The sequence below is a fragment of the Lactuca saligna genome, chromosome 6 (genome assembly GCF_052625555.1).
Source record: "Lactuca saligna cultivar CGN05327 chromosome 6, ASM5262555v1, whole genome shotgun sequence".
NCBI lineage: Eukaryota > Viridiplantae > Streptophyta > Magnoliopsida > Asterales > Asteraceae > Lactuca > Lactuca saligna.
In genome coordinates, this window is record NC_136422.1 from 127596475 (window position 1) to 127668563 (window position 72089).

Below are 72089 nucleotides of genomic sequence, written 5' to 3' on the forward strand. Positions count from 1 at the left end.
AATAAACCTTGGAATTAAATTTCCCCTTTTACCAAATCTTATAAGTCCCCTCCACGGTGAGACTTTAAGCAAAACCGAATCTCCAACTTCAAAAGTCATCGGTCGTCTTTTCTTGTCAGCATAGCTCTTTTGACGGTCCTGAGCTACTAACATTCTTTCCCTGATTATTTTCAGTTTTTCAGTAGTTTGATGGACTATCTCCGGTCCCATAAACTGCTTTTCCCCAGCCTCAAGCCAATAAGACGACGTATGACATTTTTGTCTATACATAGCTTGATAAGGTGTCATCTTAATGCTCGAGTGGAAACTATTATTGTAGGAAAATTCTACCAAATGTAAATGTTCATCCCAGTTACCTTGGAATTCCAGGGTACATGCTCTCAGCATATCTTCAAGCGTTTGTATCTTTCGTTCGCTCGGACCATCATTCTGTGGATGGTAAGTTGTACTCAAACACAACTTGGTACCCAATTTCTCTTGTAGACTTCTCCCAAATCGCGAGGTGAAACGACTGTCGCGATATGATATAATCGTTAACGGAACACCGTGAAGCCTCACAATTTCATTCACGTAAGAATTCACAAGCTTATCCATAGACCATTTCTCATTGGCGGCTATGAAATGTGCACTCTTAGTGAAGCGATCAACGACCACCCAAATCATGTCATGGCCGTTCTTTGTTCTGGGAAGTTTAGTGATGATCGTGGGAAGGCGTCGGCATGATTTGTACACACTGATAAAGGATAGTGTTTGAGATTCTGGGATATGTTTTATCATGATGACATTTGCTATACTCGAGTTTTGAGATGATTTGTATGAGACATGTTTTGTTTGAAAAATGAAAATTTGTGTTAAATTTTCACGTCGTTACAAGTTGGTATCAGAGTATTGGTTTGAAAGATTCGGATGCACCTTCGGGCGTATCTGAACTTAAACTGAGGATTTGAGAAAATCTTTCATAAAAGAAACAATTTTTTTTCTAAAAAGAGTAGAAGATTTTGAGAAGAGCAAGAAGGAGCAGTGTGTACAATCAGTCAGCGCCCGAACGGTGATTTCCCAAAATACCCTTACATTATGTGTTATGAGATATTATGTGATGTGTTATGCATCTTAGAGTAGGCTAGGTAAATCATATTTTAGGACTGGGGTGACCTGATATGTGATGCCTTAGCCTAGGAGTTTATGCTGTTGTGAGTTACCCCGAGTGCATGTCGGTAGCAGAGAGTAGCTTGTGAGAAGTCTACGTGAGCGTAGGTTGAATTCAGTGGGTATAGAGTACTTGCGAAGTAGGATCCTAGGAGGAGGACTTGGTGTGGATACGGATACGGTGTGGAAGGTAGTATTGGGCCCGTAATACTGAAAGCACCAGATCAGTAAATATCCCAAGAAGGAATCCTTAGGGAGCTAAGGAACAAGTAGGAACGGTTGATCGAGTGTGAGAAATCTCGGTCGAGTCTCAGATTTTTTTATGTTGTGTTTCAGAGACATCATGGTGGGGACGCATCACAACCCAGGAGGCAGTGGTACTAATGATGAGGAGATCCATAGGATGATTCATGAGGAGGTGGTTGCGCCATCCGAGTTGAGGTACCAGAGATGTTTGGGTCTATCAAGACCACACTGATTGAGACATTCGATGAGCGATATGTTGCTCTGACTGAGGCGGCTGCTGCTGCAGCCACTGAGGCTGTCGCTGCCGCGAGGCCGCAAGTGGGTGACTCATTGCTGTACCGAGAGTTCAGCAACACGAAGTCACCGGAGTTTGACAGGACTCAGGATTTGATAGTCATGATGAGGTGGATCTCTAACATAAAGGGATGCTTCTACACCTGTTCATGTCCTGAGCATCTGAGGGTACGGTTCGCACTAAACCAGCTTCGCTTAGGAGCGAAGGACTGGTGGAAGTTTGTGACGGCGGATTTTACTCCTGCAGAGCTTACCGCGGTGACCTGGGAGAGGTTCACCACTATGTTCCGAGACGAGTATGTTCCCCCGGTGGAGAGGGAATGTTTGGCCCATGGGTTTTTGTCCCTCGGGCAGGGAACGGAGTCTGTGACTGTGATTACACGGATGTTTCAAGAGAGGGCATTGTTTTGCCCTGAGCATGTATCTTCTGAGCAGGCACGCATGAGTCAATATTTGAGTATACTGAGGTGATACATTCGCGAGTTTGTGGCGAACTCATCATACCCTACATTTCTGAGCTCCAGGAAAATTCCCGAAAGAGAGAGATCGAGCTAGAGACTCAGGCCAGGGAGGAGGCCGAGTCTCAGAGGAGGGATAGGCGGCCGGCACAGTCTCAGCCGGCTACCAAGCGGGCAAATCCAGTTGATTCGAGATTGGGAGGACCGAAGGGACACACTTGTGGGAAGTGCGGCAAGAGCCATGAAGGGGTGTACAGGACGGGGGTGTGCTAAAAGTGTGGCAAGAAGGGGAATTTCACGAGGGATTGCCCCAAGGGGTTTGCGGTTTGCTTCCACTACAACCAGATTAGCCATCGGAAGGTCGAGTGCCCACAGCTACTTTAGGGATCAGCACAGGGATTCGCACCTACTGCTACTAGAGCCACCGAGGCCCGGACAGTAAAGGCCGAGGTACCGGAGGCTCACGGGAGATCCTTTCAGTTGACCGCGGAGGAGGTCCGCGCAGCGCCCGATGTCGTGGCTGGTATGTATTCTTTTATTTTCTTTTACTGAGTTTGACATATTGTGCTTATATTGTGATATGCTTAGGTACTTTCCTTGTGAATTATGTACCTGCCTTGGTGTTATTTGACTCGGGTGCGATTCGATCTTTCGTGTCTTTAGCATTTAGTCAGCACATCAGTATCCGTCGAGAGGCGTTGAGTCAACCTCTGCGAGTTTCTATAGCTGACGAGCGAGCGATTCTTGCTACTGATGAGATTCGAGGGTGTGTACTCGAGATTTTCGGTGTTGAGTTTCCGATAGATTTGGTACTGATTGCGATGGGGGATGTCTGTGCCATCGTGGGCATGGACTGGTTGAGCCGATTTGGAGCTGTTATCGACTGTGAGCATCAGTTGGTGACCATACGAGACCCTAGTGTGGGAGTACTTACGGTATATGGCGAGGGTACCCGATCTGGGTTAGCATTCTGGTCGGCTGCCAGAGCAAGACAGAGTCTAAAGCAGGGTTGTAGAGGGTTTGTAGCCTATGTGATGAATACACGGGTTTTCGCGGAGAGACCGAGTTCTGTTGATGAGGTTCCGATAGTGCGAGAGTTTCCGGATGTTTTCCCCAATGATTTGTCGGGTGTGCCTCCCGAGAGGCAGATGGAGTTTCGCATCGATTTGGTTCTGGGGGTGGCGCCTATTGCCCAGGCACCTTATCACCTTGCACCACCGGAGATGCAGGAGTTATCCTCGTAGCTCCAGGAGTTGTTAGGGAAAGGATTCATCTGACCGAGTAGCTCACCGTGAGGAGCGCCAATCCTTTTTGTCAAGAAAATTTATGGTTCACACCAGATGTGTATTGATTACCAGGAGTTGAACAAGTTGACGGTCAAGAACCGTTATCCACTTTTGAGGATCGACGATCTATTCGATCAGTTGCAGGGGGCTTCTTGGTTCTCCAAGATAGACTTGAGGTCTGGATATCACCAGATGAGGGTGTGTGATGAGGATATCCAGAAGACAGCGTTCAGGACTCGTTATGGGCATTACGAGTTCGTGGTGATGCCTTTTGGGCTCACCAATGCACCTACAGCGTTCATGGATCTCATGAACTGAGTATGCAGGCCGATATTGGATCGATCGGTGATCGTGTTCATCGACGATATTCTAGTATATTCGAGATCCATAGCGCAACATGAGGAGCATCTGAGGGAGATTCTGGGAGTATTGAGATCGGAGAGGCTTTATGCCAAATTCTCCAAATGTGATTTCTGGTTACAGGAGATCCAGTTCTTGGGACATCTCGTTAATCAAAATGGGATATCGGTCGATCCGGCCAAGATTAAGGCTGTTATGAGTTAGGAGGTGCCGAGATCCCCCACCGAGATCATGAGTTTTATGGGGTTGGCCAACTACTATCGGAGATTTATCAGCGATTTATCCAAGATTGTCGTTCCACTCACCAAATTGACCCGGAAGGGCGTTGCTTTTATTTGGGGTCCCGAGCAGCAGACCTCGTTTGAGACTCTTCGCCGGAGAGTACGCGAAGCCCCGGTGTTAGCCCTTTCAGAGGGAATGGAGGATTTTGTGGTGTACTCTGGCGCCTCTATATTGGGGTTAGGTGTGGTGCTTATGTAGAGAAGGCCCATGATAGAATACGCATCGAGGCAGCTGAAGCCTCATGAGACGAGGTACCCACCCACAATTTGGAGTTGGGGGCAGTAGTGTTCGCCCTCAGGATATGGCGCCATTATTTGTATGGGGTTCAATGTACCATATACATGAACCACAAGAGTTAGAAGTATCTGATGGATCAGCCCAACCTGAACATGCGTCAGAGAAGATGGTTGGATGTGGTGAAGGATTATGACTGTGAGATCCTGTACCACCTGGGCAAGGATAACGTGGTAGTCGATGCTCTAAGCCGTAGGGCGGAGAGTGCCCCTATTCGAGATATATGCATGAGGATGAAGGTGATGAATCTGGTTTTGGATACCATCCGAGAGGCCCAGGTAGAGGCTGTGAGGCCGGAAAACCACAAAAGGGAGAGGGTGATTGGACAGGTGTCCGAGTTTGTTACTGATAGCCGAGGGCTTATGACCTTTCACGATCGGATTTAGGTGTCGTTTTTGGGTGGAGCACGTAGCATATTGATGGAGGAGGTATACAGATCGAGATTCTCGATCCATCCCAGGGCCACTAAGATGTATTTGGACTTGAAGAGAGATTATTGGCGGACCTATATGAAGATGGATGTTGCATGGGTTGTAGAGAGGTGTTTGACCTATCATCGGGTTAAGGCGGAGCACCAACGTCCACATGGCAAGTTGCAACCACTAGAGTTTCCCCATTGGAAGTGGGAACAGATTTCTATGGATTTCATCACCAAATTGCCGAGGACCGCGAGGGGTGTTGATGCAATTTGGGTGATTGTGGATCAGTTGACGAAGAGCGCCCACTTCCTGGCTATCAGTGAGAGCTCTTCTGCAGAGACGCTGGCAGAGATATAGGTGAGGGAGGTGGTGTCGCGGCATGGAGTGCCGATCTCGATTGTGTCAGACTGAGATGCACGTTTCACTTCCCGGTTTCGGAAGAAGTTCCATTATGAGTTGGGTACGAGATTGCACTTCAGTACTGCTTAGCACCCTCAGACGGATGGTCAGAGTGAGCGGACGATTCAGACGCTCGAGGACATGCTTCAAGCATGTGTTATCGACTTCGGTGGAAGTTGGGACACATACCTACCTTTGGCTGAGTTTTATTACAACAATAGCCACCATTCGAGTATTGGTATGCCTCCCTTTGAGCTTATGTATGGGAGGAGGTGTCAGACTCCCATCTATTGGGGAGAGGTAGGGCAACGAGTGATGGGAAGCACTGAGATAGTGCTTAAGATGACCGAGCAGATTCAGCAAGTCAGACAGAGGTTACTGATAGCCCAGAGCCGCCAGAAGAGTTATGCGGATAGACGGCGATCCAAGCTAGAGTTTCAGGTTGGAGACTTTGTACTTCTTAAGGTATCTCCTTGGAAAGGAGTGATCCATTTCAAGAAGAGGGGCAAGTTGGGGCCCCGGTACATCGGTCCGTTCAGGGTGATCACCAGAGTGGGTAAGGTAGCATACCGCTTAGAGCTATCGGAGGAGTTGAATCAAATCCATGATACCTTCCACGTATCCTAGTTGAGGAAGTGTATAGCCGATGAGACGGAAGTAGTGCTGCTAGAGGATATTCAGGTGGATGCAAACCTGAATTACATTGAGAAGCTGATCGTGATCTTGGATCGAAAGATCAAGGTTCTGAGGAACAAAGAGGTGCCCCTGGTTCAGGTCCAGTGGCAACATCGGAGAGGGTCTGAGCTGGATTAGGAGCCGAAGACAGAGATTCAGGAGCATCATCCAGAGTTATTCACCGAGTGAGACTTCGAGGGTGAACTCAGATTCAAGTGGGGGAGAATTGTAACATCCGAAATTCCAGGTATCGTAATTTAAATATTTGTTTGAGATGAAAAGAAGGACTCGACGAGTTGATGCCTAAACTCGTCGAGTGGGATCGCGACTGATGACTCGAATTAATGAATGGACTCAACGAGTCAGAGGGTCGACTCGACAAGTCCGCGCTATGGACAGAAACCCTAAATCTATAGGCCAGTGCCCTATTTAAAGGACCTTATGGCCTTCATTTGCGGCCACTCACCCACTTGAGAAACACTAACGACCCAGAAGCATAGAGAGTGAGGGAAGGAGCTAATTACTTCACTTTTAGTGCATTCTTGCAAGAAGGGAGGAGGGGATTCAAGCTAGGTTGTTGGAGGAGCTCAGATCTGCTATCACTTAATCAAAAGTTGTTGTTTGAGGTATGAATTTATGCCTATTTTCATGTATATAGTAGATCTCATGGAACTAAGGTTTCTTTACCCTTTTTTTTAGTTGGAATATGGGGCATATGGAGTCCCATTGATGAATTGACGTTAGATCTGGACCTTGAGAGGTCCAGAGCATCCCAACCATCCAGCTTTATGTAGTCCCATAAGAGTTTTGAGTCTAGGGTTCCATTTTAAGAGTTATTTCATCAAATAGAGTCATTTGTGCGATGCATGAACATAAAGTTGGGACCTTTACGTGACTTTTGGGTGTTAAAATGTCAAATATGTAGGTTAGAGAAACAGATCTGACCTCAGAAGGTCGTTTGAGCATTGCATTGGAGGAAACTCGCCGAGTCCATGAATGGAATCGACGAGTCGGATCGTGTTGTTCCGCGATTCGTGATCAGTGGTAACTCATCGAGTGAAAGGTTAACTCGACGAGTCGAGGGAGGCCTTAGAAGGATTCAGAGGACACGCATGGACTCGCCGAGTCACCCGAGTGTACTCGATGAGTCTGGTCAAAGTTGGACCATTGACTTTCGTTGACTTTTAGGGTTTGGTCAACATTTGGACATTGGACCATTGGAAGGGTAAAATGGTCTTTTCCCCTTCTGAGAGATTATAGGAAGGGATTAGACTTTCCGAGATTACCTGAGGTGAGTCTTCTCACTATACATTACCTAGGGTGGTATCTACGTACAGACCGGAGGGTCTTATGTGTATGTGTATGTTTGAGAATTATGTGCTTTGTGTTATATGTATGTTATGTGTTATATAGACCGCACCATAGGGTCCAACGATTTATGAGGCCAGAGGGTCCTCGATTAGACCGGACTGGAGGGTCCAATGAGCTACGGGATTGGAGGGTCGTGCAGGGATGCATTGACTAGAGATTCGCACCGACTTGTAGCCTCGAGTGGCTTATGTGTTGTATGTGGTATTTTGGGAAACTCACTAAGCAGTTATGCTTACCGTGTTATGTGATATGTGTTTCAGGTACTAGCGAGGATCACGGGAAGGCGTCGGCATGATTTGTATGAGACATGTTTTGTTTGAAAAATGAAAAATTGTTTTAAATTTTCACGTCGTTATAGTTTCAGGTCCCTATACATTTTAGTGTTGTCAAGATGAATTGAGTACATGGTTTTGTGAGCTTCTTCCATCGGAAGATCTCTTATTTCTCCTGAATTCGGTACCCCAAATACAATTTTGGAATACCTTCAGTCCATGACCGTTTGTACCAAACACCAACGTTTTGCCCAAACGTTCCTCCTTACGATCATTTTTTTTAGAATCTTCCTCTTAAGCTTTCTTTATACTTTCCACAATGGTCGAGACAACTTCTATTCTCAACGCTCTTGGCCTTGTTCTTTCAAGATTGACTTTCCGACTGAGAGCATCAGCGACAACATATTCTTTACCAGGATGGTAAAGTATCTCACAGTCGTAGTCCTTAAGTAACTCTAGCCAGCGTCCTTGCCTCATATTCAATTCTTTCTGATTAAAGAGATATTGGAGACTCTTATGATCAGTGAAAAGTTTGCACTTCGAGCCATAGAGGTAATGCCTCCATATCTTTAGAGCAAATACTACCGCTGCCAACTCCAAATCATGAGTGGGATAGTTCTTTTCATGCTTTTTCAGCTGTCGAGATGCATATGCTATCACCTTTTCTCTTTGGGTCAAAACACAACCCAACCCAACACCATACGCATCGCTATAAATAGCAAAGTATTCAACTCCATCGGGTAGAGAAAGAATCGGTGCCTCACATAGCTTCTTCTTTAGCAACTCGAATGCTTCTTTGTGATTAGCACTTCAAGAATAAGTAGCTCCTTTGTGGGTCAAAGTTGTTAGTGGAGTAGCGATCCAAGAAAAGCATTGGATAAACCATCGGTAATATCCGGCTAATCCCAAAAAGCTTCGGATCTCCGTGGGACTTTTCGGTTGTTCCCACTTCATCACAGCTTCAATCTTCGCTAGATCAACCATTATCCCTTCTTGGTTGACCACATGAACCAAGAATTGGACTTCTCGAATCCAAAAATCACATTTGGAGAACTTTGCATACAGCCTCTCCTTCTTCAAGACTTCCAACATTTCTCGCAATTGTCTGCCATGCTCCTCTTGGCTTTTCAAGTAAATCAAAATGTCATCTATGAACACTATCACAGATTTATCAAGGAATGGTTTACAAACCCTGTTCATTAAATCCATGAATGTTGTTGGAGCATTGGTTAGTCCAAACAACATAACCAAAAAGTCGTAGTGTCCATATCGTGTTCTGAATGCAGTCTTTTCGATATCCAGCTCTCTCACCTTCAGCTGATCATATCCTAGCCTTAGGTCGATCTTTGAAAAATAACTTGAACCTTGTAGTTGATTGAACAGGTCATCAATCATTGGAAACGGATATCTATTATTTATTTTTGCCTTGTTCAACTCTCTATAATCGATGCACATTCTCATACTTCCATCTTTCTTCTTCATGAATAACATCGGAGATCCCCAGGGTGATGAACTACGTCTAATGAAACCGTTGTCCAACAACTCCTGAAGTTGCATAATCTGGTCCTTCATCTCCATCGGTGCTACTTTGTAAGGTGCTTTTGTTATTGGCGTGCTTCCTGGTAACAAGTCTATTCTGAACTCCGCTTGTCTATCAGGCGGTATCCGGGAAGATCTTCAGAAAATACTTTCAGATAATCAGACACCACAGGAGGCTCTGCATCTCCTTTTTCTCTTTCTTTGCATCAATTATGAATGTCAAATATGATGTACATCCTTTGGCCAAACACTTTCTGGCTTTCATTAGGTAAATAATTCCAGAATTTACTCTGCGTTTGTCCCCATACACCATAAATGACTCTTTCCCTGGCGAGTTTAATTTTACTATCTTCTTCCTGCATAATATCTCGGCATCATTGGCGCTAAGCCAATCCATTCCCAGCATGATGTCGAAACCATTTAGTTTGATAGGCAATAATTCCTCGTGGAACTTATTCCCATTCAACTCAATGAAGATATTTTCCATGAGATGGCTAACAGGTATAATCTTGTCACCAGCAACTTCAACTAATAAAGCATTATCTAGTCTATCGATAGGCAAAGCTAGTTTTCTACCAAATTCATGCAAAATAAAGGAGTAGTTGGCTCCAGAATTAAATAAAATTTGGGCAGGAAATTTGTTTATGAGAAAGGTACCTGAAGCGACATCAGCTTCATCTTTCGCAGCCTCAAGTGTCATCTAAAAGGCTCTCGCCTTCGGCTTTGGTGGAATATTGGGTTTTGCTACCTCCTTCTTTTTATGACAGTCTTTCGAAATGTGCACCTCTTCGTTACATCCAAAGCACACTCTCTTATTGGACGGACACTCATTGGCATAATGCCTAGTTTTTCCACATTTGTAGCAGGTCACTTCCTCGCTACATTTCCCAGAGTGCTTTTTCGTGCACTTTTCACACCATTTCGATTTGCCTCCAAACTTCTTCGAATTAGACTTCGAAGATTTGTTTTTCTTGTTGGAACTCGAAGTTCCTTCAAACTTTCTCTTATCACCAAATTCAACCTTGATGGCGGTTCTTCCCTTGATCATGTGATCAATAGACTTAGTAGCCCAAGTAGTTGCCTCTAGAGTAGGTGTCTGACGTACTGGCACAACGTACTCCCACGGGAGTCCTTTTGCATACTGGTCAACTTTTGTCAGCTCATCTAGGAAGATGCGCAAAGCAAACTCCATTTTGTTTGTAAAGGCATTGGTGTAATCATCGACAGACATGCTGCCTTTTTTCAATGTCAGAAACTTGTTTTCCAACTCCAGTAGATTTTGGGTCAAGCAGAACTTACGCTTGAACTGCACCAAGACCTCTGTCCAGGTCAGTTGTAGTGGCTCATTAGGGCTTACGGTCTTCCCCAGAGTGTTCCACCAACGAAAGTGGTCTGCAACTTGCCTCTGTAGCCACGCGTCATGAAGGCTAGCTCCATTTCTGAGATCTAATCGATAACTCCGATCGGATCCTCTTTTCCAATGAAGGTCGATGGTTTGCAAGTCAAAAAGTCTTTGTACTTGCATCCAAGTCCATCAATTCCTCCCTCTGGGTTGTTTTATTTAACCAACAGTTGGTTGGCTTGACCAACAGTCCCACTAAAATTACCTCCTTCTGAATGCCCTTCATTCAACTCGGGTTGTTCAATTGGCATTCAAAGTTCTTCATGATTCTGCCGAAGCAGACGTCTAGTTTCATCCATCCAATGATCCAATATCGTTTGAATCATCAATTGTACCCTGCCATTCTCATCGGCTCAGGTGTTGTTGCTGCAACAGCCACTTGTTCAATCACAGGTGGTTGATTCCTGTTTTCGTTCACGTTTCCAACTCTACTTCTGGTTCTTAGCATTTTTGATCTACACATCGAATAAGGTGAATTTAGATCCTCAATCGCAACAGATAATTAAATCATCCTTATCACTCTGAAACGTTTACATGCTAGTTCTAATACCGTAATCATACGCTTAGAATCCTGAACACATAAGGCCTCCGGATCCGGTTGGCAACTAACCGTAGATCTGAACAAATAATATCATATATGGCAAACATATAACATTAAGCACATAAAAGCATTTTAGTCATCTTTCCTAAAATAAACTAGTGCTTGTGTCTAAAATATGACAGACACTCATCTCACAATCTTCACTTAGCATTCTAAGTTTAAGTTTAAAAATCTTACAAATTCCTAGTTCACTTAAACTAATGCTCTAATACCAACTGTTACATCCCCAAAATCACGGCAAGAAAAAGACCGGTTTCATTTATGCTTTTAAAATAATTTCAGAGTAAATCCATTGATTTAAAAGAGTTGCGGAATTTGTCCCCAAAACATTACATGATAAAATAAGATTTATCAAAGCATTCCTTAAAGAAATGTATTTTCATTATATATCAAAACTCGGGATGTCATGTTCTAATACAAACACAAAAGCATAAAAAAATAAAACATAGACCTTACACAATTTTATACAACTACTGGTCTATAAACAAAAAACATCTTCACAAGTTCTCCAACTTATGCTCTCGCGCCACTACCTATAATACAGAGAAACTGAGTGGGTCAGGCTTGGGAGCCTCGTGAGCATATAGGGTTTTCAACCCACAATAGATAATGATATTTAATTTCACCAACCAACAATAACCCGATTACCCATTCCCGTTATCCTCGCTTTACGTCCCTATTGCAACAACTATTATAAGGGACCTAATCTATGATTTTCATCGGGATGGACACTACTACAAAGGGGTTTCCTCATCAATGAATGTTCTAAGGCAACCATGAGGGGGGTAGAATACAGCAATGAACACCCAAGTTCATTACATCTATAGGTTATGAGCCTGTATAACATATTCATTCAATACTCATGCCACATAACAAATAATATATAATCACTTAGCATGTATTTCACAGAGTATAATTCATAGATGTGTATTATCAGAAAGCAACTAAACACTTACTCATATCATATATCTAATACATTCATCAATACTTGTATTAAAATCGTGTATGTGAAAGGGACTATGCACTCACTTGATAAGATGATTATCGAACAACACTACGACTCTAAAAGCAGTAACTCTCCGATGAATCCGGGATATCTTCACACACCGGGCTTCTCGCGGGCAGAGCTTCGGCTCGGAAACTCTTTTCTTCTCGGGATCTTCGGAGATTCAGGACTTGTTTCAGGTATCAGGATGATATGGGGGCTTTGGGGGTATAACTTGCACATAAATCGAGGTAATAAGGGTGAGAGAGAAGAATTTGAGCAACCAAACTCGGCTGACCTTGCTTTCTATTTATAGGGGTTGAAAAAATATGCTCATGTCGTGAGCCACAACTGCTCACGTCGTGAGCTCGAATATGTCACTGCGTTTGTCATGGCCACTTGCCCTGGAAGACGCCCATCACATGCTCACGTCGTGAACACTGTGCTCATGTCGTGAGCTTTGACACAGGTGGAAGTTTGTGCCTCGAACTTCAGAAACTCATATCTTTCGCATACAAGCTCTGTTTTCGACGTTCTTTATATCCACGCGTAGGTGAGATTATGTTCTACAACTCCCATTTAGACTCCATCGGCAAATTTTGACTTTAACTTTTATCATATTATTTTTAGTAGGTCGGAACAGGAAAACTCCGTTAGAAATTCATAACTCCTTCATCTGACGTCCGTTTTCGTCTTTCTTTTTACCGTTGCATTACTATCGACGAGATATTCGATTCTCATTAAGATTATTTCGGCTAGAAATCACTTGATCTCGTATTCGAACTTTGGGTTGCATACTACTAAGTCGAAACTTCGAAAAATCATAACTTCCTCATACGAAGTCAGATTTAGACGTTCTTCTTATGCATGCTCTCGGTTTAACGTATTTTACGACTTTCGTTTAGATCACTAAGGCTAAATATCGCTCTATCATAAACTTACTATTTACGTCATGTAGTGTCGTATGGGTTCTGTTGCGAAATTTCGACAGGTCATAACTTCTTCGTTTTAACTCGGATTTTGGCATTCTTTATATATCCGGAACCCTTGTCACGACCACTACAACTTCCTTCATAGATATTAGGCTTATCTAATATTTTATTATTATGCTTATTTTTTATTCTTAACTCATTTAAGCCACACAATTAAGCATAAAACACATAATACTCAAATAATACATTTCTATTATTTCAAAATGAGTTACAAAGGTTAACCTAGACTATTACATCAATATTAACGTCTAGCCTAGAAACACGGGCGTTACAATATTCTTTCTTGTACTTGTTCGGTAAGGTGACCAACTTTTTCCTCTTTGACATGGTGGTTGAGTAGGTGACCGGTTGGGTGTCTTCTTTCTTGGGATACGTATCCTTTAAAGGGTCCGACAGATTTATCGTTTCCGACTCTTGTGGTTGTTCTACCACTGGAGTTAGTTTCTCAATGGTAGTGGGTGGCTCAACCTCTCTTTCGTTAACCCTTATTACTTCCTTTACAGTTTCATTGACAACATTCTCAATTTCTTCCTCATTTTTAACAGCCTCTTCCACTCCTCCTTCTTCTTTCTATTCTTCATATAACACTTTTGGGCCATCAAAAAATTTCTCATCTTTCAAATGAATGGAACATGCGCTATGAGATGGACTATCTTCGGATGGTAGTTTGTCTTGAGCTTCCATTATACTAATTAACTGAGCAAGTTGTGTTATTTGTTGCTCTATGATTTTGAGGCCACCTTGGCAATAAAACTTTGCAATCTTTAATTTCCAATAATTCCATTTCGTGTAATAAGCCAAATTTTGGTGGTATCTGTCATTCGTGCCAACTTGGAAAACATGTTAGACTTTTGTTTGATTCATCTACGTCTAATGTTTCCAATATTTTTGATATTGTTCATTCGGATGTATGGACCTCACTGATGTTAAGTATTAGTGGTTTACGATACTATGTTATATTCCTTGACCACTATTCTCATTATCTTTGGGTATTTCCTCTAAAAAAATCTGAGGTGTTTACAAAATTCCTATTTTTCTCCAATTACATCAAAAACCAATTTGGTAAAACCATAAAACCTCTCCAGTATGACAATGGGGGTGAATACAACAATCAACAATTTCATAACCATTTTGCAACTAATGGCATTCAATTTCGATTATCATGCCCCATACATCCCAACAAAATGGAAAATCTAAACGAATGTTATGAACAATAAATAACTCAATTTGTTCCTTCTCTGCCAAGACCACATGCCTCACACATATTGGGTGGAATCCCTTCACAATGATACACACTTAATCATCATAATCCCATCCACCACAATTCAAAACGACACACTTCATTTTCACCTATTCCAAACGCATCCTACATATACCCACCTTCATGTTTTTGGCTCTCTATGTTTCCCCAACCTCACCACTCCCCATAAACTTTCCCCACGTACCTCCCCATGCATTTTCTTGGGTTATCCAACCAATCATCATGGTTACCGATGTCTTGATCTATCATCACGCAAAATTATCATCTCCCGAAATGTTATCTTTGACGAAACCATCTTTCCATTCAAATCTGTCACACCAAATGAAGCTCCCTCATATGGTTTTCTTGATGTTACCTCTACACCATCACCTACATTCACCACTCCATCCCACTTCTCTACTCAGACAAATCCAAGCGCTTAACCCCATACTTTACCCTTATCATCGACTTCACCATCTTCCTCAGACCAAACCACTCCCTCCCCATCTCATGAAACCTCGACTCCTCCATCCTCTCCACCTATATCTTCTCACACGGCTCAATCTGACCCCCCCCCCCCATTCTACCTCATGTTCATCATCACATGATTACTCGTGCAAAACACGATATTGTCAAACCTATTCAACGCCCCAACCTTCATACCACTTCCATTTCTCCCGCTTATCGGTCACATTTGAAGGCGATACAAGACCCTAATTGGCGAAAAGCCATGAATGATGAACTTAATGCTCTTATGACTAACGATACATGGTAACTTATATCATGACCTTAATGGGTGAATATTATCAGGTCGATGTGGCTATTTCGTCACAAATTTCATGCAGATGGTACTCTTTCTCGCTACAAAGCAAGACTTGTAGCCAATGGATGCAGTGAGCAGCCAAGAGTTGATTGTGATGAGACTTTTAGCCCTATTGTCAAACCGGAAATGACTCATACCGTTCTTAGCCTTGCAGTCTCTCACAAATGCTTATTCACCAGCTTGATGAGAAAAATGTCTTCCTTCACGACCACCTACATGAAACAGTATACATGCACCAACCTCTAGGATTTCGTAATCCACAATTTCGTGATCACGTATACCTACTTCAGAAGTCTCTTTATGGCCTAAAACAGGCCCTTAGGGCCTGGTACCACCATTTTTCTCAGCATGCCACTAGTATCGGCTTTCCATAAAGTCGCACAGATCATTCTCTCTTTATTATGCAGACAGCAACAGCCACAACATACTTCCTTCTATATGTGGATGATATCATCTTGATGGCATCCACCACCTCTCTACTACATCATCATCACTCAGCTCATCCATGATTTCTCTATGACTGATCTTGGCCCCTTAAATTACTTTCTTAGAGTTTTTGTTGATCGGTCTGATAAAGGCTTGTTCCTCTCTCAACAAAAATATGCCACATGTATCTTGGAACATGAAAATATGCTAAACTGTGATCCATGCCATCCTCATGTTGAACCAATGCACAAACTGCAATCCACCGGCCCCGCAGTCTCCGACCCTACATTATACTGCAGCCTTCTTGGTGCTCTTCAATATTTGATATTCACTAGACCTGACATTGAGTTTGTTGTGCAACATATATGTCTATACATGCATGACCCCAGAGAGTAGCACCTTCATGCTCTCAAGCGTATTTTACGCTATATTTGTGGTACTATTGATCACGACCTCTAAATTCACATGTCACCCTCTGCAAACTTAGTTGCATATTCAGACGCAGATTAGGGGGGGGGGGGGGGGGTCTACTCGCAAATCTACATCAGGGTATTGTATATTTTAAAGATACAACCTTATTTCGTGATCCTCCAAACGTCAAGGGGTTGTTTCTCGCTCTAGTGCAGAGGCCGAATATCGAGGGGTAGCAAACACAGTTGCCGAAACCAGTTGGATTAAGAATCGTCTTTGTGAATTATGTTGCCCTACGAACAAAGCAACACTTGTATATTGCGACAACATCAGTGCCTTGTACATGTCTGCAAATCCAGTCAATCATCAACGAACCCAACACATAGAGATCGACATTCATTTTGTTCGCGACCAAGTTGCTCGAGGTCAGATATGTGTTCTTCACGTTCCTTCTTCTGCTCAATATGTCAAGATCTTCACTAAAGGGCTCCCTATGTCTCGCTTCACAGATTTTTGCTCGAGTTTAAACATTCGGGTGCTCAATCACGTTCAAATTACGGGGGATGTTAGAGTATGTATGTATTTGTAATAGTTTGTAACCCATTCATGTATAGATTAGTCTAGGCCCACTCTAGATCCGTTTACATTGTATATATATTTTGTAATGTAATCAATTAAGGATCGAGGGAGTTATTTGAGTTATTTGATTCAGTAATATGTTTGGCTTTCTGGTTTGTGTGAGCCCTATCATAGAAATTTTAAATTGGTCTTGAGATAGTGGCAACAACTCCACGATATAGTAAAATCAATAAATCTTGTCTAGCGTTAAACTCTTACATCTTATAAGAATTCTCTTTCATGCAAAATACAAACCCAAACTTGGACTTTTAACCATCCCGGTCGGTTTGGAAACTAGCATTTGTGTAACAATTTTCACATAGCTCCTCATCGACACCCCATACACTAAATTTATATCTGTTAATTAATATTTTTATAATAAAACTATTGGAAATTACTGGAAAAATGTAATTATAAATTTCCAAAAATGATAAAATAAATATGGAGGTGGAAACGTGATGGTTGTTGAGAAATTAATATAGAATTTGATTCAGCCACTTATCTATTTATTTGTTTGTTAATTTACAACCATATTTTTCAGCTATTTATGTTTTACTTTTTCTTACAACTAAAGCAATACCCTTTTTTTCACAAAGACTATATAACTTAAATAAAAATATATATATATATTTATTACTTTATATTTCTCGTGAAGTCACAAATTATAATATTTACAAAAAACAAATATGATAATATCACATCATGTATATAAAGAATCTCCCACTACTTCGTTCATCCTTAAAAAAGTTTTTACAAAATCAAGTAGTCACCACTAATACACTAGCCATGGCTGTGACCACCTTTTCCAGCGACTTCACCAGCTCAATTCAAGCAGCTCGGCTGTTTAAGGCCTTGATCCTTGATGCCCATAACCTTTACCCAAAGATCACACCTCTTGCTATTAAAAGCATCGACACAGTTGAAGGTGAAGGAGGCCCAGGAAGCATAAAGCAGATTAACTTTGAACAAGGTAGCTAGTTTCCATTTCTAATGTCCTTCATATGCATGCATGTATCTACATTTTCTTTATGATCGTTTGATTGATAGAAGTGTTCGGTTTATATCTTGATCAATTGTAAATGTGAAATTTGTGCATTGAATGTTAACTAACACTATTTAATTAATATATTGCTTATTATGTATTTGGAACATACAAGTGTAAGATTCCATCTCAAGACATTTAGGTTATATACAACAACTTGATTAGAAGATTTATTGAATCATAGTGAACCATGATCCTTAGGATTTATTCTAAATCGGATTAAAACCTACGTAGAGGTGCACATGCAGACACTAGCGGACCTACACAGACAGTGGTAGATTTTTATTATAATTTTATTTGTTATTATAAAATTTAGGTATTCTTTTTGTGAATTTATAATAACCGATGCATTTTTGTAATTTTATAACTCTAGTTGTTTCTTTTCTATAACGTCTTTCTAGTTTTTATAGATGTAAATGTATTTCATGTGTTCTATAAATTTAGAATGGTTAACACATTATAAGTTTAATAAAATATATAATAACTATTATTAATTTACTAATTTTAAAACCATTGAAAAAAATTATCGAGCAGATGGATTAATACTGCTATAGATATAAAAGTCTATTAAAAAAAAGTGAATCAATAATGTTTATCAAAAACAAAAAGTTGGACCAAACGGATTAGGCCAAGATCGGACTAGATAAAGACCAAAAAATATATCAGGTTTAGTTTAGGGTTTCTTGATGGACACGATCTACCATAATCTCTTATGTCCGTTCATTTATGTGCTAGAATAAAAAGAGATAGGATAATAAAGTTGAACACACTTTTTCTTATATTATACTATTATATATGATATAATCATAGGGAGTGGGTTTTTCTTTAAAACTAGTTAAATTCACATATCATATTAACTTTATCCGAAATCAAAACCACTACTTCTAAAGATTTGATTCACCTCAAGTTGATTTTTATTTTTAATCGTAGATGGTCAAATGAAATATGTGAAGCATAGAATTGATGCATTGGATGAGGAAAAGATGTTGTATGCATACACATTGGTCGAAGGTGGTGAAGCATTGAAGGAGAAGATCCATTCGATTTCTTATGAGATGAAGTTTGAGCCAAATCCAAATGGAGGGTGCATTGGCAACAAAATAAGCAAGTATCATGTAAAAGAAGGATTTGAGATCAAAGAAGAGGAATTTCAAGAGGGGAGATTGAAGGATTTTGGTGTCTTTAAAGTTATTGAAGCTTTCCTCTTGGAAAACCCTAATGCCTATGTCTAAGTTGGTCATTTTGCATGATTAAAATATAATATTTCAATCTTTGAATAAAGTTGTATGCATTGGTATGAACATGTTGTGGCTTTCTCTATGACTTGTGAGCCAATTAAGATTGAGTAGCTTTTTTGTAATAAATGAGATGAAATACAAATAAAATGCCTCGAATATTGAATCTTTTTGTCTCAAATCAAATGTCGAAATGGTGATACTTTAAATTATCCAATATGCAATTGCTCTATGTGTATATAGATATTGTTTATATCCTATATGCAATTGCTCTTGATTTTTGTGTGTTTGAGAGATGGAGTGTATGGATTGACTTTCGATTTTCAGATCACAAGAACACACATGTAGGTTTATCTCCACATCTGCTTTTCGAAAATCAGAGCATCAAAGAAATCGATTTGGAACGCACACACAATAACACATACAAGAAATTAAGAACATGAACGCATATAAGATCTGAAATCAAGAACTCAATCTGGAAATAAACTTGTGTGTGTTCAAGAGAGGGGGAGAGATGTGTTCTTGTTGCTTAAAAAATATATGGATGTTTAGAGATGAACAAGGTTGGCACAAAAATCATGTTGGACGAAAAAGACGACCAGAGATGTCATCGGAGGTTCCAAGTTGAAAAACTTCATTTACCTTGCAATACTCGGTTATAATAACATATTTTGAATATCATAAACAAGTTCAGTGGTAATACGTGTGTAAAATATTTAAATTAAAAAAATATATATCTTTTTTTAAATGTTTTTATTTGTTATGATAGGTTTCTTGGTGCAAAATTCCTTTCACATTCCAATCTCACATCAAACCTTTCTAAGCGATTTCAACACTTTAACATGAATAGTAATATGTTATGAGTTGCCTAACAAATCGAGTAAGGCTTATCTAAGTGTAAGTCTCTTACACGCTACATATAGAATAGTTAAAATGGATTTTATAAAATTCATATATGCCTTTATTTCATATATTACTTCCTTACAAAATTATTAACACTATAATTACAACTTGTAAAAGAATAAAAACACATCCAATAGTATTTCCATACTTCCCTTTTTGTCTTTCTTTCTATTTTTAAATATTTTTGCTAAAATACATTATTTTTCGCAAATTGCAAAATTCCTTTCGCACTTCTTCTAATGAACGGCCTCGCACCAAACCTTTCTAAAGGAATTAAAAGGCTCAAACGTTATTTTTTTAATTTATCTAGGATCAAAAGTCATTTTTTTCGTTTTTTTCGTTTCATATATTGTACAACTTTGTTATACATAAAATACTTTGTATTTTATTAAAATACATATTATATACATACATATGTACACATACAATATATAGAAGATATAATAAACAAATGTTTTAAGTAATATGTTCTCGTGGTGCACACTCTTACGTATGTGTATATCATGCATAACTTGATAAACTAAAAAACAATTCACGTATAATGAAATGAAATTTGCAAAAAAATGGAATTAAAAAAAGATGTTTAAACCTCAAAAAATAAAAAACAGATTCAGTTCCTAAGAAATCGTTGGGAAATTTATAGGAACTTCCGATGAATTTCCTACGAAATACAAAATTTGCCACAAATTTCTAGGAAATGCATAGGAAGTTTCAAGGGATTCCTAAGATTCAAACTCGTTTTTTCTTCATTTTCTAGGTTCAACCTTCATTTTTTTCATTCCATATGTTATGCAACTTCGTTATACATAAAATATTTTTATTACCAAAATATGTATTATACACATACACATGTACGCATATAATATATAGAATATATAATTATAAACAAATGTTTTGAGTAATGTGTTCTGATGGTGCACACTTATGTGTGTATATATCATACATAACATGTTAAACTAAAAAATAACTCGTTTTTTAACCTTTCTGGGAACAAACATCATTTTTAGTTCTTTATTTTGAGCAACTTTGTTATACATTAAATATTTTTATCTTACCAAGATATGTTGTATTATATGTATACACCTATACACTTACAATATATAGAATCTAGAATGATAAACAAAATGGGTTATAGTGATTCCTAAACACATTTATGTCATGTATTAATTAACTAGCAAGGGTTTAATTCATTTAATTAACACAAAAGTGTATATATAAATTGATTATTTATAAGCGATTTCCTTGAAAATACTTAGGGAATACCGAGGAAAATGTATTATGCATACATTCCTAAGAAAATCGTAGGAACAGTAAGTGTAGTTATAAAATAATTATTTTTTAACTTTCTACTTTAACCCGATATGATTTTTTGTCACAGGAAAAATTGTTAAAAAAATATTACTAGGAAATATCGAGGAAAGTTAGGTATTACAATTTTTTTTGTGTATCAAATTAATTTTTTAAATTGAATTTCTTAGGAAAAACGTAGAAACAATAAGTGTAGTTATAAAATGATTATTTTTGAACTCTCTACTTAAACCCGATATGATTTGTCACAGGAAAAAATGTTAAAAAAATATTACTGAGAAAATATCGAGGAAAGTTGGATATTACAAGTTTTTTTTGTGTATCAAAATTAATTTTTTAAATTGAATTTCCTAGGAAAAGCATAGGAACAATTAGTGTAGTTGTAAAATGATTATTTTTTAACCCTCTACTTAAACCTGATATGATTTTTTGTCACAGGAAAAATTGTTAAAAAAAATATTATTGAGGAAATATCAAGGAAAGTTGGGTATTACAAGTTTTTTTGAGTATGAAATTAATTTTTTAAATTGAATTTCCTAGGAAATCCCTCGGAAGTTCTGAAAAAACTTCATAGGAATCGGTTATACGAAACACTTCTAACGTAAATGTGAGGCTCTTTAGCATATTAAAAAAATGGTAATAAAAAACTACCAATGAGCGTTAAAAATATATTTATTTCCTAGGAAAAAGGTAGGAACTTCCCTTTTTGTCTTGCTTTCTTTTTCTTCTTTTAAATATTTTTGTTAAAATACTTTATTTTTAGCAAATCGCAAAATTCCTTTCACATTTCTTCTCGTGAATGGCCTCACACCAAACCTTTCTAAATGAATTGAAAGGCTCATAATGAATCCTCTACTTTTCATCTTTTTTTAATCGAAATTAGAAAGAAATACAAATATGATCGAAAATGCTTATAGAATAAAATACCTAAAAACATATTTTTAACACACAAGAATAAAACCGAAATAATTTTTGAAGTATCAAATATGATAAATAATGTTTAACAAGCATAATTTAGTAGCTCATTGTACCTTTTTCCCATTACAAATATAGTATTTTAATCTTTTAGTAATGTTTAGAAAAATGGAATAAAATAAACTCCTTTTTCCACACACAAACACAAATTAGATTCTTTAGATGTCCCACACCCATTCCCTCTTATATATTCCCTATTGCACAAATAAATTCCACATATTTTTATTCCTTCATTCCCTCTTCTATACAAAGCATCTTCTTTAGGACTTTCACCATTTTTCACCATCACCATGGTTCCAGAATTAGAGGTATTCTCCCGAAAAAACCATATCAGAATATACAAATCCAACAATTTCTTCATGTTCTAATGTTCTAATGTTCTAAAATTTCATGTCAATATGTAGAAACCAAAAGTCACCGAAATACAAGTCCGAATGGACTGTAACGGGTGCGTACAGAAGATCAAGAAAGCTCTACACGGTATCAACGGTGAGTACAAAGATTTTTGTGTTTTTGTCTGTCTGTATTTGATTTAATCGTCAGGAACAGTTATCTGTTATCGGTTATCTGTTATGGTTTTCAGGTATATACGATATTTATATCGACATCCCACAACAGAAATTAACCATAATCGGGTGGGCTGATCCGGAAAAGATTGTGAAAGCGATTAAGAAAACGAGAAAAACCGCAACCATATGTTCTCATACAGCGCCAGAGGAGTCAGAGCCGCCACCGGAAGACAGAGGCCCTGCAAACCCTCCGGGAGAAGAATCTCCGCCAGCGGAACAGACTCAGGCAACCGAACCGGAAAACCCACCTCCGGATGGTGGAGGAGCACCTCAACCTACGGAACCTCCGGCGAATGAGCCGCCACGATATGTCAGATCGGAGGTGGAAGAGGTTCATGTTGTGTATCGTTATCCACCAGATGGTCGTTACTCCAGCAGCCATGGTGGGTTAGGGTTCAACCACGAGCCGCCACAACCGGTTCATGTGAACCATAGTTATAACATGTATAAGCCGACACCTTATGTCACCGAATATGAATACATCCGTCCACCGCCGCCACGATACACCTCTTACAGTTGGCCGGAACCACCACCGCGATACACACATTACAGCCGCCCAGAACCACCACCACAAATATATAGCCGTCCCGAGCCATCACGACAAATTTACGGCCGCCCAGAACCACCATCACAATATTACGGCCGCACGGACCCACCACTAGAAACCTATAGCCGCCCAGAGCCACCACTACAGACCAACGACCGTCCAGAACCATCACGACAATATAATGGCCGTCCAGAGCCACCACCAGAAACCTACAGTCGCGCAGAGCCACCACCACAACCATACGGCCGCCCAAAGCCACCGGAGCAACATGACAGCCGGTCGGAGCTGCCACCACAGAATTACCAGAGGCCAGAGCATCTACAACATTACAGCCAACCAGAGCCGCCACAACAATACATACATCACAGCCGCCAGGAACCACCACAACCCTACTCAAGCTACCACCATCCAGGGTCACCACCGCCATCTCTCCACCACAGTAGACCTGAGCCACCACAACCCTACTCAAGCTACCACCATCCAGGGTCACCACCGCCACCTCTCCGCCACAGTAGACCTGAGCCACCACAACCCTACTCAAGCTACCACCATCCAGGGTCACCACTGCCACCTCTCCGCCACAGTAGATCTGAGCCACCACCTTTACAAACATACTATGGCAGACTTGAGCCACCACACTATATGGACTACAATGATGAGATTACATCACCTTACGGGGAAGAAGATCCAATTAATGGATGTACAATTGTCTAAAAAATGAGGCTTCTAGAAAGAGATTAATTAATCAATCTATCGATTAAAACCAGTCAAATTAAAAGTGTTCCCATGGATGCATGTGATGTTGAAGGAGAAGAACAAGGTTCGTAGCTTGATAAGTGCATGAAGAATATGTTCTTAATTCCTCTTTAGGATGAGGGAGATGTCTACCCATGTGGCTTTTTGTTATCTTAAAAAGCGACTTCAATGTATTTTGAAACGAATTACCAAATTTTAGACGTAACTAGAGGATAAGATGTAATTAGTTTCGAAATCGAATATATGATTTTAAAAAAAAAAAAAAAAAAAAAAAAAAAAAAAAAAGTTACGTATGTGTAATTGATGTAGAATTTGTAAAATCAGAATATTTTTAAAAAATAGAAAAATCTTCAAAATATATGCATAAAAACAAAGATAAAAGAAAGAAATTATAAAAAATAATTATGTAGAAAATAATTTTATAAAAATGAACTCATGAAAAAAATCAAAAAAGTAAATGCGCATTTGCACGAACCATGGTTTCTTATACCATGAGTTATGCTTCAAAAGGAGAACGTAACTATTATAACAATTAGCAAATCGATTGTTAAAATGATAAAAGCATTGCAAATTATATAGGAGTTATAATTTATCTAGTGATCAATATTTTAATTATCTTCTCTAAACCGATTAACCCTCACATGACAACATTTAAGCACACGGATTATTTTGTAGATAAAAGCATCGTTCATCATGTTGGGTTCTTTTGTATTAGTTAGTTGTAACATGTGCTTGTATACTTGTACCAAGTGTGAGGTTAAGATAAATGAATTCCCAACTATGTGTCACGTGTGTTAAAAAAGGGGAAAAGATGGACTCCTCCCTTGACCCTTATGAATGTTTTTGTTTACGATGATGAAAAGGTTATCATTTTGTTATATGGGACGGATTATTTTGTAGATGATTAAAACTTTTAAGTAATTTTACTATCAACTCTTTAAATAACTACTATTACAAAACCTTTTTTTATAAATTTTTGGTTTTATAAAATGATAAAAATTGAAGTTTCAACTCGGGATGCAAATGTGACAAGTCCTAATCATTCCAGTCTTTTTCATTCGTGTACTAAGTTTTTGTCCATATATTCATTTGTTCCACTCATTTTACTTTTCGATTCTCTTGTGGCCACAAAATCAAGTTGAAAGACAAAAAAAATCAAGAATGTTTGACTAATAGTCAAACGCTAAAATACCTAGTCTAAAAGCAATGAAAGAATCTTACAAAAAAGTAATTTTTACCCTTAGGCCAGAAGACTAAATAATTAATAAACGAAAAAGTTACTCATGTCCCAAACAAGAAGGAAAACTTTGAGACACCAAATTCGCAAACAAACATAACTACTTAACACAAAATTTAATGGAAAATTTTCTAAATTATACCTCAAAAAAAATATAAATTTCTACATGAGGAAAATGATTGAAAACTGACCTAATTATTATTATCTCCATCACTAGATGATTCATCTTCTTCATCATAAAGTAATTCCTCTTCTTCTTCTTCTGCTTCATCTTCACTTTCTTCCTCTTGTTTCAATATTTGGCTTTTATCAGCAGCCTTATTAATCTGCTCAAAATTAAATATCATATAAAAATATAAACAGATTACATATTTAAATATCATAAAAATAAATAAATAAATAACCTGTGCTGTAAAAAGCTGTAAGCGTCCTGATAACTGCAGTAAGGACTGAATAACCTCCCCTTTTGACTTTGTAAGCTGCAAAGAATTTTTTAAAAAAAAAATGTTTTGATAAAAACTCCATGAAAATAAAACATTTTTTAAAATGTATTATAGAATATTATTATACCTTGTACAATGAATCCAGTAGCTGTGATGTGGGTTCTTGAGATTTTATATAGTCACTATGATTAATTAATAAACAGCAAACCCATGGAAGAATGCATTGTCCATTCCATTCCAATCTTTCCTGATTCCATTCCATTGTATCAAAAGAAACAAACCTTGATTGCCACATGGCCAACAATACTTTCAACAATGTATATGCATCATCAGGTGTCATAGATGAAACAGCTGCTATCATCTATTATCAACATGTTCAGAATAGAATTATATTTAGAGTAAATTACACGAATGGTCCCTATGGTTTAGGGTAATTTTCACGTTTGGTCCCTAACTTAATTTTTTAACTCGGAAGGTCCCTACTGTTTGTTTTTGTTACGCACTTGGTCCCTATCTTACCTAAAAAGACTATTTTGCCCTTGATTTTTTAATTTTTTTTTTAAATAAACACACCCCAACCCTACCCACCTTACATTACCTTATCTCACCATTTTCCCTATTTAAATAATAATCTTTTTAGGTAAGATAGGGACCAAATGTGTAACAAAAACAAACTCTAGGGACCAAGCGTGTAACAAAAACAAACAATAGGGACCTTCCGAGTTAAAAAAAATAAGTTAAAGACCAAGCATGCAAATTACCCCAAACCACAGGGACCATTCGTGTAATTTACTCTTATATTTAAAAAAAAAAAAAAAAAAAAAAAGGCCAAGTGAATAAATAAATTAAAAATAGAAACCTGTTTTTGTGGCATATTATCTTCAAGATTAACACCCTTTAAAGGCTTTGATAATTGTAATTTATTAGAAGTAAAATCATTATCACTACTGAGAATGCCTTCTGTTCTCAACCGATCTTCAAGACACAATTTAACTTGATCCATTTCCATATTATCTGACCATAAAAACATATATAAGTCAATAAAAAAAAGTATAAATTTATTCTGTAATTTTTCTTCTGAATAAATAAAAATACAATACCTTTACTTGAAGTCATATCTCTGCTATCTCCATCATCAGCATTAGAAATATTGAGAACAGGAAGCAATGCATGTTCAGTATTTGCACGATCTAAAGCTGTAACTGTTAAAATCAAAACATATTTTAATAAATTACACATTTTCATCCATAAAAAATGGTTACAATTTACAACTTACAATTACCAAAATACGAAAGACAAAAGACAAAAAAGAAAAAGGGAATGTACTTTGGTTCTTGTTTTCCACCCCTTTCTTTGACTTTTGAGATTGGGTCAACGGAATTAGGATTCCATCAAGGGAGCTCTTTAGCATCACATCTGAACCACATTGTAATGTAATTTTCTCAAAAGATGGTTTTATTATTAAACCATGTGCAAGAAAAAGATTCCCAGTTGCAGGTTTTGAAAAGCTCTGTAGTTTAGCAGAGAAGATTGCAGGGACTGATCCTTTGAAGGAAAGATTGTCCTCCATGGATACTTTTGTGGGAATGGAATTGCGTAATTCCTCCATGTTGATTCCATTCCAGAGATAACAAACACCCATTTCTGAAATGGAAAGTACAGAAAGACCCTCGACACCAATGGATTTTGTGTCTATAAAAATGGCAGGATGATCCATTGCAAGAACACAGCAAGATGACTTCTTTTTGCTACCATCTACTTCCCATATCGCGATATATCGCTCACCAGAAGCGGATGAAATTACGTATTTACCCTCATCAGAGAAGGTCATACAACGAACAGCCCCCTGTTGTAGAATATGGGATTAAAATTAAATTATTAACCAGAAAGCAGAGACAGAAATGGAAATGTGTTCATTAGTTACAGGAATTATGTTATGATTGAGATATAGTATTTGTGTTTGTGTTGTTGATAGAAGGGTAAAATGGTCATTTAGTCTCATTCAGGCGATTTAAAAAAGAGACTTTGTGTCTACAAGAAGTTATCCTTATCCAGACATATACAAAGAATCAGTCCCTAAAGGATTGATATATAATTGCAGTATTGCACTTGTGTCATATATAGAAGAAGGGTAAAACGGTCATTTAGTCTCGTTTTCAGTTCAAAACAAAAACTTACAGGATGCCCAGAAAATTTCTGCATCTTTTTGCGATCTGAACAGCTGAAGATCTTTAATTGAGCTGCAGCTGTTGCTAAAACCTTCCCATCTGATTCCATATGTTATTAAAATACAAAGTCATAATTCATAAAAACATAATATAATATGTATGATCCAGTTGCTAATAAATGCCCTTTTAACTAGAATAATAGAAGTAGAACAATATATATACCTGGTGAAACAGACATTGAAGATATAGCTTTTGTGGAGGCTTTAAACTTGGCCAATAAGTTTCCTGTAATGGAATCAAGTTCACATATCATCCCATCAACACCAGCAGTATACACACATGATCCATTTGTAGGAAATGAGACAGCAGTGACACCCCTACAAGAAGAAAAAGATGAAATTGAATACAAGATTTTTATCAAGAAACTTGAAATGAATAGAAGAATGAATTTTGGACACATGGACTCACCCAGGATGACAATCACTAACCCTCCATTTCAATTGGCCAGCAGAAACATCCAAGCCAAGAACATCACCACCTCCAGTTCCTAAAATTAGCAAAGAATTTCGAAGCTTTCTTTTTTTCTGATCATAAATGGTAAAAGTGAAGTCAATAATGGTATTCATAGACTGAAAGTATTTGATTGTGTGTAAAAGTAAACCTTTTTCTCCAAGGAAAGCCATTTCATGCAAGTGTAATCAACTGATAAGTGTCCACCTTCTGGTTTAGCAAAAAAGTCTGTTTCATCTGTTGACACGATGTTTGCAAAGTCTGTTTGCACATGACCCTTGATTGTGTCCCAAATCTGAAGAACAAAGTCAAAGAAGCTTCAATTAGGACATAACACAAACAACATTCCATCTTTAATCCAGTAATTGCACTCCAGAAACATTAGAATTTATCAGTAATTAAAGCGAAAAGGACTCAAGCAAAGAACTAATCACTCCGTTTAAGAAGAAAAGAAAACTACATTGTAACTTTTTTTCATTTTTATTCTACTTTTTGTAAGCTTGATATGTATATATAATATATGCTATTCTAATTCGTAGTACTTGTTGCACGATTTAATGTAGTGCACAATAATTCTACAGTGGAGAATAGTCGTTTCCACATTCAAGGTCAAAGTGTAAAAATTCTTACAGTTGCAGAAAATGTTCGAAATGTATACCTTAATTCGACCATCGCCGGAGCTGATAGCAAGGAAATCTAACGATGGACTGAACGAAGTCAACACGTCTCTGATATTTGTTGTCTCCATTCTAACCCTATGTAGCTTCAATAAATTAAGCTCAGATAACCCCACAGCAAAAACGCTCAACAAATATATGTACTCGAATAATATACAGACAATTAGGCATACCTGTTTCGGAAAAGGCAGAGGAAGACGAAGATAACAGAGTTGTGGAGTAGCAAAGCAGCGGTGGTTCTTCTTCTTCTCTGCTCGTGAACTATAGAGCAAGCGGCGCCTTCTGCTAGTTAAGGAATGGTTCGAAAAAGTAACCCTCTTGGTTGTGTTCAGTTTTGCCCCCTTTATTTCTGTTTTTTCTCAAAAGGAACCCGTTTTCAAAAACTTTATTACAAAAAAATATCCTTCAATTTCAATTTTCAACCTCATGGGTTCAACATATTCAAACTTTGAGAGGTTATAAAGTTAGCTGATAACCGAAAAGTTTGTTATTATATGATAAAAAATAATGTTTGATAAAAAATCAGCTAAGAAATATAATGAAATGTTTATAATTAATTAAAATATATATTTAGAAGAATTTAAAAGACTTTGCAAGCTAACTGAAATTCTAGTTCAGATAGATTTTTCAAAAACTAACTTGTATGTAATTTTAACTTGTCAAACATGACAATCTATAAAACTCGAATAAATCAAGTAGAGAATAATTATAACACCTGATTCAAGGTACTTTTCATTTTTGACCCTTGGTGTGTACATAGTTTGTAAATTTGGTCCCTGGGAGCATTTTTGTCATTTTTGGAAAAGTAGGAGTACGTTGGGCGTACTTCTCGTACGTTAGGCGTACGTAACCAGGGGAAACCCTAAATTTTAGGGTTTGGACCCTATTTAAGCAACATTATGACCCATGATCCCCTCATTTATCATCCTCCATTACCCTTTGAGTCTCATTTCGAAACCCTAACCCCTCTAGAGAATATTTGACCTCTTTGTGTGTCTTTTAGTGTGTGTTGGTGAGCCTTGAGGAAGAAGAGTCTTGAAGTAGGAGCTTTGACCAAGGGATAACTTCTAGATCCAAATTCTACTCATCATTTCCAGCTTCATTGAGGTAAAAAGGTTGGAACTTGCTCATTATATGCTTAGATATAATATTATGGAGTTTTGTTCACTTTTTAGTCCCATGAATGAGATCTACTAGGATTCTTCCACTCCAAAAGTTTGGAGTTGCTTCTCTTGATGTTTTTGAGATCATTAGTCCATAAAGGTAGCATCTTGATGGTTGTGGATTAACCATGCATGTGTTTATGTCCATTTGGTGAAAGTATGATGCTAAATATAGGGTTTGAGTTCTTTTGAGCGATGCAAAGGTTCCAAGTTGATGACTTTATGAATTAAGATGTCTCAAATGCTTGGATCTGAAGTTTGGATGTCTGGTTGTAAACATTATGTGCTTAAGGGAAAAAGTGCTTAACGGGCGCGTACGCCTTCGAGTCCTCGATTAGGCAAGCCACCTGGTACGCTAGGCGTACTTCTGGTACATGCAACGTACCAGGACTGGTCTTGGGCTTCATGGTTTGGGCCATATTTGGACTATTAGGGTTTTGGGACTTGTTGGGCCATTGTTAGGATTTTGGACTTCTTGGATTTGGGCCATAGTGGGCTTTGGGTAACCTTTAAGAATTAGGCCACTATTGGGCTTTTAGTGCCAATGAGTTTGGGCTTCGGATATTAGGCCAAGTGAGGAAAGGGTAAAATGGTCTTTTACCCTGGTTGTTGGACCAATGAACTAGATTCCCAGTTATGGTTTATGACCCAATTATTAATTGGGTTTTTATTTGGTTGATTAGTGCGAGGATTCTCCGGTTCAACAACCCGAGCATCTATTGACTAACAACAAACCGAGGTGAGTTTGCTCAATATATAGTAGGACACTAGGGATTGTATATGCTTGTAGTCTTTGTGACTTATGTTGTATGTGTTGTATGCATGTGTGTAACGCCCCAAAATTACCGGTTAAAAATTTCATTTTTAATTTAGGTGAAAACGTAAAACATCATTACAAACACTCATGATAAAAATCCATGTCTGAGAAACCGGTGACATCATAATCAGAATTCAGAGTACATCCCAGAAAATCTATAATGCGGAAACAAAAGGCGTATGTGTGATATGTTGCTACCGCGCCGGCTCCTTTCCCCTAGCTGAAGAGGTACCTGAAATCAAAACTGCAAACCGTAAGCACAAAGCTTAGTGAGTTCCCCCATAATACCCCATACCATGCAAACATATAACAAACAACATTCAACTGTGAGATACGGGCCCTGCCCACACTCGTGAAGATACGGGCCCTGCCCACACTTCGCTATCTGGGAGATACGGGCCATGCCCACACTCGTGAAGATACGGGCCCTGCCCACACTTCGTTATCTGGGAGATACGGGCCTAGCCCACACTCCACTCTCGGAGAGATACGGGCCTAGCCCACACTCAACCGCCAACTCATATCATACAAGTATCACACAGACAACAAGTATAGACAGCTCTATCATACTAGCATATATCGTAATCACTCAATTAAGAGATACGGGCTCGGCCCACACTCTAATACTAACGTCTCGTCTATACGGGCCCGCCTTGGTGCCTTAGACCCGTTACTACTGAAAGGAAACTTACCTCGAAATAGCTGCTGGTGTGTGTGGGAACCGACTGTCTGCTGCTGCTGCTACTCCGGAAATCCTCCGGCTGTAATTCCCACAACATACTCAATCAATCACTATTTACTGCCTTTTTGGGTGAAATGACCCTTTTACCCCCGACCATGCCCTAAGTCAAAGTCAGAGTCAACTTCCAGTTGACTCGACTCCCCAAGTTAGCTATCCAACTCGTCGAGTCCATGTCCAAACGACTATCCAGGATTCTTGTAACATCCGGATTTTACCAGGTATCTTGTAAATCTAATTTTGTCATATTGTGAGAGGGACTCGGCGAGTTGGAGCTCAGACTCGCCGAGTAGAGACGCGGAATTGAACATTGGTGCGCGCCTGGACTCGGCGAGTCTACGCTGTGTAATGAAACCCTAAATCTTCGGGTTTGAGGCCTATTTAAAGGGCCTTATGGCCGTCATTTGTGCTCACCCAACCCTCAGTGAGTGTCCCTTGTGTTCTTGAGCTATTTGTGAAGAGAAAGGAGCCATTCTTGATCTTGTGTGTGTTATTTAGCAAGAAGAAGGAGACCCTAGGCAAGAGGAAGCAAATGAGGTTGCTATTTCGTGGATTTGGAGCTTAGATCATCACTCTAGAGGTATTATCTCGGACCATTTTCTGTTTAGTGAAGTATGATGCAATTTAGGGCTTGTGGTGGTCATTTATGGGATGATTTGATGCCCATTGGTTCCCTCTTTGAGTTGAGGCCATGGATCTGGATCCATAGAGGTCCAGAGAGCCTCACTCATCAAGCTTTATGAGTGACAATAGAGTCTTTGACCTTGTGTTGTAGTATTTGAGTCATAAACATCATATATGGTCATATAGAGGTTGTATGTGCATCAAGATTGTAACTTTACGTGCTAAATGAGCTTGGAGGGACTGGATCTATGGATTAATGAACTGGATCTGACCTTTAGAGCAAGATTGAGTCAGTGCATGGCATGGACTCGCCGAGTCCGAAGAACAGACTCGGCGAGTAGCATGAATGTTGCCCGACCACACTGTGAGTGGCCTCGCCGAGTTGGGAAAGGTGGACTCAGTGAGTCAAGGGGGAGTCAGAATGGACAGGTGGACTGAGTCTAACTGGACTCGCCGGGTTGTTCTTGAGACTCGGCGAGTTGAGTCGTGGTGGCCCCACAACTCGTGCCAGGTGGAACTCGTCGAGTTGAGGGAATGCTCGACGTGTCAAGGGAGGATTCCAGGGAAATTGGTGTACACGCCCAGACTCGCCGAGTCGCCTGGGTACTCGCCGAGTCCGGTCAAAGTTGACCGTTGACCGTTGACCAGCGTTGACCTAGATTGACTTGTTATAGTGTGGTCAACCCTAGTTGGGAAAGTGTTAATTAGAGGTGTATTGTGCTATAGGGGGACGATAGCTCGACAGGTCGAGTGATTAGCGATTTCAGGTTTACGATTTACCGAGACACACGAGGTGAGTCTTCTCACTATACTTTACCTTGAGTAGGTAACCAGAGTTATGTGATAGAGTATTTGTATGCTATGCATGTTATGTGTTGTACTGCATTACTTCCATGTGTTTGATGCTGTGCATGTTTACAGAGTTAGAACCGGAAGGTTCACAGAGTTAAAACCTGAGGGTTTACAGAGTTTGGGTGCACGGACCCACAGAGTTATAGCCTCGAGTGGCTAATATGTGTTATATGTAGTATTTTGGGGAACTCACTAAGCCTTGTGCTTACAGTGTTGATGTTATTGTTTCAGGTACTAGTGACGACCGCGGGAAGGCGCCGGCTTGATCCGTACACACACACATTCGGAGCTTGATATCATGATCTTGGGATTTGTATTGTCTTGTTTGGATAATTAAAATGGTTGTTTATTGAATATCAATGGAATTATGTTTTATAAAAATTGAAAAATTTGTTTTGAAAATTTTCGGTGTTACAATTCTGTTTCTACTCGTCGAGTTAGGCGTTGACTCGACGAGTTCTCCATCCAAACTAATGTTCAAGTCCTTCATCCTACTCGCCGAGTTGTATGAACAACTCGGCGAGTTCATCTTCATCCGATGAACACTTATGCTGAGACTCGCCGAGTTGTATGAACAACTCGCCGAGTCTGATCTTGATCTAAGGAGATTGCCTTGAACTCGCCGAGTCAGGGCATCGACTCGCCGAGTTCCATTATGGGTGAGTTTTAGCTACCAACTCACCAAGTCCTTCCTGGACTCACCTCACGACTCGACATAACAAAAAGGGGGCAAACCCGGAGACTCGCGACTGGACTCGCCGAGTCAGATGAGCGACTCGCTGAGTCCGTTCCATACAAGAGCTAAAAATGCGATTTTGCTCGAATCCAATCCATGTCATTTGTAGATCTGGGCTCCTAGAGCATGAATAACACGTAAAGTTTCCAACTTTACGTGTAAATATCCATATATGGGGTTTTTAGCGTTTGGAATGCACCAAAAGAGTAGATCTAAGGTTTATGTGCAATATGGGCTCATAAAGGTAGTGGATCTGAGCTCCTGGAACTCAACTATGCTTGGATCAAGAGACTAATCGGCTTATTTCAGAACATTATGCACATACAAGCTTGGGGAGTGGCTCAATAATGTCTTAAATGAAGCAATAAGCATGGAAACAAAGGAAAAACGAGATATACCTCAATGGAACTACTGAGAGAACACAATGGTGCTTGGATGGCTTCCTTTCTTCTGGATCTACTTCCCTTCTTCTTCAAAACCTTCAAAAACACACAACAATTGCTTCAACTCTTCAAAGAACAAGCTTAAACGAGGGTTGGGAGCTGTGGGGGTGAATGGGGGCTGGCTTGGGCGGATATGTTGCTTCAATAGGGTGCAAACCCCTAAACTTAGGGTTTCATCCAACAGCGGTGACTCGCCGAGTCCAGGATATAGACTCGCCAAGTCGCCAACTTAAACGTGTCCCGGGTCTCGTCCCTACTCGGCGAGTCGGACCTATGACTCGCCGAGTTCAAGGCTTAAAAAGGAAAAATACTCAATTAAGATTTACATACCAGGAACTAGGCGCTACAATGTGTGCCTGTCTGCTATATGTATGTGGGGGTGAAATAGACCCTAAGGTGAAATAGACTCGACACAGCCTTGAGCTAGCATATAAGCTGAAATAGACTCGGTGGTGAAATAGACCGACATAACCTTGAGTTGGCATATATGTATGGTATGCGATATTTTGGGGAACTCACTAAGCTTCGTGCTTATGGTTTTTAGTTTATGTTTCAGGTACTTCCGAACCGAAGGGGAAGAGCTTGGGTAGCGATATAAATGATACATTATGCTAAGAGATTCGAGGGGTATTAGGCCACTAGTTTAATTATTGTAAGACTTGTAATATTTCGTTATGCGTATGCTTTTGTATTGACGATGATATCCGAATATTTTAATATAAATAAAATACATTTTTTCGGAAATGCTTTGATAATATCATTATCATGTTTTTGGGAACAAATACTGCAATATTATTTATTAAAAATGATACTCCAATTTTAAATAAGCATAAATAAATCAATCTTTTCTGGCAGTAAGATGCAAAATCAAACAACCAAGTTTCATTAAGAAGCAAACTCAGTCAAATCTGATTTAATTAACAACTATCAGATAGCCCCTTGAGACTTCAAAAGTTCATAATATTTATAAGTTGACCAAATTACCCTTACAATAATTATGGTATTTTATCATAAACAATAAGAGTCGATGCCCTCTTGTTTATCGTGAATAAACATGAAATTTACAGCCGTTACAACCTAAATTTAACATTTTCTAGAAAAACCATAAAACATGATTTGGCACTAGTAGTCATTTAAACATATTCATATAATACTTTTAGAAAATAGACCATACAAAGAGATATTTAGCATGCTTGAAAATATCCACACATACTCATATAAAGAAACTTTTCATTATGAAAGGGTGTTTGAGATTTCATTTTGAATTTAAAAATGACTTTTGTCAAAAAAGACTTATTGACTTTTGAACGTAAGAATATGATTTTTTTAAAAAGTGTTTGGATTAGCTTGTTAATGACAAAACTCAATAAGTTAATAATTTAAAAGGTACTTGACTTAAAATTGTCTTTAGTTTTCCTAATCTAATACATTATAAACCATTTCAAAAAGTCACAATTTGTTACTTCTTGAAAACTCATTTTCAAAGGCTAAACAAAACGAAGTTTTAAAAGTCTTTATTAAGTATCCAAACATTTTTTTTTAACTTATTGTTTGTTAGAAATTTGGGGTATAGAAAGACTTAGAAATTCCAAGAATCATGCTGAACACTTTCAGATTAAAGTATTTGGATGGTACTTCTAAACTTTAATCGGATAAGATCCAGAATATGAAAGAAAGAACATAGAATATAATTGTTATGTTTTTCGAGTGTACCATTAAAGTGAAGACCAAAATTGGTTAAATACCTTTTCCATTAGAAAATTGTCACAAGACAATCTTATGTCTGAAAAATTGTCACTAAAACAGTTTGATGTACGAAAACTGTCACTAATCCATGTTCTTTCTATAAGGGTCAAAACAAAGTCAAAACCGGGTTTATTTAAAAAAAAAAATAGATTTCTGATGCATTTTCAATATAGCAATATAATCCAAATAAAAAATTTCAGCTCGACCCCAGCTAGGGGCTACCGCCCCTTGGACCCTGCTCCCATGGGTGCTGCCCCCGGACCCCATTCGTTCATGGACTTCACCCCTAAATGAGAGTTTACTTTGAATTTTGAATAAACTTAAACAAACATACACTGTGCACCTTCTCTACTTGTTTAATAATCATCAATATTGGTTTTGGTCAACAAGTCAATCCATTACACTTAAAATACACGTTGATGATACAAAATCACCAACATTGACTTAGAAGTCAAAAAATTAATAAGAAAATTTTAGATGAGCACCCAAACACCCTCTAAAATCATTATTATTTTGTCATGTATCCTATGATAGGAAAATCCACATATACTCACATGAGAATGGGGTACTTGGTAGAATATATAGTCTCTACTCTACTTTCCTTGCAACACAATGTTGCATACACATATTAAACATCAATAATTACATTTGTCTTAAAGGGTTACATTTGCTTTACATTATTTCAAGAACCATTTATCATAACATAATACTAAGTTTTTATTCTAGGCAGCTTAATTTTTCATATTATGCTTTAACTAGTTGCCTTATACGCAATTAAATTTCGTTATAGTATCATACATTTAGGTCTCATTCTCACAGTTTTAGCAAGTTACTCTACTTTTATTATATTCATTCATTTCAACATATAACTTCAAACATCATAACCATGCAATGACTATCCGAGTTTAACAAAAGAAAAGAAGAGAAGAGAAAAGAAAGTCAAGAGAGAAAAGAAGAGAAATGAAAGGAAAATAAAATTTTCTTTTGTGTTCCCGAGTTAGAGAGAAGTGGAAGGAAAATGAATCATTATGTTATTTCTTTCCAAATCCTCCAAAATCGGAAGGAAAGTTAGAAGAGAAAGTGATCCTTTCATTTCCCTCCACTTCTTTCCACTTCAATCCTTTAATATAACTCGGGAACACCACTTTCTTTTATTTTCTTCTCATTTCCACCAATTTGTTTTCCTTTCTCTCATTAAGTTGAACTCGGAAACGGGGTGTTAGTCATTTTAACGTCATTTCAATTCCATTGAAATAGTTAAGCATGCTTTACTATGGCCTAAATAGTAAATTTAAGTAGTTTTAGTCCTTTGTCCTATTTTTTTTTACGACTTAACCATTTTTCTTTCATAATTGTGCTTAAATTCGAGTTTTATAGTCCAAACTAATACCAAAAAAGTTTTTTTCCCTTTTAAACCCCGGGTATTCGGTATACCCGAAACCCGACACACATAGCTTATACGGTTATACTCTTTGGCCTAAAAGAGATGCCCTAAAACCCACATCCATAACCACGCCTCCGTCACTGAGCTGTAAAACCCTCACAAAACCTTCCTCTGATTGCTACCAGCTGTTTTGCTTTTTTATCATCAATGGCGTTCAAGAACCAAAAAGACAGTCAATCGAACAAGAGAAAGAGAATTCCAGGCGCAACAAAAGGCGATGATGGAGGCAAATTCAGTCCGAAGAAGAAACTTAGAACACCCTCCAACAATCAACCGAACAAGGGTTTTAAGAAACCCTTTGACTCCAAGGCTGCCGGTCAATCTAACAAGGGTTTTAAGAAACCGTTTGAGTCCAAGGCTGCTGCCGGAAAACCTAAATACAACAAATCGGATACTTCTCAGGATGCGCCCAAAACGAAGCGAGAACTTCGTATACAAGCTAAGGTTTGTGTGGAGTTTCCCATTGGCATATGTTTTCCGCTCTTCTTCATCCTTACAGTTGTAAACGAGCTTCATTTGAACTTTAGATGTCAAAGGGGTTACCTTTTCTACCTTCATTATCGTTATGTAATCTCAACTTTTCGTCATAAAAATTGCTAATTACATTCACATGCAACTAAATCTGTACCAATTACCCAAAAGAGTACTAGGTCTAATTTTAAAACTCAAAGTGCTTCTTGTTGTAAAGAAGATAATATTGACTTACAGTTTTAACTAGACTTGCATCATAGCAACAAAATATGAAACTCCATTTCTAACTAGACTTTTGATACATCTTATTGCAGGAACTTGCTGAAGCTAGGAAGAAAAAGAGAAGGCCTCATTACACTCTTGAACAAGTGTGCATTTTCTTTCATATACACTGTTTGTGATGGCTTATGAGTAGAAACAAAACATGCTATACACATTGTCATTATAATTTATCATTTATTATTTCAACACAGGAGCTTGCTTTACTATGGGAGAAAATGAGACGTCGCAATATAGCAAAGGAAGATAGATCAAAGTATGTATAATAAATATATTGTTGCATGTTTTTACTATTATTTAATAATCTCCCGACTCTTGTTATTAATTTCTTTGGTCTTTTTACTATGTTTCAAGGTTGATTAGTGATGCTTTAAGGAGGATGAAGGGTAAAATTCCCGAAATTGCAGGCTCCCATGTTTCTTGTCGCGTACTTCAGGTGATAATCATTAAAGAATTTTCTTTTCTGCATTTGAAATGCTTTTCTTTAAGAAGGGTACTTACGTAATTTTCAACCTCTAGACTTGTGCTAAGTATTGCTCAAAAGAAGAAGGAAATGCTGTTTTTGAGGAGCTTCGACCACACTTTCTCACCCTAGCTTGCAACACTTATGCAGTTCATCTCATTACAAAGATGTTGGATAACGGTTTGTAGTAGAATCCAAATGTTGTTCTCTCGACCAAGTTACCAAAATACCCTTTTCTCATCATGCCTTTATTTACATTTTGCAGCCTCAAAGGAACAACTTGCAGGGTTTATCTCTTCTCTTCATGGGCATGTTGCTTCACTTTTAAGACATATGGTTGGTTCAGTTGGTATGTATTTATTATAAGTTATAACACATTGCACTCTTTTAAACCCAATTTTTAATACTATTAAAATTTAATTTTGAATCTTTTTATCTAGTTGTTGAACATGCTTATCAATTGGGAAATGCCACTCAAAAACAAGCTCTTCTCATGGAATTATACTCAACTGAACTTCAGTTGTTCAAGGATTTAGTATCATTAAAAGAACGCAGGTAAATAATTAATAGTAAATAGTAAATAGTAAATACACATTTCTACTTGATTTACTTTCTATTTTATTATTTTGGAATTGTTCATATTCTAAAAAATAGGTTAGTGGATATAATTTCAAAGCTGAATCTTCAAAAAACATCAGTAATTAGACACATGTCATCTGTGATTCAACCGATTTTGGAGAAAGGAATAGTGGATCACTCTATTTTACACAAGGCACTTGTGGAGTACCTTACAGTTGCTGATAAGGTATGTTTAATGTTTAAACATTATTTTAATTAATTAATTTTTTTATTTCATGAGTTGTATTTGTAATATAATATGTATGTATAGACATCTGCTGCAGATGTTATTCAACATTTATCAAGTGCACTTCTTGTAAGAATGATTCATACAAAAGATGGATCCAAGATTGGGATTCTTTGCATCAAGCATGGAAATGCCCAGGTTTGTCAATATTTATTATTATTTTTATTTTGCATTAATAAATCTAAATTCACAAATTTGCCCTTTCTCTTAACAGGAAAGAAAGAAAATTATCAAAGGAATGAAAGGTCATGTCAGTAAGATTGCTCAAGATAGATTTGGGAGTATGGTAAGAACTAAGAATAATCCATCTCAACTCTGCTTTAATCTTTTATTTATTTATTTATTTATTTGTTTTAATAATTTTTAATTGTTTTATTTTTGTTTTTCAGGTACTCACGTGTATTCTCTCTGTTGTTGATGACACTCGGTTAATAAAAAAGGTTTCTCTTGTTTCTTGTAACAAGATGTTTAAAAAAAATATGAGTAAATAATTATTAAAATTCTTTGAATTACAGATCATAATTCGTGAACTCCAAAAAGTGATAAAGGAGCTTATTTTTGATAAGGTTTTTATTTCATTGTTCCTTGATTTAATTTTTTATATCAACAAAAAACAACTTATTAATTTAAAAAAAAATGATTTCAGAATGGAAGGAGGCCATTATTGCAGCTTCTTCATCCAAACTGCTCACGTTATCTCAGTCCAGATGATTTGTCTTTATTAGATTCATCTATACCTTCTTTACTTATCAAGGTAACTTTTTTTATTCCTTTTTTGCCCCTGGTTGGAGTTTTTTACAATGTTGGTTTTTGGCATCAGGGCGATTTGGAAACAGAAGCAGAAGCAGAAGAAAATGTCAAATCTTCAGAAGTTGAAGAAGATGAAGATGAAGTTGAAGTTGAAGAAGATGAAGAAGAGAATGTAAAAACTGTGACAGGTGGCAAAAAAGATCCATTACTAAGGAGGCGAGAACTTTTGGTTGATAGTGGACTTGCTGAGGTTTGTTTTCTAGGTGGAGGGTATTTTCGTCTTTTTACATATTCGATAAATCGAGAGCGCAGCTTTTGTTCCTATTAACATCTTTGTGGGTGGGACAAAAGGTGGCAGCTTTTGTTCCATGAGTCTCAGTCAAGGGGGAGGGTATTTTTGTCTTTTTAATTTTTAAATTTTTTTTTTTTTTTTATAGAGTTTGATTGATGCATGTTGCGAGAATGCTGAGGAATTACTTCGATCGAATCATGGGAAAGAGGTCTTGTTTGAGGTATAACAAACTTTATAATTTAGTATACTAAAAGGGTAAAATGGTAATTTAAGAATGTGGTTTTGGGATGTGTAGGTTGTTACAGGGGGTGCAGATGGAATACTCCACCCACAATTGGATGAAAAATTGGAATCTTTATATGAAACAATAGCATCGATTGTAGCAATACCTAAATCAAAAGAAGAAGAAGAAGAAAAAGAACATCTTCTAGAAGATTTCCATTCTAGTAGAACAATAAGAAAATTGATCATAGATTGCCCTTCATTGGCTTCCACTTTATGGAAAAAAGCTTTCAAGGGAAATTGTAAAATGTGGGCCCAAGGTCACAGGTAAACCTATTAACCTAATTAACCTAACGTAACAAGAAATTCACATTTAAATTATATAATTATAAACGTTTTTACTTTTAACCATAAATTAATATTTGAATGTTTTCATATATTTGTAGTGCGAAAGTCATTTGTGCATATTTGGAAAGCTCGGATTCAAAGGTGGTTAAAATGGCAAAACAGGAGTTGCAGCCGTTACTAGATAAAGGTGTCCTTAAATTACCCGAAAAAAACCAACCAAAAAAAGCTGATTAATCTTTTTTTTGTTTTTACTATATTTTGCAACTCAAAATTTTGTCTGATTATGTCACTATGTAGCGTAATTTACAATTATCAACTATGTATTATTTATATCGTGTGTGAGTTGACTTTAAAATGATACTACAATTAATATATATATTTTTTTATGTTGTTAAATGTCTATTCTTATACCTTCAATGTTTATCCTAATGAAAAAAGTTATGTATGACGTGCAAATTGTGCAATTTTTATTCTAGATTAATTGTGGTTTGGATTATGACGTGATGCTGATAGACAGTATAATAAGATATAAATAACGAAAAACATTTTTGAGCTAGGGATTTTGAAAAAAAAAGTTGAAAGTTCTATTTTATAATCAGAAAACGAAAAACATGTTTGAATTGAGGATTTAAGTGTTGGAAACAAGAATTGTCGACTTAATGTAACTGTGGTTTTTTAATTAAATTACAGACAATTGCTTAATTTGGAATATAATAAGTTTCATTAGAAATGATTTATCTTGATGTTGAATCAAATTACAAAAATAAAAAAAGGTAAAGGGGTCATAACTCATAACGCATAGGCCCGTGTGGAATTCACTGGATCCACTAAACCAATGATTGAGGGTTGAATTAAGTTCTCATTGACTTATGAATATTACCCAGGTATAATCAGGTAAATATAAATATTAAATAGTATATTATTTATTTATTTATTATAGTATAATCAGGTAAATATAAATATTAAATTGTGTTTAGTTATATTATCCTTTGATTTAATATGTTTATTGTTTATTATAAAGAAAACACACCCAATTTTCCGGCACCAAAAAAGACATCCTGCACTTCGGTCCATGGGGGCCGTTGCTCACGCGGCAAATAGTTGGGATGTCTATTAGGATATCATTGTAATCTTCCCTTTTAAGTTTTACCAAAATATCCTTCCTTCTTTGATCATCCTCCAAAAATTACCAAAAGTACACAAAAGCCACCCAAAAGTACTTTATCATCTTTTTAACTTATCACCACTTATTTTTTCAAACATTAGATCACTTCATCATTTTTTTCTTTTTAAATTGGTCATTTCAACCGGTTACAAGTAACTTTTCGAATAATGCATGTTGAATTAACACTCTTTGGTAGTAGAGTTGGTATGTCATGGTGATGTGACATTTTATTGTGAATGATATTTATCGCGACAAAATTAAAAGAAAACCAAAAATATAATGTTATTTTCAATATTTTTCAAATGAGGCTAAGTAGTGAAAAATGCTCTACATTCTCGATTAAATAGCACAAAAACAATTCCATTTTGAGTCACCCTAAATTTCATTTCGTCAGAAAATGCCACTTCATCGTGCAACTTCAACGGCACACTATAATAGAGTGCCGACTTAGTACATAGTAATCATAAAGTTACCTAGTAATTTGGTGTAATAGCGAAATTGAAAAAAATGATAGCTTGATGTATTATTTGAAAAAAAAAAAAATGATAAAGCAATGCGTTTTGTGTATTTTTCCTATTATCTAGTTGGATATTGAATGTAGAATTAAACATAATTTAAAAACTAATATTATTTTTTGAACATCAATCAAAAATCAATTAACAAATTAACAAGGAGGCATTAAAAAATATACATCGTTTACTTAATAAAAATTTTCAAGCTAATAAACCCTATTAGCATTGAACATTTGAACTTCTTATCACATTTGTTACAATTCACGAATTTGCAAATAATAACTTTTGATTCGAACAACGATTATTTCTTCATTCATTGTCAAGATGAGACCTAATAGATGAAATCAGAAACAAATGTGTAGAGGACAACTCCCTAACTCTAAGAATTGATTGTATTATGTTATGTGACATATTGAAGTAAACCGATTAGGTTCACCAACTCCAACCCAATCATCCATGCTTTAGAATACTATTCAACTCCATTCCCATGTACCACTCTTAAAGCATGAATCAACCATACAGATTGTTTGAGAATTCCAAATCATATAACTTTATAAACCGATTAGACAAATGGACAATACCATGTCAAACATCATTCCAAAACATATAGTATCACCATAACCAACTTTCACACCTTATAAGTATCCATATCAAGATTGTGATCAACCATATTATTAGTAGATTTAACTGAATTTTCCCAAGAAGTCTTCAATATGTAAGTACTAGCATTTCGAAAAGAAGCATAATCACCATTAATCTTTTTAACAACTATATGGATAAAGAATTCAATTCATGAATATAAACCCCTCTTGCTAGTAATATATTAAAATCTTATTAGTATAAAAAGACTACCAATCCTCAACCCACTTACTCGTTAAGGTGTTACAATCTTCCGCTAGTTCACTCATCATAACATTCTGTCCACCAACTCACCATTTAAAAAAAGGCTATGCCTTATTCTCTCAAAATCATTTTAAACCACAATTAGGGCTTTGCATATAGAGGAAAAGTAAATACTCAAACTTTCTAACACTGATTTACTCGAAAATCGATCTACCCCAATTGAAAAACTGCAAATCCATATTACATCAAATAGATAATCCCTTAATTTAATCATAGTGATTAAATTGGTTTTAAGGCTTAATTAGATGACAATGCTTAAGGGATTTAAAACACTCACTCCCTTGAAATATGTAACATCCTCAAAATGGACCTAAAAGTTTTTATGTTTTAGTAAAAATAAAAGTATGTTAATTAGATGAATTTAAATATAGTTGATTAAATAAAAATGACGAATATATTGATATAAACTAATTAGAAGGTTATTAGAATGGATCTTATGAAAACATAAAAAAAAGTAGTTAAAGTGGAGATTTTTTAACCAATAGTTAAATTGATAGCTAAGTTAGGACAAGAATATCATGAAATAGACCATGAATGACTGTAATTGGAAAATTTCAAGTTGCTATAGAAAAAAACTTATTAAATATCCTTTATATAAACCGATAAAAGTTCTTTGTCATTTTGAAGATCTATAAAGTTGGCTAATATGAGCATCAGAAATCAAGTCAATTACATGATTATCTCTTATTCAATTTTTGAAATTGCTATTTACATAAAAGTTTCAATAGATATAAAAAAGACTACCAAAATTTGTTATGCAAAATGCCTCATTTCCATGTGTTTTTATTCACATTTACTAGTTCTAACGAGTTTTAACAATTTAGATTTTTATAAAAATTGACTAGCTCGTTCAAATCTAGAAATAAATATAAAGTGGATGCTAGTTGAACCGCTTCTTTTCCGATTCTTGGTCAAATCGGTTCTAACCAATTTTTAAAGTATTACTTTTTATTCAACATATAGATTAATTTCTCCAATGTTTATGAAAAAAGAAAGTAAATTTAGGTTTAAACCAAGAAAAAAATTGCTTTTTATGCAACATACGGATTAATTTGTCCAATTTTTATGAAAAAAGAAAGTAAATTTAGGTTTACACCAAAAAAATAATTTTCTTAATTAACCCAATAAATTAATAAAAAAGATAAAAAAGAAGGGAAATCATTTTCACATTAGAATGTATAAAAGGTCAAGAAGGTAATTTCAGCGCCTCGTCTCAATCTCTCCGGACTCGTATCTTCCCCGTTGCTTGTCTCGCTGTTCACAACTTTTCTCTCTCCAGATTCGATGTATTAGCGCAAGATAGAATTGTGCAAATCAATTACCCTGATTTTTGCTAAACAACAAAACTTTGATCTAATCTGCAGTTAATCGAGAATTACACAAACAAAAGGTCGTTGAGTCGCGAATCAGCGAGCTTCTGAGCTGATTCCATGGCCGCAACAACAATGGCTACAGCCGCAGGGGCGGTGGTGTTATTGTACTATGTATTGGCTCGGAAAATGACTTCGGCTGATGCGAAGGCCGCCGAGGACGATGAGGGACGGGAATACATGAAATCAAGTAAATCGAAGAGGAAGATCGCGCAGAGGAGGCCAGCTCAGGCGCCTGCCACGTGGTTTGAAACGATTTCGACTCTCTCTGAGACGCTTAGATTCACGTATTCAGAAACCCTAGGAAAATGGCCTCTTGGAGACTTGGCTTTCGGCATCAATTATTTGTTGCGAAGGCAGGTAACGCCTTTTTCTTATCTTCGTTTGTTCTAGTTTCTAAAGTTCGAGTTTGATTACCCAAAAGTGTGGATCAAGTTTGACCTAAATTCCTGAATCCTGACCTCGGGGTTCATCCATTAAGTTGGGTAAGGTATCATTGAGCCAAATAGCGACCTGTTAAAGGCTTAGCCTTTATCATTCATGTGTGGATATAGTTTGATTTGATTCACTTTTGGTTTTTATCTTTGAGTTCATTATGATTCTATTGCCCAAAACCACTATATCTGCTCTATTTTTCGATGATAATAGGCAGTGTAGTAGTTTCAATTATCAATAATTTAGGCCAGAAAATCTAAATAGATTGGAGAAGATGAGAGCAAAAGTTAGTTCAATTTATACAGTCTAATTGCCTTCAATTGGCATGAATTTGTCATAATACGAGATACAATTTTGTATTTCCACTATTTCAAATTAAGTTCATATAGCTATCTGATTAAGCTCACTTAGGCCACAACTCATAGTAACAACTCAAACTACCCTATGTTTATGTCAGAGATTGGTTCCACCCTCTTGCAATTTTTAGTATAGGTTTTGATCATATCTTAAAGTCAAATCTAAGGGTATCTGTAGGAATTGTTAATACTTACCTTATGATTGTATTACTTTGAACATAAATAAGTTGTGCTAAATCTTTATTCAGGGTAATGCACAAGTAGCCAGTGTATATGCTGGAGAAAACAGCATACAGCTGAAGGGACCCGAAATCATTGCAGAGTTAAAACACTATTTAAGATTGTTGACTCTCTGCATGCTTTTCTCAAAGAAACCATTCCCAGTCTTTCTAGAATCTGCTGGCTTTTCAGAAGCAGATGTCCTATTGCAGAAACCAAAAGCAGGGGTACAAAACTACAACTACCTCTCCAATCATCTTTGATAAAATCTTGACTTCCTTTTTCCATATCACTGACTTTGATTTTTTTTTTTAATAATGAATGCAGCTTTTGAAGCCTGCGTTCACGATTATCTGTGATAAAGATTCAAAATGCTTCCTTCTATTGATTCGAGGAACACATAGTATTAAAGACACACTTACAGCAGCAACTGGTGCTGTTGTCCCTTTTCACCATTCGGTTTTACATGATGGTGGAATTAGTAATCTTATTTTAGGTTATGCACATTGTGGAATGGTTGCTGCTGCTCGTTGGATTGCAAAGCTCAGTATCCCTTTCCTTCTTCAAGCCCTCAAAGACAACCCTACTTATCAAGTCAAAGTATATACATACACATAACTACTACCTTTTTATGCTTGTATAAAATATAAATACCTATTTGTATTTATCCTTCAGATTGTTGGTCATTCCCTTGGTGGTGGCACAGCTGCACTCTTAACTTACATTCTTCGCGAACAAAAAGACTTATCATCCATTTCATGCATCACATTTGCACCAGGCATGTATACTACTAAAATTAATTAATATTATAATTATATAAAAAAATATCAAACGAATTGTTATACTAAGTTTGATATTCTACAGCTGCTTGTATGACATGGGAATTAGCTGAATCCGGTCAACACTTCATCACCACAATAATCAACGGCTCTGATCTTGTCCCAACTTTTTCAACCGCTTCTATAGACGATCTTCGCACCGAGGTACTATACATACACAACTTATAATATAACTCTCTTTTGACAATTGACAAAATTGCCCCTGATTTTTTTTTTTTTTTTTTTTTTTTTAATGAAGGTTACAGCGTCATCTTGGTTAAATGATTTGAGAGATCAAGTTGAACAAACTAGAGTTTTAAACGTTGTATATCGTTCTGCTACTGCTTTGGGGTCACGTCTCCCTTCAATAGCCAATGCAAGAGCCAAAGTTGCTGGTGCTGGTGCTATGTTGCGCCCTGTTTCCAGCAGCACTCAGGTAAAAAAGTAAAAGATTTATTACATTCTATAACTACAGAAAATATTCTAATTTTTTATAAATTGTAGGTTGTAATGAAACGCGCTCAAAATGTCGCACAAGCGGTGGTCAGAACGCGGTCAACTCTCTCTGCGTGGTCATGCATGGGTGCGCGCCGCCGCGCTGTCGGCACTCCACCGCCGGATGGTTTTTCCGAAACTACCCTTATACTTGAAAAAAGCCCCGATTCTACCCCAACCACCCCAACTACCAATAACAACCTCGACCGCCGTGACGCCACCATTGACCGCTGTTCTTCTAGCGGCGGGTCGGCCCATGATGACACGGACGAAGAGGAACACCTTATTCCGGTGGACCACATCACGTCGAATGCGAATTCCAACCACATCACAGAAGGTGAACTTTTGTATGAACTTGAAAAGGAACTTCAAAGGCAAGAGAACAAAGCGGATATTGAAGAGGAAGAAGAAGCTGCAGCTGAAGAGATTAGAGAAGAGGAGAAAGTTATAGCGGATGCGGTTGAATCCGAACAGGCGATTTCTTCATCGGATATGTCGGAGAATTACCATTTATACCCTCCTGGGAAAATTATGCATATTGTTTCGGTTTCGATTGTGAGAGATGAGAATCATAGTCGTGATTGTGATTCTGCCATTGATGAACATGTAGAACATGAAGAAGTGGAAAGTGAATGTGTGGGTATTTATGAGACGAATAGGGAACTTTATGGGAAGCTGAGGTTGTCGAGGACGATGATTAACGATCATTATATGCCAATGTATAAGAAGATGATGGAGAAATTATTGGTGGAATTAGAAAAATAGATTCGATTATATTAGTTTGGTATATAGATATATATTATATATTTACACATATATTGTAATTGTATGATATGATTGATGAATGGTGGTTGATTAATTTTTTTTTTTTTTTTTTTTTTTTTGTTTTTCTGTTTGTACGAAAACGATTCGGCTAACTTTATTATTGGAGTTGAATGAAAAATTGACGATTTTATTTTATTTATTTTGTAAGGTTTTCTATTGTTTTATGTTTGCACTTTTTATACCGAGATGTTGAGCTCCACTGTTCATTAGCTACGAGCTCCATGAACGCAATTTCATTCGGAACTCCATTTACGCCGTTCACATATCCTCCTTGGCGTAGTACGACGTCGGATCGCAATTTCCATCTTCCATCTCTAACTCTATCAGTTCCGTTCTCTCGCACGCAATTTCGATTTCTTCACAAGCAGCGCAACCACCGGAGTCTCTTTCTCGGCCAGTCAACCATGTCCGGCGATATCCTGCCGCCGACGGAACTGACAACGGAGTCCGATTTCGAGCAGATTGTTTCTCCCGATGGAACATTATCTATATGCGGCTTCGGTTCCTTGCTTTCTGGTAATCTTCACTCTTCTAACGTCTAATCCAAATAATCTGTTCTGAATGTCGACTGGTTTCTGGTTTTTAAACCTAGTAATGCAAATCTGAAATCGATACCGATTCTCAAAAGCTCGATTTCAGTATCAATTAAGGAGTAGAAACTTAACACCGTAGGTTTATCAATGTTGAAATCGTAACTTCGATACTCAAACTAAACTTCACCTTTGATCGATTAGAACGGAGCGCAAGGAGTACGTTTCCCGATCTGATCAACTTCAGAGTTGCAAAATTAAACGGATTTAGACGTGTTTTCGCTCACGTTGCTCCCATTTTCTTCGAGCGTGGAATTGCTAAGCCTGAAACTAAGGTACTACTGTTTCCGAGATTAAGTACTTCAGAGTTGCAAAATCACTCTCTGTTTGTTCCAGATGAAACATATAACTATGTCATGATGAGATGATAGTTTTTTATGTTTTCAGGAAATTTCAAGCTTGAGTGTGGAGCCATGTGAAGGTGAATTACTTATAGTTACTGTTTTCGAGATCAAAAAGTCAGAGGTATGTATTGAAGTATTGAACTATGTTCTATCATTTTCTATTTGAAACAAAAATCTATGAACAAAGTCAAAAATTAACCAATAGAACTCGCTCTTATGGTAATCAGATTCCATCCTTCATTGAGAGGGAGCATGAATTCCGATTTTTAGCTGTAAGTTACTATGCAATTTCTTTTCTTCATAAGAATCCATCCCAAATTCTTCAGATTTGTGTTATTAGTTCTAACAATGAAATAATATGTTGGTTTCATAGGTCCACCCTGTAACACTAGAAGGTAGCCAGTATACTACACCCGCTGTGAGTGACACCCTATTAACATATCTACTAAAGAGTTAAATGCACATTTATGCTACAATTACTCACCTTTCATCCAATTTACACAACACTACCAATTTATTCCACAATATTTCACATTTTTATCGATTTATGCAACAATGTTCTATTTTTTTCACCAAATTATCTAAACCGACACAAATTATCAAAGCACCTTCTTATCGACTCATTGCATATTTCATCTAAAAACTAATTTTTTGCATAATTTGGGAAAAAAGTGAAACACAGTTCCACAAATGCACATTTAACCTTTTACTAAACGAGTAAATAACACTTTTAAAGGGATTTACATTTTGTTAATCTTTGGTTATGAATGCAGGTTCTGTGTGCTCGTTATAGTGATGAGGAATATTTCCAGAATAGATGCAAAGGTATTTCAAGTATTTAGTTGAATCAAAATAATTAGATAATAAGAATGTATCCAACTTTTGTCCTTTTTTTTTTTTTCAGGAAGTCAAGAGGTGTACCATGAACGATATGGACGATTTGGTATTGAGAAGATCTGGAGAGATGATGTGCTTCCTTGTCGCATTTATTGTCGGCATTGGTAAGTTTTTCAAAAGTTAATCACACAACAACAAAAATTCATTCATCCATACATCACTTAATGAGAAAAAAAGTTGCTAAAAAGGATAAAATCATTTTGTGTAGCGTATTGGCAGCAAAGAATCTTGGGAATGAAGCGTATGAGAATTTTTTAGATCATACGTATCTTGCAGACCGTATAACAACCATTGGGAAATACTTGGTGACAACGGGTTGTGGTATCATGGAAGAAGAACCACCCGAGGTTCTTAAGGTTCGATATGGTGGTTAGTCTTGATTTTGCTATTTTTAGCAGTATGGGTTCCTAATTTAAAGGGTTTTAAATTAGGAACCCGATTGTAGGCCAACATTTCAATGTTGGCCATAACATTTGCGAGGTGAGAATTTATAATATCGATGTGTATTAGGCTTGGACTCGAGTGATATGTGATTTTTTTTATCATACCCATGGTGGGGATAGGACTAGCTTTATTTTTTGTTTGTGCAAAAAAAGACGTAAATGCCCTTGTCATCCTCATCAACAAAAATATCTATAGAAACCTTGTCGAGTCTAGTTTTTTTGTGTGTAACGAACTCAAGGTAAATGAGGTTTCGGTGAGACATTGTGGTTTGGGAGTTGTTTCCGCTTGTGTTTTTGATCCATCAACATAAAAACAACTGTTTTGATTTTTATACATTTGTTTTGATTCTCTCTATTTGATTAAAATGAGGGGTATAAAAGTCAAAACAAATGGATGAGTCAAAACCATAATTGGAAAGTGATTTACCTCCAAATGTAGTTTATCTGGGGAAAAGAACATTGGGAGTGCAACCTAGGGGAATCTTTTGAATTATAAGCAATGCATTTTTACAAGAAAAATCACTAAGAGTCTGTTTGATAGTTTCTATTGAGCCAATGTTTGGCTGAGTAAGACGTAACCTTGAATCTCACCTGTCTAAGTAAAAACATTTCAGAGGAGTTAGGACCGAATCCATTAAATCAATTAGAGGTTTCTAAGTGTGATATCAAACAGTCTAAATATGACTATCTAGTCAAATTTAGTTTCTTAGTCGCTTACCAGACTCAGTAAGAGGTATATTATATCACAAAATAACTACTTTCTAAGTAACTATCACAAAACAACGGCACATATTGCAAAAATGAGTTTTACATATGTTTTTGGCTTAGTTAAAATACTTTGTAATGGTCTCAAATACAAAAAAGTTATATTTTTTTATTTAGTTTTCAAAAATAATAGGCAAATTTGCTAATAGCGAATAATTTACCAATATATGTCAATGTCTCGAAAATTTTGTACTCTAATACAACAAATGTGTTTGGAGATTATGTTTAAGAGGTTTGTACCATTTTGTGTTACAAGTGAACTAGATTATAACCCGCGTTAAACGCGAGTGGATGCATAAAAAAAGTACAAATCGTTGAAGGACATATTTGTAGACAACTTTTTATGTTAAAAAGAATTGGATGCATTAATGAGTTAAAATGAATTTATTCAATTCTTTAATACATATATTAAACAAAATTAATACCATAAAACAAAATAAGAGATGAGTTGATGATTAAAAAATTAACATTACCTTTGATATATTTTTCATCAGCCATTGATTACCACGGTGATTCTTACTTACTTTTTTTTGACCAGTCATGACAATAAAAAGAATACTAGCCTTTGTCTAAATCAAAACTGATCACAGTAGCAATGATGGACAAACCAATTTTCTATTTCATAATTTTTTTAAAAAATATATCAAAAAGTTATATATATATATATATATATATATATATATATATATATATATATATATATATATATATATATATATATATATATATATATATATATATATATATATATAAGGGAGGGTTCAATTGAGAAAAAAAAATGTTGAGAATGGGGGAATCATTATCAGTCAATCATTTATTTTTGCCGCAAAAGGCTCCAACGTATTGGCGAAAATGGGAAACGAACGCACATGTGTTTTCTAATATAACATATTTCCTTAAATTATGCTAATCATTACCTTAATATATACAAAAACATAGTTTTTATTTTTATTTTTATAAGCTATTTTTTATCAAAAAATGATTTTAAATATACCAAAATTCATGATTTTTTATTCTCTACAAATAGATATCCATATTGATATAGTTTTAAGATAATTTTTTTTTAGTTTTTTATATTTTCAGCTACCATTATTCATAAATGAATAACAATGCATCAAGTTTTATTACAGTACATTCGTTATTCACTTATGAATAAAAAGTATGATTTTTTTTTATTTTTTTTTATTTATTACAATTTAAGTATCATTCATATATGAATATAACATATAATAAACATAGTATATTCATATTTTAATATTGGACGATGAATTCACTTGTGAATATTAACATAGTATATTCACTTGTGAATATTAGATGGTATATTCACTTATGAGTATTAAATGATATTTCATATGTAAATATTACATAGTATTACATGGTATATCACATGTGAATATTACAGAGTATATTCACTTGTGAATATTACACAATATATTCACATATGAATATTACAAGGTATATTCACTTATGAATATTGAAGGTATTTTGACAAATATATATAATTTTTATATGTTATTCACATATGAATAACATACAGACTTGCATATTTGTTTTGTGTTTTTAATAATCATATACTGATTCAGGTGAGAAAACATATTCATATGTGAATATAACATGGTAATTTAGTTTATGCATTTCATCAAACAGTTGGAGTGCAAACAAGTTAACTATTTTAAAAATGTTAAAAACATCAAGTTATCAATTCCAAATCATCATATACTTCCGATTTCGACTTCAGATGCGACATCCTATCTCTGATCAATTTCTCAATTTGATTTTGATTCCCGAAAATCCGATTGGGAACCTGTGAGTATCGATTCGAAGTCCCTCAATGTCGACTGTGATTGCGAGCCCAGAACTTCGATTCCAATTTCATGAACATCGAAGAAATTCCGGTTTAGTTGAAGAAATCCGGATGATTATTGAAGGTTGGAGGAAAAATTTTGATGATGAACGAACAGTTATCGAATTCTCTATAGTTACGTATTTGAGATTGAAGGTTATTACGATATTTACAAGTTTGCCACCGTGTCTTTTATGCTTAGATTAAATGAGTGGCTGAGAATGATTCCCCCATGCTCAACCTTTTTTATTTTCTCAATTGAACCCACCTCTTATATATATATATATATATATATATATATATATATATATATATATATATATATATATATATATATATATATATGGTTAAGATCCGTTGAGAACTTATAGTTTCCCGAAAACCTAAGAACTAAAGGTGGAACGTTAGATCAAAACCAATTCATTAAGAGCATGATCGTCATCTTGACGATCTCATTTAATGTTTAATTTCTTTTTGTTTTGGAAATATTAATAAAAAGTTCTAAAAATTAACATAATAAACCAAATTTTAGATTTTTTTAAGTAATTTTCGGTTTTTTAAAAAAGATGGATATTTTTTCATTTTTTAATTGAAAAAAAAATATTTTTTAAAAAAACTGTATTTTTTTCAAAAAAAAAAAAATACATTTTTTTTTCAAAAAGACTGTAATTTTCTTAAAAAAACTGTATTTTTTCAAAAAAGCTGCAATTTTTTATAAAAAAAAGTAAATTTTTAATAATCAATAAATTAAAAAAAAACTGGAATATTTAAAAAAACAACTCTAATTTTTTAACCAAAAAAATCAACGTTTTAGGTGCATATATGTATATTTTTCAAGTATATATATATATATATATATATATATATATATATATATATATATATATATATATATATATATATATATATATATATATATATCTTATACTATAATATTCGTAATCATATAAAAAAAATCCATTTTTATTTATTAATATATAAACACAATAATACAAGTATTTTATTCAATACAAAATAAAATATAAAAAAACCAAAAAATACTACAAAATTTCAAAAGCGTGTAACGCCCCGTTCCTGGTACGTATTTATTTTGATTAAATGCTCTTTTAGGAAGAGCTACTTGGCGAGTTGTAGCCCTAACTCGCCGAGTAGATGTTGAGTTGGATACGGGTTCTAAGTGATCTACTCGGTGAGTCCACGCATGGACTCGGCGAGTAGGCCAATCAGGAGGAGACCCTAATTCTTAGGGTTTGCAACCTATTTAAACGTCCTTATAGCCCCTATTTCAGCCTCCATCATCCTCAGAGCATTCCTTATCAAGCCCTAGCCGTTTTCTTAGTGAGTGTGTGTGTGTTTATTGCTTGTGAAAGCATCTTTGGAGTAAGAAGGAGAAGGAGAAAGTTGAAGAGTTCAAGGAAGAGGAAGTAGATCCAGAATACACACTCTATTGATCATCTTTTCTGGTATTAAATTCTATACCTTTCTCATTGATCATATAGATCCATATTGTTCCTAAATTGTGGTTTCTTAGCACAAAAACCCTAAATCTCTTATGAATAGGCCTTGTAGCCGGGTTATATCTTAGATTTGGACACTCATGGCATGCTAGAAGAATAAAGTTTTGGGTTTAGTTGTGATTAAAGTCCCCATTGAGCCTAAAACCTCATTAAGAGCTTATTTTGGTCATATGAAGCCTTTAAAGTCATGCATGCACGTAAAGTTAGCAACTTTGCGTGAATAACATGCCGTAGAAGTCTAGATCCATGATTTGTAGCAGCTGCATGGCTTAGATCGGACCGTATGAAAAAAAGAGCTGAATGAACTCGGCGAGTCCACAGGACGACTCGACGAGTTATATGAAGTTAGCCGTCGACTCGACGAGTTGGAAGAACAACTCGGCGAGTCCGATGGAGTTTGCCTTAGAACTCGACGAGTTGTATGAGCAACTCGGCGAGTCGGATGAGTTTTCCCGAGCAAAGTGGTGTTTGAGTAGGAAGGCTTCATTCCTTCGTAGTTACACGTAAAGTTAGCAACTTTACGTGTTCAGATTGTTCCAAGATTTCAGATCTACGAGTTAGGAACCATAGAGCAGATTTGAATGTAGTTGTATGGAATCTGCTCGACAGAACTCGGCGAGTAGTTCCTTAAACTCAGCGAGTCCGGTCAACTGGAGGTTGACTTTGACCAGGGGTAAAATAGTCATTTTACCCTCAGTACAGTTATCAGTAATTGATTGAGTGTATTTATGGAAATTATAGTCGGGGAGATACAGGAGCACCAGCAGTCGGTTCCCAGAGCAGTTCATTTAGCAGCCAGTGTACGAGGTGAGTTTTTTTCCAGTAGGAACAAGTCTAAGGACAAAATGCCGGCCCATTTAGCTAGCAGTTGTTTTCGGACTTTGGTCCGATGCAGTAGTCAGTACGTTTGATGCCTTTGTGGCTCAGGCAGGATATATGTGTTATGTGTTCTGGGCTACGGCCCGATGCAGTATGCAGTTTATGTGTTTATGATAGTTGATATGTTTATGCTAGGCTATGCTCAGTTAGTTTCCGGACTTCGGTCCGATGCAGCTAGTTCTGAAATTTGGTCCGATGTAGGGGACAAGGTCCCAGTCAGTTCTGAACTTTGGTTCGATGCAGTTAGTTCCAGACTTCGGTCCGATGCAGGGGACAAGGTCCCAGTCAGTTCCGGACTTCGGTCCGAGGCAGTGGGCAAGGCCCAATATGTGTTTATATGTTATTGTTATGGTATGTGGTAGCTTGGGGGAGCTCACTAAGCTTTGTACTTACAGTTTCAGTTTTGGTTTCAGGTACTTCTGCAAGTAAAGGGTAGAGCTCGGGTTGATGGCGTCGCACACACCACAACTTCAGTTTATCCTGGGAATTGTTTTAGCTTGTCATAGATATGATTTGATACAGTGTTGATACAATTTTCTCATAACACTTTACTATGGTTTTGAGATATTGACATGAGGTTTTTAGTAATTATTAACAAAAATTTTTGGGTCGTGTTTTGGGATGTTACAAAGCGTTTTTATGTCTTCGTGTTCCATATTTTCTTTAGTTTATCATTTTTCATCTCTTCAATGTTTTCCACAAATGCTTCCAAATCTACAAGAAAAAAATGATTAATGTAAGAAAACTCACAAAAATACATGTGTGCATATAGACGTACTTTATATGTGGTTCACTTATGATTTATATGCAAATCACATGTAATTCATATAAAATTTACTTGTGAGTTAGATGTGGTTAACATCCAAATTATATGTGAATTACATGTAATTCATATGTGATTCACTTGTGATATATTGCTAAAACGAAACAAATTAAAATAAACTATATGATTAGAAAAAATAAATAATTAAGATGATTTACATGTGATTCACATGTAAATTACTTGTGATCCACATGTGAATCACTTGTGATCCACATGTGAATCACAAGTGATGCATATATGAATCACAAGTGATGCACATGTGAATCACAAGTGATTCACATGTGAATCACAAGTGATTCACAAGTGATTCACATGTGATTCATAAAGCTCAATATAGAAGAAATTAAAATAAACTATATGGTTAGAAAAAACAAATAATTAACATGATTTACATGTGAGTTACATGTATTCACATGTAAATCACAAATGATTCACATGTGCCACAAGTAAATCACAAGTGATTCACATGTAAATCTCTTTATTCATCATCATTTTTCTATATAATATTTTTGATATTATATGAGAATTACCTACAATACAATGCAGCACCAGTAGTTGATGAAGGTTTGCTTATAAAGCACTTGGAGGGTGGCAGAAAACCCTGAAAAAGTAAATAAGTTTTTCAGCAAACAATTTTTAATTATCTAGTTGGTAGTTGCAATGAAAATATAAAAATAAAAGCATATTCATATTTTCAATCAAAGGAACATCAGGGAAATGGAGTGAAAAGAACAATACCATTTTTTTGTTCTTTTTTCATAGCAAATGATATGAGAGCAAAGATGAGCATCCCTGATAATTGTGACTCAGAGTGTGTTCTTCAGTGAGTAGTTCATCATTCAAATGATGGGGAAGATGGCAGATAATGGGAAGTTACAGTCTACCTTGAGGGGGAGGATTTGTTGGTGGATGATTAGAAATCATCTTGGGATGAGTTCAGTTGGGGGAAAACTAATACATACATAAATAATTTAGTATCACTCAATTGTATCTTACAATCACAATGATAAAATTCAAATTCAAAAAGAATAACAACATAATATACCCAGAACTGAATATAAACAAAATTTCTTCTCTGACTTTCCCATATGAATAAACTAGCCAAGATTTTGATTGAGTGGCAATTCATAAAACAGGTTATGTACACAATCCGTATATATAATGAAACGTATGAATCCCAAAAGCTACCTGGTAACAAAAATCAAATGCAAAATTAAAATCTCGAGCTATATCAAAATACACACCTTATAGTCCATCAAAATACTCTCATTTATAACCATAGTTCCTGTTTATACAAAAGCAGTCTTTTTTTTTTTTTTTTTTTTTTTTTTTTTTTTTTTTTTTACATTTAGTTTTTGTGCCAAGAGAATCAGATTCCAAAATCAAACATTAAGCGATATATTTAATCATCCTAAACTATCTTACAAACCACTTCTTCTTTACTTATGACATAAAGCACGACTTAACATAGACAGTAAATGTGGATTTCCATGTTAACTTCTAATATTAACAAATATTTTCCTAATTTGGCATTGTAGCATCATCTTTAGTGATTAGCTGGTCAGCAAAATCTTGCCAATCATTTGGTTTGGAAATATTGTCAGGTCAGGTCACAAGAACCATAGTCAATAGGATGAAATTACCAATACAGAAGCACAATTAACAAAGGTAAAGAGTGAAAACATTCTTTGAAGCATTTCAACAAACACGTTGCGTGCTAAAAACAAACAAAAGATATTTTCCAACTCTAAACAGTTGAAAATCCATCAAGTGCACTTAAATTATGTAGAAAGTAAAGGCAATAGGTCAGATCGAAGCCAACACGATTGAATCAAAAAATCAGAAATCGATATAGATATGAATGCATTTACCAAATCAGATCGATGTGTAAGAGAAACATATCTGGTGATGACGACGCAATGACAGAGGAAGAAGAGAGATCTCGATCGTAGTGGAGTAGTCCGATGATGATAGAGAAACAAGGGAGAACGGATGTGCAATAATGGTGGACAAAATGATTCAAAATCAACGCATCTTAAGTGGAGTTTTTTCTATGAACAATGTAAGATCAAGGAGTATGGCAGTCGACAGAGGTAGAGGTGGTCGGTGAAGGGAGGAAGGAGGTGATCGACGCTGGATGATTGAGGAGGTTGGAGTCTATTTGACGGAACTTAGTTGTCGGCGGATGGATTGTACGTTTGAGTGAGAGAGGAAAACGGGGAGGAGAGAGAGAGATATGAAAATTTATTTTATCAGATATTAGATTTAAGAAATAATTTAATTATACTTTTATTCCTATAATACCCCTGATATAATTAATTAAGATACCCCTCCTTCTTTTTTTGTCTACTTATTTACAAAAATGCCACCTTACATCTCGACCCTTCCTTTTTTGATTCAACGTTCCACCTTTAGTTCTCGGGTTCTCGGGAAACTTTGAGTTCTCAAATGATCATTCCTCTCTTCCTCCCCCCCCCTCTCTCTCTCTCTCTCTCTATATATATATATATATATATATATATATATATATATATATATATATATATATATATATTCATTGTGTTATGCGCCATACATTTATAAAATTAATGGAAAAATATTAATACTGTTAAGTATACCTCGTTGTAATCTTGAATATCATCAATGTTTTTGATTGGAAAACGAAGGTAGTAATCCTTTGCCTTGGCTACAACAACATCGGTGTTAAGCTGTATAGTACTAATGGAAGAGTCAACATTCAAATCCATATCAACAATACTACATATAAGAAACAAAAAATGAAGATGTTAAACAATATATGTGACATCCCCAATTTCACGGCCAGAAAAGACCGATTTTGTTTATGCTTGTTTGAAAATCAGAGTAATAAAAGTGTTGCAGAATTTGTTCCCAAAATAAAAATATGATAAAGATTTATCAAAGCATTTCTGTAGAAATGTATTTCATTAAAAAGACTCGGGATGTCATGTTCGATACAGATCAAAAGCATAAACAGTACATTATAAGCCTTACAATAGTTATTTACAACTACTGACCTATAATCCAAAAATCCCTCATCATCATCCAAATTATGCTCTGGGTCCACTACCTGTAAAACAGAAAACTGAGTGGGTCAGGCTTGGGAGCCTGGTGAGCATATAGGGTTTTCAACCCACAAATAATAATAAATTTATTAATTTCATCGATCAACAATAAATTTATTAGTTTTATCAAACCAAAAATAACCCTGATTACCCATTCCCTAAACATCTATACAAGGGACCTAGTATAAGGATTTTATCAACCAGATGGACTTTACTGCTAAGGGGATTCCTCATCCATATATGTCTGTAAGGCAACCATGAGGGAGATGGAGTACACCGGTGAATATCAAGCCCACAAACACCTACAGGTTGCGAGCCTGCTAGTGTTCCAATAGATTGTCTAGAAGAGTCCGTGGTTGTCAGAAGCTGACACGAAGAAGGCACACGTCGGTCTCGGATTTGGCCACGACTCGGTGACGCAGCAGCTCCGGTACGCGAGGCGAGGGCGACGTGGCCGCTTCTCATCCATGCGAATTTTTCAAAAATTGCACCCAAAACTTCTAAAATTCATAACTTTCGCATACGAGCTCCGTTTTTTAAGTTCTTTATATGCACGCATAGGCGGAAATATATTCTACAACTTTCGTTTAGACTTCGTTGGCTAATTTTGACTTTATTTTTAATATTATTATTTTTAACAGACTGGGACAGAAAAATCCGTTAAAAATTCATAACTTCTTCATCCGACATCCGTTTTCGTCAGACTTTTTACCGTTGTACTACAAATGATGAGACCTTCGATTCTTGTTTAGGTTGTGTCGGCTAAATATCACTCGATCTTAAATTCGAGTATTTAGTTGTCTACTGCTAAGCTAATACTTAGAAAAATCATAACTTCCTCATACGAAGTCAGATTTGGACGTTCTTTTTATCAAAATTCTCGGATTAATGAATAATATGACTTTTGTTTAGATTGTTAAGGCTAAAAAGCACTTTTTCGTAAATTCACTTTTTTTATTCTTCCTGGTGCCGTGCCGGTTCCGTCGGGAAACTTCGACATTTCCTAACTTCTTCGTTATAACTCGGATTTCGGCGTTCTTTATATCTCCGGAATCCTTGTTTCGGCCACTATAACTTTCTTAAAAGATATCGGCTTTTTATAATATTTATTTTCAATGCTTATTTTCATTATTAATTAATTAAATCATAATAATTAAGCAAATAAGCATATAATTCACATAATATTCACATAATTCATCTTTATTACTTCAAAATGAGTTACAATGGTTGAACTAGACTATTACAACGTTATTAATGCTTTTAGCCCAGAAACACGGGCGTTACAATTCTCTCCCCCTTAGGATGATTCCGTCCCCGGAATCACACATCAACAAACAAATGCAGGTAGCGACTCATCATGTCACTCTCCGTTTCCCAGGTGATATTTGGCCCATTAATATGTTTCCATTGCACAAGCACTAAATCGACCATCTTGCGTCGCAACTTTTTAGTCTTACGGTCAACGAGTGCCTCTGGTTTTTCAATTAACCTCTTGCTTTCATCCAGCCTTAACTCATATATTGGAATTATGTTGGGTACATCTCCCGTGAACTTCCTTAAATAACATACATGGAAAGTGTTATGAATACCATCTAGTTCTTCTGGTAGTTCTAGCTTGTAAGCTTGATTCCCAATCCTCTGAAGAACTTTAAATGGTCCAATAAACCTTGGACTCAACTTTCCTCTTTTACCAAATCTTATAAGTCCCTTCCACGGTGAGACTTTAAGTAAAATCGAATCACCAACTTCGAATGTTATCGGTTTTCTTTTCTTGTTAGCATAACTGAGAATCCTGAGCTGCTAACATCCTTTCCCTAATCACTTTCAAATTTTCAGCAGTCTGATGGACTATCTCAGGTCGCATAAACTGCTTTTCTCCGGCTTCAAGCCAACAAGACGACGTACGACACTTCTATCCATACAAAGCGTGAGAAGGTTCCATCTTTATGCTTGAGTGGAAAATATTGTTGTAGGAAAATTCTACTAAAGGTAAATGTTCATCCCAGTTACCTTGGAATTCCAGGGTACATGCTCTCAACATATCTTCAAGTGTTTGTATTGTTCTTTCACTCTGACCATCAGTTTGTGGATGGTAAGCTGTACTTAAACACAACTTGGTACCCATTTCCTCTTGTAGACTTTTCCAAAATCGTGATGTGAAACGACCATCATGATCTGATGCAATTGTTAGAGGAACACCGTGAAGTGTCACAATTTCCTTCACGTAATCATTCACAAGCTTATCCATATACCATTTTTCATTGGCTGCTATGAAGTGTGCACTCTTGGTGAAACGATCCACAACCACCCAAATCATGTCGTGACCGCTCTTTGTTCTGGGTAGTTTACTCACAAAATCCATGGTGATGTCTTCCCATTTACCCATGGGTACAGGTAAAGGTTCTAAACTCCCATACGGTTTCTGATGCTGTGCCTTGACTCTTGAACATGTCACACATTCGGCCACATACTTTGCAACATCGAGCTTCATCGTTGGCCACCGGTAATAGGGTTTTAAATCCCTATACATTTTCGTACTGCCGGGATGAATCGAGTACATGGTCTTGTGAGCTTCTTCCATCAGAACATCTCTTACTCCTCTCATCTTAGGTACCCAAATCCTATCTTGGAATACCTTCAACCCTTGGTTGCTTGTACTGAATACTGATGTTTTTCCCAAATGTTCTTCTTTTCGGTCATTCTTCTTTGAAGCTTTCTTTATACTCTCCACAAGTGTTGAGACAACCTCAATTCTCAATGCTCTTGGCCTTTTCTTTTCAAGGTTGACTTTCCGACTGAGAGCATCAACAACAACATTTGCTTTACCAGGGTGATAAAGTATCTCACAGTCGTAGTCCTTGAGTAACTCTAGCTAGCATCGTTGCCTCATATTCAATTCCTTCTGATTAAAGAGATACTGGAGACTCTTATGATCAGTGAAAAGTTTGCACTTCGTGCCATAGAGGTAATGTCTCCATATTTTTAGAGCGAAAACTACTGCTGCAAACTCCAAATCATGAGTAGGGTAGTTCTTTTCATGCTCCTTCAGTTGTCTTGATGCATATGCTATCACTTTATCCCGTTAGGTCAGAACACAACCTAACCCAACTCCTGATGCATCACTATAGACTGCGAAGTCCTCAACTCCTTCGGGTAAAGAAAGAATTGGTGCTTCACATAATTTCTTCTTCAACTTCTTTAAGGCTTTCTTATGCTTTTCACTCCACATATAAGTAGCTCCTTTGTGGGTCAAGGCTGTCAATGGAGCAGCTATCGAAGAAATTCCTTGGATAAACCTTCGGTAATATCCAACTAATCCTAAAAAGCTTCGGATCTCCGTGGGACTTTTTGGTAGTTCCCACTTCATTACAGCTTCAATCTTTGCTGGATCAACCATTATCCCATCTTGGTTGACTACATGACTCAAGAATTGGACATTTTGAATCCAAAATTCACATTTGGAGAACTTTGCATACAACTTCTCCTTTTTCAGGACTTCTAGCACTTCACGTAGATGCTTTTCATGCCCCTTCTTGCTTTTCGAATAAATCAAGATGTCGTCTATGAATACTATCACAGATTTATCTAGGAACGGTTTACAAACCCTATTCATCAAATCCATGAAAGCTGCTGGGGCATTGGTTAGTCCGAACGACATAACAAAAAATTCATAGTGTCCATATCTTGTTCTAAATGCAGTCTTTTCGATATCCTTCTCTCTCACCTTTAGTTGATGGTATCCCGTCCTAAGATCGATCTTTGAGAAATAGCTCGAACCCTGTAACTGGTCGAACAGGTCATCGATCCTTGGCAACGGGTACTTGTTCTTTATCGTTACTTTGTTCAGTTCTCTGTAATCAATGCACATTCTCATGCTCCCATCCTTCTTCTTTACGAATAACACCGGAGCTCCCCAGGGCGGTGAACTAGGTCTAATGAAACATTTGTCCAATAATTCCTGAAGTTGTGTCATAAGCTCCTTCATCTCTGTTGGTGCTAATCGATATGGTGCTTTTGCTATTGGTGTCGTTCTTGGTAACAAGTCTATTCTAAACTCTACTTGTCTATCAGGGGGTAATCCGGGAAGATCTTCGGGAAAGACTTCCGGAAAGTCACACACCACTGGTATCTCCTGCACCTCCTTCTTTTCCTTCTTAGCATCGATCACGAACGCTAGATATAATGTACATTCCTTGGCCAAACATTTTATGGCTTTCATTGTGGAGATGATTCCAGAACTCACTCGGAGTTTGTCCCCATACACCATAAATGACTCTTTTCCGGGTGGGTTCACTCTTACTAGCTTCTTCTTGCAAAGAATCTCAACATCGTTGGCGCTAAGCCAATCCATTCCCAAAACGATGTCAAAACCGTTCAACTCTATGGGTAATAGCTCCTCATGGAATTTGTTTCCGTTTAAGTCGATGACGATGTTCCTAATACGATCACTAACAGGTACGAACTTGCCACTAGCAACCTCGACTATTAATGCATTATCTAGTCTATCGACAAGCAAAGCTAGTTTTCTACGAAATTCATGCGAAATAAAGGAGTATTTGGCTCCAGAATCAAAAAAAATTTGGGCAGGCAATTCGTTTACGAGAAAAGTACCTGAAGTGAAATCCACTTCCTCCTTTGTAGCTTCAAGTGTCATCTGGAAGGCTTTGACTTTTGGCTTTGGTGGGAGATTGGGCCTTGCTTCCCCTTTCTTCTTTGGGTAGTCCTTTGAGATGTGCCCTTCCTCACCACACCCATAGCAAACTTTCTTGATGAGGGTGCATTCATTGGCATAATGACTAGGCTTTCCACATTTAAAACATGTAACCTCTTCGCCACATTTCCCAGCATGCTTCTTCTTACACTTGTCGCACCATTTTGCTTCTCCTCCTACTCCCTTCGAACCAGACTTTGAGAATTTACTTTTCTTGTTGGGCCTTGAAGGTCCCTCAAACTTCCTCTTCTCACCAACATCTATCCTCTCCAGACCCTTCTCCCTGATCTGGGTCTCAACATTCTTAGCAGCCCAGATGGCGGCTTTCAATGTGGTTTCTTGCTTAACCATTGGACCAAAATCCGCTTGTAAACCTTGTGCAAACTTATTGACCTTAGAGAGTTCAGTTGGAACTAAGTATGAGATAAGCTTCATCTTTTTAGTGAAACTAGCAGCGTATTCAGTAACGCTCATTTTTCCTTTCTTCAAATTCTGAAACTCATTATTGATTTCTAGAAGATCCTGCTCAGAGCAGTATTGCAATTTCAGTTGTACCACAAAATCTTCCCAACAGATCTTGCTAGCTTCTCCCTTTGGCATCGAATTAGCTAGTAACTTCCACCAGCTCAATACACCAGATTTCAACAGAGGAATTGCAAGTGCGGTCTTCTGTTTGTTGCTGCACTTACAACTTTCAAACATTGTCTCCATTTCAGAGATCCAATTTATAACTTCCACTGGTGTTGGACTTCCGGATAGACATGGTGGTTTGGATGCCATGGAATCTTTGTATTTGCATCCATTTCCATCACCTCCTACATCTTGGTTGTTTCATCTAAGAATCGGTGGGTTGGTTTGACCAACAATCCCACTGTAGTTCCTGATGGGTTTTGGTCATAAGAACATCCTATGTGGTCATACAAACCCTAATGCTTGGATCTAGGTTTCTCTATTGTACATGCAAGTTATCCAAGACTATAAACCCTAATTGTAGCATACAAGTAATCATATTAACATAAGAATAGGTTTAAGACATTACCTTGATTGTTATGTAGCAATAACAATCCAATTCCTCCTTGTATTGACTTTAGAAAGCTTAGAGTCACAAATGTCACTCCTCTAATGGTTCACAAACACCAAAAGCAAAAGGATGAAGAGGAGAGAGGATGGAGGCTGCCCAAAACGTGTTCTAACCCTAGAAGAGAAGTTCCCCACGTTTTTGAGCCTTAAGGGTTCTATATATAGTGAGGCTATTAGGGTTATCTAACAAGGAAACCCTAATTTGGATGCTTAAGCCCTAAGCAACCCATGGACTCCTTTCCTTAAGGCCTTGGATGATTTCCCCATGGGTTTCCCCATAGAATTCGTCCACTCCTTAATATAAGACAATCCATGGCCCAAATTGCAATTATCTTATAATTACAATTCCAGTCCCTTAAGTTTAATTAATCTCTTTTAGTCACAAAACTAATTACCAATTAATTATTGACTAATATTAATTAAACAATATGATTTCTCCTTTAATATATTATTCTCATAATATATTAATAAATCATATTTAATCCTTTCTCTCCATAATTCATCCTATCAAGTTGCTTTGGTGAAGGAAACCCAAAAGGACCATGTACCATCGGGTCAAGTACATACCAAAATAGTTATGGACTTAGACACTAATCCAACATTTCCCTCCTACCGATTGCCCTTCATTCAAATCAGGCTGTTCAACAGATATCGTAGTTTCTTCCCTATTCTGTTGTAGCAACCTCCTAGTCTCCTCCATCTGACGATCCAACATTGATTGAATCATCATTTGCACTCTAGCCATCGTTATTGGCTCCGGTGCAGCTCCTTCAACAGGTACTTACTTAAGTACTGGTGGTTGATTTCTATTTCCATTTGCATTCCCGGCTCCACTGTGGGTTCTTGTGATCTTGATCTATACACCGAATAAGGTGAATTTAGATCTCTATTCACTATAGACTCTGAAACGTTTACATGCTAGTTCTAATATCGTAATCATACACTTAGAATCCTACACACATAAGGTTTCCAGATCCGGTCGGCAACAGACCATAGATCCGAACAAATAATATCATGTATGGAAAACACATAACATTTAGCACATAAAAACATTTTAGGCATCTTTCCTAAAATATACTAGTGCTCACACCTCACAATCATCGCTTAGCATTCTGATTTTAAGTCTAGAAATCCTACAAATTCCTAGTTCGCTTAAACTAATGCTCTGATACCAACTGTGACATCCCCAATTTCACGGCCAGAAAAGACCGATTTTGTTTATGCTTGTTTGAAAATTAGAGTAATATTTTACATAAAAGTGTTGCAGAATTTGTTCCCAAAATAAAAATATGATAAAGATTTATCAAAGCATTTCTGTAGAAATGTATTTCATTAAAAAGACCGGGATGTCATGTTCGATACAGATCAAAAGCATAAACAGTACATTATAAGCCTTATAACAGTTATTTACAACTACTGGCCTATAATCCAAAAATCCCTCATCATCATCATCCAAATTATGCTCTGGGTCCACTACGTGTAAAACAGAAAGCTGAGTGGGTCAGGCTTGGGAGCCTGGTGAGCATATAGGGTTTTCAACCCACAAATAATAATAAATTTATTAATTTCATCGATCAACAATAAATTTATTAGTTTTATCAAACCAACAATAACCCTGATTACCCATTCCCGTTATCCTCACGTTACGTCCCTAAACATCTATACAAGGGACCTAGTCTAAGGATTTTATCAACCATATGGACTTTATTGCTAAGGGGATTCCTCAGCCATATATATCCGTAAGGCAACCATGAGGGGGATGGAGTACACTGGTGAACATCAAGCCCATAAACACCTACAGGTTGCGAGCCAACTAGCATTCCACTAGACTGTCTAGAAGAGTCCGTGGTCGTCATCCATACTCTGCTAGATGACTGGAACAACAACAACATCGAGGCCTCTCATCATTTTAACACACATCAACTATTTCGTCTACCCATGTTTTACCCAACATATTTGTAGATAAAATACATATAAAGTTTATAACTTGTATAAAACATTGTATTCAACAATCATCTCAAATAAACAATCAATATATATATATATATATATATATATATATATATATATATATATATACACACATAGCACGTATTTATATAAAATACTTCACATCTATGTGTAAGATGAAAGTGACTATACACTCACTTGATTTGATGATAATCGGGCAGCAATTCGTTCCCTAAAATGATCGTTTCTGACAAAACCGAGAGTTTTATTGAGAAACCGGGATCTGCGAGGGTTGGAGCTTCAAAACCGAAAAGATAAAATTTTCCAGGTCTTCGAGCACTTCAGGATGTATCCCGAGCTTTAAAAATGATACCGGGGCTTCGGGTGAACTCAAAATAGTCAAAATATAAGTTTAGGGGTGAAAAATGTAAATTTTCCAAAAGTACCCGGGAGATCTCGTAACCCTCCTATTTATAGGGTGCGAGACCAAGGGCTGACCGGCTGAAAAGACTCCACGTAGTGGCTGCGAGGCTCGGACACGAAGGGAGGACGTGGCTGCGAAGGGGCGAGGCGCGTGGCAGCAGCTAGGGCGAGACACGAAGGCGAGCTACCCGAGAGGTTGAGAAGCGAACACGCGTTGGATGCAGCGAAGGCCAGCGAGGCTTGGAAGGACCACCGATGCGAGGCGCGTCGATCTTCTATTGGACCTCAGCTTCGGGCCTATCAGAAGCTGACATGAAGAAGGCACGCGTCGGTCTCAGATTTGGCCACGACTCGGTGACGCAACAGCTCCGGTACGCGAGGCGAGGGTGACGTGGCCGCTTCTCATCCATGCGAATTTTTCGAAAATTGCACCCAAAACTTCTAAAATTCACAACTTTCGCATACGAGCTCCGTTTTTGACATTCTTTATATGCACGCGTAGTTGAGAATATATTCTATAACTTTCGTTTAGACTTCGTTGGCTAATTTTGACTTTATTTTTAATATTATTATTTTTAACACACCGGGACAAGAAAATCCGTTAAAAATTCATAACTTCTTCATCCGACATCCGTTTTCGTCAGACTTTTTACCTTTGTACTACAAATTCTCGTTTAGGTTGTGTCGGCTAAATATCGCTCGATCTTAAATTCGAGTATTTAGCTGTCTATTGCTAAGCTAATACTTAGAAAAATCATAACTTGCTCATATGAAGTCAGATTTGGACATTCTTTTTATCAAAATTCTCGGCTTAACGAATACTATGACTTTTGTTTAGATTGTTAAGGCTAAAAAACACTTTATCGTAAATTCACTTTTTTTATGCTTCCCGGTGCCGTGCCGGTTCCTTCGCGAAACTTCGACAGGTCATAACTTCTTCGTTATAACTCGGATTTCGGCGTTCTTTATATCTCCGGAATCCTTGTTTCGGCCACTACAACTTTCTTAAAAGATATCGGATTTTTCTAATATATATTTTCAATGCTTATTTTCATTATTAATTAATTAAATCATAATAATTAAGCAAATAAGCATATAATTCACATAATATTCACATAATTCCTCTTTATTACTTCAAAATGATAACAAAGGTTGACATAGACTATTACAACGTTATTAATGCTTTTAGCCCAGAAACACGGGCGTTACAATATAAATGATTAATGATTAAGAATAAGGTAAAACAAACATTAAGCTATTAATTAATGATAAAATACATACGCTTTTTGAATTCTGAAATGTGAGACAAGTCATCATCAATATGCAATCTCGACCCAAACAAACAGTTACCCACTTGAGGCTGAGCTGCATATAGCAATTAAAGTTATAAATTAATTTATCTTATAAATAAAATATTAATGTAATGACATGGACATTTATAATACAAAAATATTCTTACCACCCCAAGTTTTGAGCTTTGCCATACTTAGGAGGATGATAACACCTAACTAATTAAACTGAATTTTACTTAATCCAATCAAAAAATAGAATCCAATCCAAAAACACACACACACACACATAGATAGATAGATAGATAGATAGGTTGAGATATATATATATATATATATATATATATATATATATATATATATATATATATAGAGAGAGAGAGAGAGAGAGTAACATTAATTAAATTTCAAGTAAATCTAAACTTTTCCAAACCTTATTCATGTCCGGAGCATCTGAGGGTGCGGTTCGCCTTGAACCAGCTCCGCCTGGGAGCAAAGGATTGGTGGAAGTTCGTGACGGCGAACTTCACTCTTGCGGAGGTTTCAGCCGTGACTTGGGAGAGATTTACTGCTATGTTCAAAGACGAGTATGTTCCCCCGGTGGAGAGGGAACAGTTGGTTAAGGAGTTCTTGACCCTCAAGCAGGGTAACGATTCGGTTACAGTGATCACGCGGAAGTTTCATGAGAGGGCGATGTTCTGCCCCGAGCAGGTGTCCACGGAGCAGGCTTGGATGAGCTGGTATTTGGGAGTGCTGAGGGGAGACATCCGGGAGTTCGTATCGAACTCGTCATATCAGACTTTTGCTGAGCTTCAGGCAAATGCCAGGAAGCGTGAGATCGAGTTGGAGACCCAGGCCAGGGAGGAGGTCGAGTCTCAATGGGTGGATCGGCGGCCGTCTCAGTCGCAGCCGGCAGCCAAGCGGACCAAGTCCGCTGATTTGAGATCCGGAGGACAGAAGAGCCGCACTTGTAGGAAGTGCAGCAAGGGTCACGAGGGGGCATGTTGATCGGGTGCTTGATACAAGTGTGGCAAGGAGGGGCACATTGCGAGGGATTGCCCCAAGGGATTTATGGTTTGCTTCCATTGCAACCAGACTGGCCATCGGAAGGCCGAGTGCCCCCAGCTTCGCCAGGGATCTTCGCCTGCTGCCAGGGTTCCTGAGGTTCGGCCAGTGAAGACCGAGGCTCCGAAGGCTCGTGGGAGAGCTTTCCAGTTGACTGCGGAGGAGGTCCGCGCGGCGCCTGATGTAGTGGCCGGTATGTATTCTTTCATGTATTTACATTTATGCTGAGATATTATGCTTATATTACTATCTGTGTAGGTACTTTTCTTGTGAATCATGTGCCTGCTTTGGTATTATTCGACTCGGGTGCGAGTCAGTCCTTTGTTTCGTTGGCTTTTAGCCAGCACATCGATATCGATCGGGAGACGATGAGTCATCCCCTGCGAGTTGCTATAGCGAACGAGAGAGCGGTATACGCCACCGAGGTGATTCGAGTATGCGTGCTCGAGATTTTTGGGGTCGAGTTTCCTATAGACTTGGTCCCTATAGCTATGGGGGATGTTTGCATTATCGTGGGCATGGATTGGTTGAGCAAGTTTGGAGCATTCATTGACTGCGAGAGACAGCTGGTGATGATTCGAGACCCTAGTGGGGGAGTGCTCACGGTTTATGGCGAGGGGACCCGGTGTGGGTCGGCATTTTGTTCGGCGGCCAGGGCAAGGCAGAGTTTGCAGCAGGGCTGTGATGGATTCATAGCCTATGTGATGGATACTCGTGTGACCGCGGAGAGGCCCAATTCGATTGATGATGTTCCGGTTGTATGCGAGTTTGCGGATGTGTTCCCCGAGGAGTTACCAGGTGTGCCTCCGGAGAGGCAAGTGGAGTTTCGTATCGATTTGGTTCCGGGAGCGGCGCCCATCGCCAAGGCGCCTTACCGTCTCGCTTCACCGGAAATGCAGGAATTATCCTCGCAGCTTCAGGAGCTGTTGGGAAAGGGATTCATTCGACCGAGTAGTTTGCCTTGGGGAGCGCCGATTTTGTTCATCAAGAAGAAGGATGGTTCACATCGGATGTGTATCGATTATCGGGAGTTGAACAAGTTGACGGTTAAGAACCGATACCCGTTACCTAGGATCGACGATCTGTTCGATCAGTTGCAGGGGGCATCTTGGTTTTCCAAGATTGACTTGAGGTCGGGATATCATCAGATGAGGGTTCTCGAGGAGGATATCCAAAAGACTGCTTTCAGGACTCGTTATGGACATTATGAGTTTGTGGTGATGCCTTTTGGGCTCACCAATGCCCCGGCCGCATTCATGGACCTCATGAACCGGGTGTGCCAACCGATGCTGGATCGGTCAGTGATCGTATTCATCGATGATATTTTGGTGTATTCGAGGACTAGGGACCAGCATGAGGAATATTTACGGGAGATTCTTCGGGTTTTGAGATCGGAGAGACTGTATGCCAAGTTCTCTAAGTGTGATTTCTGGTTACGAGAGGTCCAGTTCCTCGGGCATCTTGTGAACCAGAAGGGGATATTGGTCGACCCAGCCAAGATTGAGGCGGTGTTGAGGTGGGAGGTGCCGAGATCGCCCACCGAGATCAGGAGTTTTCTGGGTTTGGTTGGATATTACCGCAGATTTATCAAGGATTTCTCCAAGATCGCTGTGCCACTTACTAGGATGACCCGGAAGGGTGTTATGTTTTCATGGGGACCGGAGCAGCAGTCTTCATTTGAGACGCTTCGTCAGAAATTGTGCGAGGCTCCAGTGCTTGCACTCCCGGAAGGGATGGAGGATTTTGTGGTATACTGTGATGCCTCTATATCGGGTTTGGGGGCGGTACTTATGCAGAGGGGTCATGTGATAGCGTACGCTTCGAGGCAGTTGAAGCCTCATGAGTCGAGATATCCCACGCACGACCTGGAATTGGGGGCGGTGGTGTTTGCCCTCAAGATCTGGCGACACTATTTGTACGGGGTTCGGTGTGCGATTTACACGGACCATAAGAGCTTGAAATACTTGATGGATCAGCCAAATCTGAATAAGCGACATAGGAGGTGGTTGGATGTGGTGAAGGATTACGATTGTGAGATCCTGTACCACCCGGGCAAGGCTAATGTGGTAGCCGACGCATTGAGCCGTAGGGCGGATAGCGCCCCGATCCGAGATATTTGTATGAGG

At 37.3% G+C, this 72089-nt stretch overlaps 6 protein-coding genes across 8 annotated transcripts; 5 read left to right on the plus strand and 1 right to left on the minus strand.

Moving 5' to 3' along the window:
• The first annotated feature begins 17236 nt into the window (after positions 1-17236).
• On the plus strand, positions 17237-18984 carry LOC145001180 (major allergen Pru ar 1-like). Its single transcript, XM_078960535.1, has 2 exons — positions 17237-17509; positions 18512-18984. Exons 1-2 carry the CDS (start codon positions 17242-17244, stop codon positions 18811-18813), a joined length of 570 nt encoding a protein of 189 aa, XP_078816661.1. The 5' UTR covers positions 17237-17241; the 3' UTR covers positions 18814-18984.
• A 3227-nt stretch (positions 18985-22211) lies between these two features.
• Positions 22212-24067, plus strand: LOC145001840 (uncharacterized). The gene is made up of 3 exons (XM_078961180.1): positions 22212-22310; positions 22407-22491; positions 22586-24067. The coding sequence occupies exons 1-3, from the start codon at positions 22293-22295 to the stop codon at positions 23830-23832; spliced, it is 1350 nt and encodes a 449-aa protein (XP_078817306.1). The 5' UTR covers positions 22212-22292; the 3' UTR covers positions 23833-24067.
• A 1047-nt stretch (positions 24068-25114) lies between these two features.
• Positions 25115-29213, minus strand: LOC145001627 (transducin family protein / WD-40 repeat family protein). Of its 2 annotated transcripts, none has more exons than XM_078960987.1 (12): positions 29083-29213; positions 28891-28987; positions 28384-28527; positions 28191-28306; positions 27945-28099; positions 27733-27821; positions 26881-27400; positions 26655-26756; positions 26414-26568; positions 25682-25915; positions 25516-25590; positions 25115-25437 (listed from the first exon to the last, which is right to left on the minus strand). In XM_078960987.1, exons 2-12 carry the CDS (start codon positions 28978-28980, stop codon positions 25303-25305), a joined length of 1815 nt encoding a protein of 604 aa, XP_078817113.1. In that variant the 5' UTR covers positions 28981-28987; positions 29083-29213; the 3' UTR covers positions 25115-25302. The 2 variants fall into 2 exon arrangements, with proteins under 2 accessions (XP_078817113.1, XP_078817114.1); XM_078960988.1 differs by having other exon boundaries at positions 28891-28995.
• An 8290-nt stretch (positions 29214-37503) lies between these two features.
• On the plus strand, positions 37504-41559 carry PUM24 (pumilio 24). The gene is made up of 17 exons (XM_078961308.1): positions 37504-37917; positions 38259-38312; positions 38418-38479; positions 38578-38659; positions 38743-38866; positions 38952-39035; positions 39127-39241; positions 39341-39491; positions 39576-39689; positions 39766-39837; positions 39941-39991; positions 40067-40117; positions 40198-40305; positions 40372-40551; positions 40739-40813; positions 40889-41142; positions 41262-41559. Exons 1-17 carry the CDS (start codon positions 37621-37623, stop codon positions 41395-41397), a joined length of 2010 nt encoding a protein of 669 aa, XP_078817434.1. The 5' UTR covers positions 37504-37620; the 3' UTR covers positions 41398-41559.
• A 3383-nt stretch (positions 41560-44942) lies between these two features.
• Positions 44943-48396, plus strand: LOC145000198 (lipase class 3 family protein). Of its 2 annotated transcripts, none has more exons than XM_078959390.1 (7): positions 44943-45473; positions 46153-46350; positions 46451-46723; positions 46799-46901; positions 46988-47106; positions 47201-47377; positions 47446-48396. In XM_078959390.1, the coding sequence occupies exons 1-7, from the start codon at positions 45174-45176 to the stop codon at positions 48199-48201; spliced, it is 1926 nt and encodes a 641-aa protein (XP_078815516.1). In that variant the 5' UTR covers positions 44943-45173; the 3' UTR covers positions 48202-48396. The 2 variants fall into 2 exon arrangements, with proteins under 2 accessions (XP_078815516.1, XP_078815517.1); XM_078959391.1 differs by having other exon boundaries at positions 45281-45469.
• Positions 48384-50805, plus strand: LOC145000199 (uncharacterized). The gene is made up of 8 exons (XM_078959392.1): positions 48384-48777; positions 48996-49126; positions 49239-49316; positions 49423-49467; positions 49569-49613; positions 49969-50020; positions 50100-50196; positions 50301-50805. The coding sequence occupies exons 1-8, from the start codon at positions 48483-48485 to the stop codon at positions 50464-50466; spliced, it is 909 nt and encodes a 302-aa protein (XP_078815518.1). The 5' UTR covers positions 48384-48482; the 3' UTR covers positions 50467-50805.
• Positions 50806-72089: the final 21284 nt, after the last annotated feature.

Bases quoted from the DNA above. Each gene is read 5' to 3' on its own strand.
- LOC145001627 (XM_078960987.1), bottom strand. From the start codon at position 28,980: ATGGAGACAACAAATATCAGAGACGTGTTGACTTCGTTCAGTCCATCG. The intron at 28,100-28,190 runs GTGAGTCCATGT...TTCTTCTTGTAG, and splicing joins GTTAGTGATTGTCATCCTGG to GGGTGTCACTGCTGTCTCAT. The intron at 26,569-26,654 runs GTATTGTATTTT...TTTTATGGTCAG, and splicing joins AGATATGACTTCAAGTAAAG to ATAATATGGAAATGGATCAA.
- PUM24 (XM_078961308.1), top strand. From the start codon at position 37,621: ATGGCGTTCAAGAACCAAAAAGACAGTCAATCGAACAAGAGAAAGAGA. The intron at 38,660-38,742 runs GTGATAATCATT...TTCAACCTCTAG, and splicing joins TTTCTTGTCGCGTACTTCAG to ACTTGTGCTAAGTATTGCTC. The intron at 40,118-40,197 runs GTTTTTATTTCA...AAATGATTTCAG, and splicing joins AGGAGCTTATTTTTGATAAG to AATGGAAGGAGGCCATTATT.
- LOC145000198 (XM_078959390.1), top strand. From the start codon at position 45,174: ATGGCCGCAACAACAATGGCTACAGCCGCAGGGGCGGTGGTGTTATTG. The intron at 46,902-46,987 runs GCATGTATACTA...GATATTCTACAG, and splicing joins ATGCATCACATTTGCACCAG to CTGCTTGTATGACATGGGAA. The intron at 47,107-47,200 runs GTACTATACATA...TTTTTAATGAAG, and splicing joins TAGACGATCTTCGCACCGAG to GTTACAGCGTCATCTTGGTT.
- LOC145001180 (XM_078960535.1), top strand. From the start codon at position 17,242: ATGTATATAAAGAATCTCCCACTACTTCGTTCATCCTTAAAAAAGTTT. The intron at 17,510-18,511 runs GTAGCTAGTTTC...TTTTAATCGTAG, and splicing joins GCAGATTAACTTTGAACAAG to ATGGTCAAATGAAATATGTG.
- LOC145000199 (XM_078959392.1), top strand. From the start codon at position 48,483: ATGAACGCAATTTCATTCGGAACTCCATTTACGCCGTTCACATATCCT. The intron at 49,127-49,238 runs GTACTACTGTTT...TTATGTTTTCAG, and splicing joins TTGCTAAGCCTGAAACTAAG to GAAATTTCAAGCTTGAGTGT. The intron at 49,468-49,568 runs GTAAGTTACTAT...TTGGTTTCATAG, and splicing joins ATGAATTCCGATTTTTAGCT to GTCCACCCTGTAACACTAGA.
- LOC145001840 (XM_078961180.1), top strand. The intron at 22,492-22,585 runs GTGAGTACAAAG...TATGGTTTTCAG, and splicing joins AGCTCTACACGGTATCAACG to GTATATACGATATTTATATC.